General features: G+C 42.4%; 2 protein-coding genes across 5 annotated transcripts; both read right to left on the bottom strand.

Annotated features, from left to right (window-relative positions):
• Positions 1–4,249: 4,249 nt before the first annotated feature.
• Positions 4,250–14,364, bottom strand: LOC306780095 (uncharacterized protein; the record flags this gene model as incomplete). The annotated part of the gene is made up of 5 exons (XM_079272304.1): positions 4,250–4,381; positions 5,667–5,781; positions 6,851–6,972; positions 9,544–9,743; positions 14,061–14,364. The coding sequence occupies 5 exons, from the start codon at positions 14,362–14,364 to the stop codon at positions 4,250–4,252; spliced, it is 873 nt and encodes a 290-aa protein (XP_079128430.1).
• A 5,951-nt stretch (positions 14,365–20,315) lies between these two features.
• On the bottom strand, positions 20,316–58,643 carry prx (periaxin). Of its 4 annotated transcripts, none has more exons than XM_079272278.1 (10): positions 58,433–58,643; positions 47,890–47,945; positions 46,217–46,324; positions 43,780–43,905; positions 42,706–42,865; positions 40,287–40,480; positions 39,674–39,915; positions 27,508–39,395; positions 23,716–27,207; positions 20,316–23,075 (listed from the first exon to the last, which is right to left on the bottom strand). In XM_079272278.1, the coding sequence occupies exons 4-10, from the start codon at positions 43,807–43,809 to the stop codon at positions 22,789–22,791; spliced, it is 16,293 nt and encodes a 5,430-aa protein (XP_079128404.1). In that variant the 5' UTR covers positions 43,810–43,905; positions 46,217–46,324; positions 47,890–47,945; positions 58,433–58,643; the 3' UTR covers positions 20,316–22,788. The 4 variants fall into 4 exon arrangements, with proteins under 4 accessions (XP_079128404.1, XP_079128403.1, XP_079128405.1 ...); XM_079272277.1 differs by having other exon boundaries at positions 23,716–28,008; positions 28,111–39,395; XM_079272279.1 differs by having other exon boundaries at positions 23,716–28,386; positions 28,786–39,395.
• Between the last annotated feature and the right edge of the window lie 2,305 nt (positions 58,644–60,948).

Below are 60,948 nucleotides of genomic sequence, written 5' to 3'. Positions count from 1 at the left end.
CTTAAATGATTTTGCCGTTAAAGTTGTTGAGTATCACAAATGCAGAGCTGTTGCAAAATACGCTATGAAAATTGCAACATTTATGGATGTTAAGTGCAAAGTGTTCAGTATGGGCAGCTCCAGTGTGTTTGGGCCAGGCTTTGACATCAGCTGTTTTCCACTGAGCAGCATCACAGGCAGCTAGAGGGAGCTCCTGGGTTTGGATCTCTGTCCTTCTTTCAGCGTGGAAACTGCTCCTTATGTTTTCTCCAAATAGGAAAATCAATCATATGGTAAAATGTAGAAGATGATATACTCCTGACATTCATCTTGAGGAATTTGGGATTTGGTTGCTCAGTAAAACATTATATAATGTATAAAAACAACATGTGGTTACACAAGGGTCGTGTGCCTGACTATCTCTTGACTTAATGCAGTCTTGTTATCAGTGGCAACCTCAATCCCTCAAGACCCAACCCTAAGCTTCAGACATTAGAGTGGTGTCGACCTACTCAACAAACTCTCAGCGAGAAAATGTCGAATCACTCCCTCAAGTCGAGCTTAATGAAAGTTAAACTTAAACTCCAGGTCACGTGACACTCTGTAATGAATTCCTGACGTCGTCGGGCTGTAACCTGCCGCTTGTTTCCACAGACTGAGGCCCACAGTGAAGCACCCTCAGCATGCTCTGTTGTCTTGTTTGTATATAAAAAAGAGTCAGTGCAGAGTAAACACTGAGGCCTGCGTTCTACCACGCAGTACAAAGCTGTGTTATCACGCTGCAGCTGGTAGGCTGCAGCGCTGACTCAGCAAATAAAGTGCTTAACTCTCTGGACCACAGAGCTGCTTCACTGATCTCACCAGGGTGTGTGTGTGTGAGTGATGGGGGGGGGGGGGGGGGGGGGGGTTGTCCATCACTTCTGTGTTGTCCAACATATTGGTATCAGCATCAAGTTCAATAAAATGTCTGCACAAACCTGTGCAAATGAATCCATGTATACATGCATGTCAACACGTTGCATGACATGTTGTTCTGATAAACACGCTGTAGTTCGAGACCTCTGTGCTATTTCATCTGTTTGTTTGTGTGTATCCACAGTCAGGGGGAGACGGGGCTGGTTTGCCTACCGGCTAAAAGGTTAGGCTTGTGACCAGGAGGAGGTTTCTCTAGTTTACACAAAATAGTATCTTGTTTGAACTCCTCCTCTTCTTCATCATTCATCGGATAACTTAATTGATGTGTCGTACTATTTCGCCACGACTGTTTCCCCAAATCTTTGACAGGAGACGTCTCCTGTATGCATGTTTCAGTGGCAGCATTCAAGTCTGTAATCCTGCAAAAACAATTTGATGACAGCATCGGGATGAATTTGAAATGCCCGTAACTCTTCGCACATGCGTCTGACTTCTAATCCTTGCACAAACCATCCTTATGCAAAGTCTGAAAACTCCTGGACGGGATTGACGTACTCTCCCAAAATCTGCATGATTTCATATCACGTGCATGTTTTGATGCAACATATTCAAGTGTCGAACTGCATTTTCACATTCATCAGGAAAGACTCAGGATATATATATATATATATATATATATATTAGGGGTGTAACGGTACGCGTATTCGTATTGAACCGTTCGGTACGAGGCTCACAGTTCGGTACGCATGACGAACCGAATACGTTTGAATAAAAAAAAAAAAAAACTTTATTTAACCAGGTAGTCCCATTGAGATGAAAAATCTCTTTTGCAAGATGTAAGTAACAATACAAGATGTAAGTAGCAATACTACATAACAGTAAGGAGCAGTTTTAGTTTTTTATGCTTATGTGTTGCTCAGAAGACACCCCAGAAGACGGGTCACTCAGGTATAGTTCCATCATTGTTCAAAGTCAAAGAATAACTTCATGATGTTAGTTGTAATGAATAAATATATTTTAAAATCAAGTACATTTCTCTGGCATTTATAGTTTTCTACTGTACCGAAACGTACCGAACCGTGGCTCCACTGTATCGTACCCAACCCAACCGTGGATTTTGTGAACCGTTACAGCCCTAATATATATTCTTCTGAATGTCACCAGGAAGCGTTCAGCCATCACACAGTATCGTTTTATTACATCGGTTACCAAGGCGACAACTCCTCCTTCTTCGTTTGAACAGATCAGAAAATATTCATCTTGTTCTTTTTCAGCAATTTGTAGTTTGTACAAATGGCAAACACACACACGCACACACACACGCACACACGCACGCACACACACACACACACACACACACACACGGTTGTTTCTGAATGATCATGAAGTGAAATATACAACAGATGGAAATAAACCTTCTGAGTTGACAATATGTGATAGTGTGTCTAAATTAAAATGGTACAGTGCATCATCAACACGGTCATAATGTGAACAATATTCTCATAAAAAAACAACATTGTTTCGATTGGCAGCTAGATTCAAGTTTTGTCCGTGAAGTGGACTCAACTGTGAGTGTACTGAAAGAGAGGGAAGCCGGACAGAAAGACAAAAGGAACAAATAGAAACATCAACGTGCCGACATGTAGAGCTTGAGTCCACTTCAGCGCGTCTGAGAAACGAGAGGCGACGTTTCCTCCTGATCCTGTCTGCTTCGCTCCTCGTAAACATTGGCACTTTCATCGGTGGTCCTGTTGGCACTAACTGGAAGACAAACTTGTTTTATTTTTTTCTGACTCATTTCCGTCATTGGCTGTTCTGTGACAGATACACAATGAAAGCACATGCATCGCTCTGCCAAATGTAAAACTCATCCCATACTGATCCATCTTCAGCATTCTGCAATTAAAAACAATGCTCTCCAAGATCACATGAGCCGTGTTTCTTTTATCATTGGAAAACAAGAAGGGAGGTGAAATGAGCTTTGACGTGCAGCTGACATGACTTGTAGAGAGAACTCAGCGTCAGTACAGCAGGTTTCTGTTGTCGGGAGTTGAGATGTTACGTGTTTGAATAAAGAGTTCCTGCTGTTATGAGCCACTGTGTTAACAGAGTGTAAGCAAAAAACAGTTTCTAGGAGGCAGGCAGAAGAGTTGTGTCTCTGTATTTGAAAGTATAACTGAAAATGTGGTTTTCCCAGAAAGCCCCGATACCCCCGACTTGGCAGAATAGCTCAAAGAAGGCAGAGCTGCTCCGGAAGAAGAAATCTCATTGAGTTGAGTAAGACAACTGTTTGGTGGCGCCAAAGAGAAAATTCATATTCTGGATAAGAAACATATTTTGCAATAAGGCAAAAGAAAAGAGAAGGAGAAGCGGGGATGAAATGTTTGCCGATACAATACAGATAAGCTCGTTAGCAAACCAATGCTCACCATCCAACATTCTGAATGTCAGACATTTCATTTTTATCATTCATTCCTTGCAAGTCAATGTTGTTGTTGTTTAATCCGACTATAAAGCAAGACGTCTCTGTCTGTCTGTGTGTCCTTTGCATATCTCGAGAGCACCTTCTCTGATCTACTTCACACTTGGTGGGGGTTTTGCTGGGGTTCCCACAGAGTGCTTTGTTGACCTTGAGGGCTCTGCGGACGTTAGCGTGTCGCCCACAGCGGGGCTGACCGCAGGTCACTTATCCTGCAGGATGCTGGATATACTAACATTACAACCATGCTCTTCTTCACTTCCTCGCAGCACTTCCGGGATCTGGAGTCAAGCAATAGGCCCACTCTGAACTGGGACGCCGCCAATGGGCACTGCACTAGCTCAACCAATGAGACAATTTCTGGCAAAAACAGCAGCTCTGACACGGAGAACATATATCTAATAAGGTACAATTTCAGATAATAAATGAACAGGAAGGACAAAATTCCTGGTTGACGCGGTGAGATTATGATGTTCTTGACTCTTCCTCGAGTACCTAATCTTTGACAACTTGCTGTTATCAGGCTTGACAAGGAACATGAAAATAGGAGGGTGGTGGTGGTGAAGAAGGTGGCACAAAATGGAAACACTCCACCAGAATACATCAACAGGAGCTGGAGGAGACAACTTCTGAAACACAACCGTCGTTCACTTTTCATCCAGGTTGCATCTACTCACCGGCTCAGGTTTAAATAACCAGGGAGAGTGCAAAGAGTCAAAAGGTCAGTCAGTATTTGACGAGCAGATAGTACACATGTTGTCAATCCACAGTCTTTAGAAACCTGTTGGTCTGTGCCGCCGTGACGGGGTTGAAACCCTGCAGTTCTTCAGGCAAACGTGGATGAATCACAGTCCAACCAGAGCTGAGCCTGCACAGTTACTCCGTGACGTTTCTGTTGTAGTCGTAGGACAGCCGTCGCTTAGCGGCAGCGTTCTGACCGTGCCGATTGGCCGAGGGGAGGCCGGGGGAGAGGCGGCGATTGGCTGTCATGGGTGCAGGCCTGCTTTCCTGCAAAGATGAGAACACAACGATGCAGATGTGATATTAGACGAACTGAACACCTGCTCAAATCAGCAACACCACTCAGTAAACCACTCGGTAAAGTGCTGAAGTGATGAGTTCATTCATCGAATTGTTGGTCAACAGAAAATGTTTTTGTACCACAAATATGCTTTAAAAAGTATTTTAAGTTCTCTGGTTCTAAGTGAGGATTTGATTGAACTGAAGTTCAATTTGATTGAACAAACCAACAGTTTCACAAGCATGTCTGACGACCACAGTGGCCTCCAGGTAACGCAAAAATGCTCAAGGCTCTCTCTAGTGTTTGGTTTGTCCGCTCTGGGCTACTGTACAAACATGGTGGTGCAACATGGAGGACTGTGTGAAGACGACCTGCTCCTTATGTAGATGTGAAGCGCTCATTCTAAGTTAACGAAAAACACATCAATAGAAAACATACTTATGAATATTATATTGTATTTCTACTGATAGGATCCACTGAAATGCCACACAGGGGACCTCTAATTTCAAAGAACAACTCGGAGTAGAACATTTATTTAATTGACAAAATATATCATTGTATATATTTACAGTAAGACATTTAATCACTGGTGTAATTTCGCAAATAAAAACATTTCCCTGTCAAGCTCTAGTGGGCTCTGTTGTAATCCACTCGTACAATATTCCATGTTTATTATCATTATTATTATAAAGTTAACGAAATCCAATCCATAACTAACTGTTTAACCAACACAGAGTCCGCGAAAAACTCAAGAAAAGACTAGATTAATAGATAAAACAATAAAACACATTTGATTAGAATAGGTGAAGTATTTCCGACTCTGCTACACCAAAGACAAGATTATGGATCACACATCTGGTGCTCTGTAGTTTCCTCACACGCTTTGGGTGAACTGTGAGACCAGCCGGACTGGTGTCCTCGTTAATCAGCCGCGGTGAAGTGTGAGGAGTGTTTTGCATGTAACAACAGTCACCTCATTTGAATGGAGCTGCGGGTTCCATCAGTTAAAAGGCACCATCAGGTCATTTTACGATCCGTAAAGGCAGTCCTGACTAACTCTGTTAAGCAGCCTTGAAGCTTAACAAATGGAAACTGAACACTAAGCACTCTGTGCTACTTCCTTTGTATGACATGTTATGCGTAGAAAGCATGTGTGTGTGTGTAGAGATAGAGATATAATTGAATGTAACATTCGATTTCTCACAGAATGCTGAACACTGAAACACATCATATGTCCACGATGCCATTCTCACGGTTTTAAACGACACTCACAGCGTACTGCGGCTCCAGGTGTAAAGTCCTCAGCAGCAGGTCACGAGAGACGCCGTTCGCTCTCTTGTATCTCTGGCAAATCATTTTGTTCAAGTCGTGGAAACCGTCCAACAGCCTGCAGGGTCAAAGGAGAACAACGCACAGGACGCAATGGTTCAATGGATGCTGTTCTTCTCTCACACAGTGACAGGTGTGTAGAAAGGTCAGAGACAGTCGTCATCTACGGAGAATGTTTTTAAAGCTGGATCACTGGAAAATGGTCAGTAAGTTCAGGACTTTATTATAATACTTTATTTTATATACTCTGGATTTTCTTGGAGAATATGTGATCATCAGAGGCCGTCTAGTGACCCCCCCCCCCCCCCCCCCCCCTTTACTTCGGGCCACCTTACTTTGGCCTTCGTTTTAATCTCAACTACACACCAAGTCACAAGTTTTGTGACTGCATCGTGCACAGTTGTGACGCTATGACAGTAACAAAATCTGTCCACAATCCTATATATATCCATGTGCATGTCCTGTTTTCAGAGATGGAGTCTACAGTAACTCCATCTTGCAGTTCACCACTTTAACCACATGGTGGCCACAATTTGTTACATTTAAAGAGAACATAGTATTTCATTGCCACATAACTCCACACAAACACCTTGTTTCCAACATCAATACACATTCACAACAAAGCATCAAATGAGGTTTTTGTTTCGGTTAATAGATTAAAGGCAAAATTTAAAAACATAAATAATGCAATTATTACCTGAAAAGTATCCAGAAGTTATCAAAATGAAAGTATGCCAATATGATTATATGTATGCCTTATTAAAAAACAGGCAATGTTGCTGAAGGTAATGCACACTGAATATTGGATGTAGCAATGTCTTTATGCAGAAACCTACGTCAGGTGATGAGGAAAACATCTTTAGAGGGGCTTAGGAAAACAGCATTATGATGCTAAAACATACCGACATGGCCAACATTTGAATGTTGGGATTTGAATACATAATGAGCACCACTGAGAAGCTGCAGAATGATATGAAATCCTAAAAAAAACCCTGTACTGTATCCTACTACAAGTAGGAGGAATGTATACACAGCCATTAAACGCTGCAGCAGATCAATAGATATACAGTCAATCAGACATGATGATAACAGACATGCAGAGGGCTCAGTCGAGACGGTTCACCTACCCCTGGCCATGGCTGGCTCTGCCCCTGAGGAGCCGGGCCAGTGTGGGGACAGTATGGAGGTCACAGGGGTCACTTGAGGACGAAGGAGGCAGCGAGGGGAAGGCTTCAGCAAAGACAGACTCCTACGGGGGAGACAAGGAGACCTCATCAGTTCCTACAACACCAGAGAGTTTCGCAGCCCTCTTCAGTTCAACAAATATGAAGTTCTTAAAGGCCTCTTCATGGCGCTATAAGCAGAAGTCATGAAAGCATATTTCCTTCACTGCAGCTTTCCGCTGAGCTCATCTTTCATCTGCACTGGGAGACTCTTCCTGCTGTTTTTTGTTTTCTTTTTAACCATCTTCAAAGAAAAAAAATCACTGCAAGCAAATAAAATTATTTCAAGTGTGAAAACTTAGCCACCGAACCCCGAGGGTACGTCAGGGCGAGCTGTGTTTCTATGGTGATGGTGCAGGAAAGTGAAATTAACATAATTACTTCTGAACAGGGAGGTTATACAGTTTTGGGTCGATTTGTTTTAAATGTTTGGATCCGGTGATACAGTCACACCAGCAGCTACAGCTGAGGCCGACGGACGTTCCGATCAGAACCACACATGTCGAAGAAGTGGCCTCAAGTGGAGCCTGAATAAGCCTGAATAAAGAATAATGAACTGAAATAATTCATGAGCAGTTTATTTTAGACACATCTGGGTTAACATACAGTGTAGCTGTCCTTTGGGGTTCGACTGCCCTGATAAAACCAGCCTGGATTGATAAACAGAAACTATATTCCACATGCTGTGTGTTTATCGTTTTCACTGATTTACTCTGAGGACCTCAGGGGCCTTGGACGCCAGCAGCCAGCCTGTGTCAACACATTTAGCCCTCAGCTGGAAGTCAAGTGAGGACATTGTTGTGTTGTCAGTGGCACAAAGATTTGAAAGCAACCTCAGTAAATCAACCTCAAAAACCTCCTGGTGGACCTAAAAGCAGTTGTTGTTTGTGGGTCATATTTACTGAGTTACTTTGAAAGAAGCAGTGGGGATGTTGATGGTGAGTTCCAGCAACAAGATTACTACACTCGACAGTTTGTTTGTCCCTTTCTAATTCTAAAGAAAAAGAGCTTCTCTGAAATCCCCATTTTGCCTCAACATTGAACAGGAATCCATCACAGAGAGACACATCTTCTTACAGTGATTGACCACAAATCACTGGAACACCACAGATCAAATAACTAGTCATTACATTCTGGACAAAAGTGATCAACATTAACATCATGGTTATTTAACACAATTATCAATTGATTTTAGGGAAAAAATGTTTTAGATGCACTTGTGCATTTAAAACAACAGCGCACTGTGCTACTTCCATGTTGTGCAACATTCCTGCTAATGTACTCATCTTAGATGTAAAATAAAGTTCTTCTTCACCTGAATTCAGTGCCTTTTCATTTTGCCTACACGGGCAACAGTAACACAGTTGGCTATATTACTCTTCTAGCAGGAGCATTTCCAAAAACAACGATGGATAAATGTTTGATTAATTGTGCAGCCCTACTAGTCATGATCACAAACTATCAACAACGCTAGCTACTGTGTGCTCACACAAAAAAGCACCTGTTTTGGGGGACTTTACAAGGAATTTGGGGGAATTGTAGGACAGCAGATGAAGCAGGTTGAGCTCAAGTTGATCCACAAGTTAAGGGAATTTCAAGACTTTATGCCAAATATACACAGCCTGAATAAATGAGGGACATAGCAGACAACAACAAGGGACTGGAATGGAAAGCTGACTGAAGATTTGTAGACTGAGTGCACAGTTGCTTGGTTTATCACAGTGTGCCAAATTGTGTTTACAGGTCTTCAATTTCACTTTCACTTTCACTCGTCTCTCGAGTCGGCGTCGGTAGCTTGCTCCTCATCTCTCCATTAGCCGCTACTAGCATAACACATACATCCTCAATTGCCAGTCGAGTTGCATTACGTGTGTAATAGGCGGGTAGGTTTTACTAAACTAGAAGAATGCATGGAATAAAAAAGACAATATCACAGGTTCTGCTGCGATTTTGATACATTTTGATACTGTCCATCTTTAGAATCCAACTAGGGCTGGGCAATATGGGCACATCTTTCTATCACGATATAGGTCTATTCACATCTTGTTAATCATATCTATAACAATATTATGAATCAATAAATAGTCCATAATAACCACATGGTTTGAGATACTTGACAAATGGGAAGTACTTAACATTTTCTCATTTAATTCAGATTAAGATAAATGATCAGATTTCCGAAGAACTTTGAGTGTCCTTGTCATTGTGTGTCACGATATCTGAATGTATGATTTCATCACAATGTGATTCCATTGAAAGACGATGCTGGCAGAAGTACAATGCTGCACGCTGCATATGTGCACACAGTCTTCCACATTTCCACTACATAATCCATAGAGTACTCAAAAACTACATAAATAACTCTTGCACTCAACACCGCGTGTCGGTGATACAGCAGTCAAAACCAGGCAGTCCCAGCCAGTAAAGGTTGGCCACAATGACACGATGCTGATCATTCAAACGGACGAATCATAGAGAGTTTGTCAGTGAATTATCAGAGAAATGGATGCAATTGAAGCAGAAAGAAAGGTGAATTTCTACTTCATGGTTTCACGGAAGATGTTTTGAAGAGGCTGAGAACACAAGTTCAACTTTACCAGATTCTGATTGGATGAGAGGCTGTCTCTGCTCCCTTCCACGGCGCTGGTCGGCCACCACTGTCCCATCACATCTCGACCTTCATCTGACGAATCCTGAGAAAAGGCTGTCCAGGTGTCGTCTGATTGGTGGAACGAGCTGTCCGTCCAGCCTGGTGTCCAGGGGGAGGACTCCCCGGCGGTGGCATGGTTTCCAAGTGCTGTTTTTAGACACAAACACGGTTAATATTAGACTGTAGAGTCTCTGTTGTAGACGTCCCTGTAGTGTCGTGGTGTGTTTCCACTCGACTTCGCCCTCATTCTGATGACCTGGACGGACGACCAACCAAACCTACATTGCATTGAAGGGGTTAGTTAGCAACAGATGGCTAACAATAGGCAACAACTGGCATTTATAATCATAACTTCGTCCATGCCATTGAAGATGAGGTTAATCATGAGAATTACCAAATAAAGGGGCAATTTAAGCAAACGACAAAAGACACCCGCAGTGGTATTTAACCACGTAGTTTAAGTTTCACACAGAGATTTTCGGAAGTCATACCTCTACTATCCCAGCAAAATCATAGTTACAATGTCCAGTCCCTGTAAAACTGTACCAACACATTTTGATGAATCTTATAGAAGAATATAATTACCTTTTCACAAGCCTAAGAAGAATGTCGTACAAAAGTCTCCACCAATACTTCAGAAGTGCTGCATAGTTTCCGTCTGATGTTATTTTACACCTGAGAGATCAGTTCCACACAGGAACACAAGTTTGAAGTTGGTATTGAATCTGAATCGGCCAAACCCCTCAGACTAGGTATCAGAAGGGAAAACGTGGGATGTTATCGTAGGGATCGTAGCATCCCTCGAACCTGGGCTTTCTTTTTCAGCCGCAGTGCATGACGAGTTAATCGTCAACGTTAATGACCTTGTTGCGAGGAAACAAGTGTGTGAATATTTGTGTTTCATCGTGTCATCTGTGCATGCTGCCGTCACGCCATTACCCTCCATTGCTCAGTTATTGCATGATTTATCTACGTGATACTTCAGTCGCCTTTGTGAGACTTTCACTTCCACCTGTTGCCCCATAGCCTCAGGCTCACAGGAGCCTAGAGTCCCAAGTCCTGTTTTCTGCCTTCTTAACTCAACTCTGAATGATTAATACCATGTAGCGAGAATGAGGGATTGGTTAGGAATTCAGGTCAGGACAGACTGGAGTCTAATTTCCATGGCAGGGCCAAGTGGTGCTTACCAGGACAAGAAACAACTCTCCATGTTTATCACAAGATTAGATAGGTCAACTCATTTTATGTTTCATGCAATTAAATAATGTTCTAGTTCCATAGTCAGTAACCTACTGAAGGCTCAGTAGGTTACTCATGGGCCATACCTGTAGTTCTGCATGGTTGCAACACATTCTCCCTCCCAACTCATCAAATACTGCAACTTGGTGAGCGGCGCTATGAGTCAAACTATGTCGCTCTAGGTATGTCTCCAGCATCAGTTTTGACGTGTCAGGGACAGCGTGTCAGTTTCCGCTTGTTACATGCATACGGTCTCCTTTCCAAGACTTTCAGTGTAGGTTTAGTTTGTAAGTTTTCTTGGTTAGGTTCAGGCAACAAATGCATTTGGGAAGGCTTGACCCTGACCTTCTCCCAAAGCGGACTTTTACGCTCTTTATGCTTCGTCAGTTGCTCTAATGACGAGGATGGATTTGCATGAGTGGGTTAATTGAAAGCCAGCTGTTCACTGATGTTAAAGGATGCCTCAGTGCGTCAGTATCAGACACCGAGAGTCACTGACCACGGGTCGATATCTGACGGGTTGGTTCAGGCACTTCACTGCACATCACATATATTTTACTTTACAGATAAACATTTTGCAAACTGTGCTCTTGTGGGGTTTTAATTTTTTTTATTTTTGGCTTCTTTTTCTCTCTCGCTCTCATTTCTGTATGGTATGGCAGACTTTTTAAAATTTAGCTTGAATGTGTAATCCATCACAATGAATATCAAAAAACTAAAAAAGCAATTTCAGAGAGAAGCAGACAGAAGGCTCTACAATATGCGTTTGAAGGATATATCCAGGATATCAAACTGACTCAACAATTAAAACAAGTTCAAAAGATAAAGATAGAAGCAAAAGCTACAGATTACAGTGTAAAACTGAACCACCACACCGCCTGGCAATCGAGAAAAGGACAATGAAACTAAGGAACACCACTGTTCCTGTAAAGACATGTAGGTCTTTATTTATTGTTACAATTATTAAAATATGATAGCAGCATGTGTAGACTTTCAGTATACCTTCAATAGCCAGCGTAGCATAGAAGTACTAATGCTAGTTAATAATGTGCTGGTGTACCCTGCTAATATTAGCTCCAAAGGAAAGTACGGTAGAAAGGAAACATCAGAAATGTACATCTCCTTCCAACCTCTCAGGGTAATGCTTAAACAAATCCACAAAACCAACCTGCAACTGAAGGAAATCTGAAAAGACTGCATGAGAGTCTATGGAGCAGGGCCGTTTTTTTGTCGTACCCTGGTCAGAGCTGACCGATATGATTGGCCAGTCTGCTTTCAAGGGGCGGGACCTAGCAATGGGTCAATTGGTATTTATTATTTTAAATATGTTGATGTATTTTAAAATGATCATAAAAACTGTATAAAGTGAGAGCAGTTTAACAGTTGGTTCACCTAAATGCTAATCCTCAATACAGCGATGAATGATGTTTTGCACTGAAACAATGACATTTAAAACCAGACAGTTTGGAACGACTGTTGATATTGTGTTCTGTGGATTATTCAGATGGATGTGATTATCTCCAAACCTAAACAAATGAAACCAAAAAAATATCTGCATGGCCACTAAAGGCGCAAAAATACATTTGAGTTATTCTTGGGTGAAGTGACCCTTCAAAAGTAAGGGAGTAAAGGGTTGAAAAACACTGGAATGCTCCTTTAACCTTTCTTTCTGTCAATGTAGACAGCGCACGCTGCTCATAATCTTTAAGCGATATGTTAAAATAATCACAGAAATGTTTTTAGGTGGATAAACTGAAATAAACAATGAGTCAGCCCTGGCTTAGCCTTGTTTGGCCCCACAGTGGAAACTGGGCTGAGGTAATTAGCTAAAGGGAGCATAATGAGGGAACATAAGGAATGATTAATACAGAAAAACTAAAAGGCACCAGAGTCAAAGATGTCACACAGCCAGCTGCATGTGTGTTGACTACATAAGAGCCAATTCAATTTGTACGATTATTATTTTAGTCATTCAGTTGACATTTCTTGCTCAGAGCTCTGTGGATGATTCTGATATAATTTATTTACTTATTTATTAGTGCATTTATTATTTAGTAGTTTTGCTTGAAAAGGACTATACCAGTGTGTTTGTAAGTGTTAGCTCCTTCACAACAACATCCATTTCTATATTTTCTTTTTACGATAACTGCATTGTTAATTCACAAAGAAACATGTGGCTCCATATCTAATGATCATACAGGTTCATCTTATCGGTTGTATTTATCTCAGCCTTTCTGTGAAATCATGTTTTGTTTATCATTCTGCCAATGGCGATTGGATCTAAATACACCAATACCCATGAGCCACAGCTGCCATTGCTATGGAGAAGAAGCCAGGCTACGGTATAAGTCAGAGCTGCAAGGGAGCGCTTGCTCTTTGAATTTGTGAACAAAACACGGCACAATTGTTGCTGAACTGTGTTGCAGTTTTCGCAACACCCTAATGTTTAGCTTTCAGCAGCACCCACTTAACAGAGTTTTAAGCGAGCTGAAATGCACCTTGGGAGTGGTAGTTCACTTCATATGTTATCTCGAAAGAACAAATATCGTTTGTTGATTTAATTAAGCAGGAGAGTTACGTGCTCCAACTGTAAGTCACTTAACATTGTCAATGGGAAAAATGAATGACAAGTTTACATCCAGAACCAGAAGCGTCCAAAATAACTCCTCAGAGTCAGCAGTGCTGTTTTTGCCAGTGTTACATCATGAATGCATGCAAAGCAGTTTAAGTTTGGGTCGGATTAAAAAGTTTCCTTGATAACCTCATGATGATACTGTGGCTCCTAATTAATACTGTAACAAGAAGAAAAATACACTCACATGTCTAACACAGCATGGTTACACAGCAGAATGATTAACTGTGACATATAGAGTCCATGGGATTTGGTATGGCCCTTTAAAACTGTGTGTGTGTTTGTGTGTGTGCATTCCTGAAATGGCACAAAAGATTAAAAATGCACTAATACTCTGAGCCAGTTTGAAAGTGCTGTCGCTACATATGTATGTTTCTGACATCTTTAGAAGACTCTGCTTTACTTCTGAAGCCTTGTAATGTCAGCGTTGTTGCCTTTAACCAAAAGATCCTCTGTCCCATGTCTACGTCAAACCAGAAAGGCAGTTACTAAAGCTCCCAGAGGGGCGAGAGAGATACTAAAAGGGAAAGGGAGAGAGGGGAAGGCCAGCCAGAAGACATAGAAAGAGACAAACTAACAATTGTGAGACTCACCAACACTTTCTCTGCTCCCACAAGGCACTGAGGCAGACACGGTGTATCCCTCACTCCAGGCCGGCTCTCCCTCCGCCTGCATGAATACTCCAAACTCATCTTCCTCCTTCTCCTCCTCCTCGTTCCTTCCCTCCTCAGTGGCCACGGTGGAGCCCCTCTCCTCCTCGCTCTGCTCCTCCAGTTGTCTCCCAAACCTCCCGTTCCCTTCCTGGCCTCCTTTTCCGTCTCCCGCAGGAACTCCGAACCCTTCCTTCTCCTCCTCCTCTTCCTCCACCGCCTCCAGGCAGGGCAGGCCGGTTGCCATGGATCCCAGGGGGGGCGAAGAGGGGGCAGGATTAGCCAGGGAGGGTGCAAGAGTGGTGGAGGGATCAGCACAGGCAACATTTGTGACGTTAGCGCTTTCCTTTCCATTTGCTTCAACATGGGTGATGCTCGTTTGGCCACAAGTGTCTCCGACCTCTTTCTTCCTTCCCCTGCATTCATCTACATTCATAACCACTGACCTCCAGCTGTCTTTTAGTACAAAGTTTCTCGTTGCTTCTTTATCATAAATGTCCCGTATGCTACTGTCATTTGTGTCATCCGCAGTGAGTCGTTCTATGTCGTCATCGCCTTTACCACCACTATTGTCCAGCTTGTTGCAAGTGCTCTCCCTCCTCCAAATTGCCCCAGCTTCATCCCCTTCCTCAGGATTTACTCTCCCCTCTACATTCTCTTCCTGTGACTCCTCTTCTCTATTTTCCCACGACAGCTCATCCCTCCGCTCTGCTCTGCTGAGCTCAGTTGTACTATAGTTGCAAACGTTTCCTGTCACGGTCCTCGTGTCTTTCTCAGAGATGGAAGGGTCTCCGTGTCTGAGAGGCGAAGACGAAGCTTCTCTCTCCTCTGGCTGACTGTGTTTAACCACATTTTGAAAGAAAGACTGGGCTTTTCTGCTTGTGCTCTCGTTCACAGTGTTGTTCTCGTCAGTCAAACGGTTTGGATCTTGTTGCTCAAATCTGCTTAGAACCAGTTCTTCTTTCCCCGCGATCCCTGGGTCTGCTACCCGTTGGTGACAGCCCTCCAGGTGATCTTCTCTGCTGTTCTCTTGCTCTCTCTGAACACCACAAATCACAGGGTCTGTATTGCAGTTGCTGCTCTCTACAGGAGCCGAGGGTTCAGGGCCGACTGCGGCGCTGATGGAGGCAGGGCAGGCGGAGACAGAGATGTCCTCATACCGGACGGATACAACCGAGAATTCAGCAGGAGTTTGATTGATGCTCCCTTCCTCATCTTCAAGATCAACGCTCTCCATCTCTTTCACTGCTTTTTGTTCTGCCTCCACATGATAGGGAAATGATATAATGTCATCAGTCACCTGTCTGGAATGGCTATGAACCAAATCATTATTTACAGTATGCATTTTCATAACCTCAGAGTTTGTATCCTGCCCTCTCTCTGAATAATCGTCTTCGCCTTGAGAAGTTTGTGTCCTTGGCTCCTCGTTTCTCTCGGCTTCTCTAATCTCTTTAACATCACAGCTGCTGTGAGATTCTGGGTGAAAGTTTTTAGCTTCTAGGTCAGGGTTTGTTTCTGCCAAAAATGAGTTGGATGACTCTAACCTGCAGATGCCCCCCTTCTCCTCCTCCTCCTCCTCCTCGTTATTTTGCTTCTCCTTCCTCATTCCTTTCGCCTCACCGTTCAGCCTGTTTGAGGCGCCTCTTCTTGGACTTTCCCCTCCATCGCATTCATCCTGGCTTTCCTTCCTCTGTGCTCTCTTTCCACACTGAGTACAAGTTTCGGGAGCAGCACTGTGGCAGCATCTAGGACTTCTGCACGCTTCCTCTTTCTCCCGTCTGGGAGACTGTTTACTGGCCAGGCCCCCTTTGTCTCGCTCTTCCTGCCTTTCTTCCAGATTGATTTCTCCAGCAGGATCCTCCCTGCCACTCTCCTGCCTCTCTCTGTTCGAGTCTGTTTTCTCCCGGGCTGCTGCATTACCAGACTTCCTCCATCTCCGGCCGGATCGCACCCTAACCCGGTTTACTCCGGTATGTGCCTGCGGAGTTGACCCATTGTCTCTCTTCCCGGCTGGGATGTCTCTGCCTCCGCCGGCTGTCTTCCCTCTTAGCCATCCCCCAACCACGCTGGAGGCTGCACCGGTAGTCACACCAGAACTGGGCTTAGCTGTGGAGTACAAACAGCTCCCTTTCTCAGTCCGGAGGAAGAGGCATTGGGTCTGTGTCTTCCCGCTGCCCTCTGAGGTCTTCAGAGTGGCAACTGTAACCAAAGATCCGATCCCAGCCTGCCTGGCATCCAGCCCCAAAGGAAGGCCGTACCCCATGCGACCCCACTCCCCGCTCAGGTACACATCTGCAGGCCTGGGGCAGGAAGTCGAACCCCCACGGCCTGCAGGAGGAGGTGTGGGGGCTTGTCCTCCACCCAGCAGGCCACCAGCCTTCCGGCGGTTCTTGGAGCACAGGGCCCAGGCTCGGAGGCCCCGGATCAGCGGCAAGTCTCCCAGGCCCAGCTCCATTCGGCTGGGGAAGGGCAAAGAGGCTCGGGAGCACTTGTGGAGCATCTCCCTGGTGGAGCCTGACACATTCAGGCAGGGGTAGTTGTTGTTGTTATTCTGCTGGAGCATGCTGCTCGTTGTTGGCCTCATCTATGTTTTATCCGTTAGTCCTCGCTTATGTTTTATCAAAATTCAGCCTGTCGACTCAAGTTGAGTTCTCATTTGTGAAAGAGAACACTGGCACGATCAAGAGTCTATTCTTGATCCAGAGAGTGACAGCTCAAAGGTACAAATATCATAGTTTAGAAAAAATACACGAAGCATTGTGAAATATCTGAAATACTCTTAGTGAGTCATTTACTTGAAAGCTGACTCTCTCGCTAATCGCTTAACAGCTTATTCTGACAACATCTGAGTTTTGGGACAATAAAAAGGAAAAATAGAACAAGTCGTTTTCCTGACAGCGAGATGGAGCTGTGCTTGTTTTCCCTTTAACGCTCCTTAACTTTGAGAGTCTTCTGGCGAAGAAAAAAACCCGCCCAGGTCAGACATCCAGCTGTCAGCGCTGATGACAGAGAGGATAATGAGAAGTTTGTTTTCTCCCAGATTGATGCTCAGTGAAAACCGCCTTCAGAGCTTCAGCGCCCTCCCTGCTGGCCGGTCTCAACTGTCATAAAACAGCCTGCAGGGAAGTGGGAAAAAACAAGGAAATTAAAGACAAATCGATGAAATAATGTGACGTGTGCTTTACTGTTCTGATTAATATGAAAGCAATTAAAGCAGATTCAAGGTAATTAACATGTAAATGAAAACATAAATGAAAAACGCTTTATTTGTCATAGTTAATTAATTCCACACAGAGAAGTGATTGTGATTCACTTTGGGGAGAATAACTGGATTACATCTATCATGGTGGGGGGTCATGCTTCTGAATCTAATTGGCTTCATTACAAACTATACTTGTACACAATCAAACTCTATTCTTTTTATTTAAAAAATGTGCATTCACATCATGTCTATCGTGGTGCTAATTAGATCAGTTGTTGCATCAGCCGTACATGATCATCACATAGACTAAAAATGAAACCCATGGTGTCCATAAATCCATAAATCCACAGCTCATGCATAAACAGTTTAAAGAATTCATTTTATAAAAATGTTTGTACCATGCATATCACAATAGCCCCGACAGGCTGGGTTCCACTGTGAAGAACATGAACCACGTCAAAACCACACACACCGTACCTGGAAAATCCGTATCTCCAGCCAACGTGTCCGGAAAGAAAGCGATGCCCGAGGAGAGGTTTGATTGTCTCTCACCTCCCTCGATGCCTCGGTGTTTCTGGTCCAGGCTTTGAATGAAGTGTCCTTTACTTAATGTGTCCCTGCTTCCTTGTTGTTTACAGAAAGATCCAATTCAACCTCTCCTCGGGCTGTGGAGCGTCCTTTAGTGGGATCAGCGCCGCCACATCCATCCAGTCGGCCTGCACCACTGGCGCTTCAGCACTACAAATGAGTCAAACATGCATCCGCTTCTGCCCCATCGTCTAAATTAGAGCCGAGCACCACAGTGAAAGCCTATTTCGGTCTATGCCCTCCCTCTCCACTCGTTCGGCCATTGCGCATCATCTCATCCTCCGCGGCTGGGCATAGTGCGTCGCCGCATCTTACCGCAGTAGCCTCCGGTGCGCTCAGCGAGCAGGATGACGGAGAGCTAATTTGACTTGCAGCCCACTCATCGGTAGGAGAGGTGATTCGTGCCGCACAGAGGCAGGGTTGACGTGACAGAGCGGAAGAGTATACGGGGTTGTTGATGCCACAGGAATTAAGAAACAGAACTCAGATACTGCAGGAATTAATCTATAGCCCCAGTTTGCTTATAGTTATTTACGTTTCTGTCAGAGAACTCAGCTATATTTGGCAATATTTGACATCTGACTGAAAAGATATGTCTTTCGCACAATTCAAAATATTTTTAAAACCTGTTTCCCAACAACGGTTTCTTAATCCAAACAGTTGAGTGTCAGAGCCAGGCATGAGGGGAAACGAGACAATTCTGTTGTTTTCATTATTTTTCATTTTGAGAATAAAGTCAACATTTGGAGAATAGCGTTGAAATGTCAGCTCATGACACTAGTAGTTTGGTTTATTCTCAAAAGTTCAACATTTATTCTCAACATTTCGACTTTATTCTCAACATTTCGACTTTATTCCTCCTCTGATTTGTTTTTTTTCATATGCCTGGCACTACACCTGAAAGGGCTACCTTTATTCATGGAATTTCGACTTTATTCTAAAAATGCAAAATAACAAAAATCTGCCCATTCTAATTTTTCTCTTAAGGCAAGGTAATTATTCTTCAGCAAAACAAATGCTGGAGGAGGGGCCCACTTTGAATGCTGTGCATAATCTACCTTTAAGAGATACGAGATGATGAGACAGGCCTACTGAAAAGACGAAACAAGACATAAGCCTCAGTTGTATGAAAACGTCCCATCTTATGCTCTTTAAAGTCTGCTCCATCAGTAGTGAGATATAAACAGTAACAAATGTAGCTGGTGACGCTGCAGTCGCATGCGTCCCTCCTCTCTGTGGCATTGTTCGCTCCTCATATCTCCCCTCACATGCACTCACCCTTGCAGCCTACGTCGCACAGCATCATCACAGCAGTAGATACGATTGAGAACACACATCCACAGACAAACACACACGCACACACAATGGGAAGACGTCATGCACCGGGGTGCATAGTTTATCACTTTCTCTTCCAAAGTCCCTCATCTCCGAGGATTCGTTTCAAAAGATTCGCACATGTGCTTTTGTGTCTCTAATCCGCTGCAGAAAACAATTTTTATTTTTGAATGCTTATGGGTGCTTCTGTGTTTTCACATTTTATTATTGGGTGATGTGCAGCGCTGTCTATCTCTGTGTCTTGTTTTATTCCGCCATTGGAGGGCACCAACATCAAGGGAAGAGACCTGAGGGAGAGCAACAGAGCAGGGATCCCTCTCTATCAGGATGGACAGAAGTGTGATGGCATGTGTACAGAATGAACAACATAACAGAGTTACAACACATTCAACTAGAAAATGCATTTCCTGCTGAAAATGCTTTGGAATGCTGAAAGCTGAAATGAATCTCAAAAACATTGCTGAAAATAGATATCCAATTTTTAAAAAGTTGTTGCAGTATTAGTAAGAGCATTCATTATTTCAACAAAAAAGCCAAATTTTGGCTGGGTGGGGGAGGGAGGGGGAGAGGAGACATAATCATCATGTTTGACACACATAAACATAGGTTATTAAATGACAGGCTTCATCACAAGCAGTTCAGTTAGAATTCACTCTCTGGGGCTTTTATTTTGAAATGGGGTGTGGGGTGTGGGGGAGAAGGGGAGAGGAGACAGAATCATAATGTTAGATAAACACAAACCGGTTATTAAATGACAGGCTCATCACAAGCATTTCAGTTAGGATTCATTCTGTGGGGCTTTTATTTTAAAATGGCGTGTGTGTGTGTATGTGTGTGTGTGTGTGTGTGTGGGGGGGGGGGGGGGTGGAGGAGGGGGGAAAGACCTCTAAAGATCCCTAAGACCTGAATGACTGTATGAGAGAGAGACACTCAGAGAGATTCTGTGCATTCCAACAATTAATATGACAGAAATTGTTTATGTTATGATAGTATAGTAAGTATAACAATGATGGATTTAGATCTGTGTTGAAGCTGTTATAACAGCTTCAACACAGATCTAAATGTTGAGCATGTTGACCTTTCAAAATTGTAATTACAACGAGCAGTTATTACGATTTGTGTAACATATTAGCCTGAAATGTGTTTTCTTTAATTTAGCTCAATTTTCACTCTGGAGTTGTGTTTCTTTCTGCCCACTGAAGTTTCATCTAATGATGAGATTATTGTTTGATTTGCATGGTGGACATGAGGATGTTGTTTACTCTGCTCAAAGTCGTATAGAAACCGGCCTTTAAAATGTGTTTCCATCCATCTTAAAATACTGATATAAATGATTGTGTAATGTTTTATGTTGTGGGGCAGATAGTAGATTCATTGTGCAAATTATGATACAAGCATGAAATTTCGTGGAGTTGTTCTCCAGAGGTATCTGGTCAAGCCTGCCTGATTGGCCATTCAAAAATCCAAGATGGCGGCTATTTCTCAAGATGGCCACCAATTGGGCCTCCCGAAAATTTGTTTTCTTAAATGTTTTTTTTGTGTGAATATCATTTTATTGATCTAACATCTTCAACAACATTCTCTCCAATGCAGCTTTGACAAAAACACTCGGCACTGAAACCCTAAAAATCTAAAAGAAATTCAAAGACTTGATTAAACCAGAAAGGTAAAAATCTCAATACACATATACTACTCAGTGCGCATTACCTTGACATGTCATTACTCTCGTCCCGGCTTTTTAAAAATCTATCATCTGTTTGTCATCACGAAATACAGGCATGGTGTTGAAAGTTGTTGATGAAAAAAAAGTGTGGGAGGCAATTTGTCGGGATTCGTGCATTTTATCATACAATTTCATTCCATCTACCAACCAAGTAAAGTAAGCAAAGTCAAGTGTTCATTCTTAAATGCTTTACATCCACATGAAAAGTAGATCCTTATTTTGAATAATCAGATGGTTGTATGCTGTGAAACTGTAAATGGCTATGAGCAGTGTATACAATCAGTAGTTTTAAAACAATGAGTTTTTATCAAATGCCGGAAACATAACAATAGCTGTTTTTTTCTCTCAAGTGGTAGTTACTGAATTTGAGAATGAAACTTAAATTTCTTAATGTAGAAGATTTAAAAGACTTCTAAGGCAATTTCTTTTAAAAAGGAGAGATGCTTTTTGAAACAAAATGGGTAGAGGGCCATAATAAAATGCTTTCATTAATCTGACATTTTAACATTCAACGTTAGTGTGTAATATATTCAATAATGTGCATAAAAAAATAATCAGAAGAATGTCAGATTATTAAAGACATTTTAATCAAAAGGGACAAGTGCCTTGGTCGTCTTGCTATGACCACCTTACTTCAGTCTTTAGAGGACATGTTTTGTTACGGGCAAGCTTCTGTAAAACATCAAGGCTCGCCATTCCTTGTAGCCTGACAGTAACATCCTTTTTAGAGGGTTATTTTTTTTTTTAATGTCAAGACAAAAAGGTTTACAGTTTTGAAAACTCTTCTCACCGATTGTGTTAAAGTGCCCACCAGCACTTCTAAATCCCCAAATTCCCTCCCAGTCCGCTGTCGATGTTTTGAAACTGAAAACAGTTCACAGAGTTTCAAAAAATCAGCATCAGTCAGGAGGTGTATCTCGGAGCTAAAAACCTCTATCATAAAATATACAGTATAGTGGCTTCTATTTCTGGTAGTGTAAAGTAAAAACATTGATATATATATATTTAAAAAAAACTAGCAGCAGGGTGGCCTACAGTAAATGATCGAGAGCAACCTGTAACCAGAAGGTCACAGATTTGATCCCCACAGCAGAAAAAGAGTCCCGAGTGTCCTGCTCACTCACTGCGACTATCTCTGGGTAACAGCACCAGCTAAATGCTTAAAATACAAAACTATATGGCAGCAAAGGAGAACAGCCCATAATCTCAAAAAGCGCACACCTTTCCTCCAAGACAAATAAAATAGGATCAGAAATAAATATGATTTCTACTCCCGACTGGTGAATATGAAAATAGTTACATTTCCGATCAAAGGGATACTGCTTCAAAATAGCAATGACATAGTTGTATTTACATTGATATTACTCTGGCCTGTTCTGTAATGGTTAAAATTGAATTATTTTGAAATAATGGTTGTGAAATCCATGATGCTGATGTGAGTAAAATACTCATTCCAGCGCATTTTGAACACACAAACAACAATAAATAATCAAGCAATGTGACGTTTACATTCAGAGTGAAAACTTTCAAACCAAACAAAGTCTGATGAATAATTAGGACTAAACTCAAAGAACAGGAACAAAAAAATGTCACATTTAAAATGCAAAAAGTAAGCATAACTCTGTTGCTAATAATGACAATATTGCTGATTGATGAAATGTCATTGTTTTTCATCACATTCATAGCTCGCCTATTACAATATAAAATAAAGACTTTTACTTAATCGAGGTTTGCCATGTTGCAGGCTTAGCATACAAGAACACTGCAACCTTACCAAAGAAAAACAAAAACATCACAAGGCATTTAAGATATCAGAAGCATCTTCAGAAGTTGAAGTCTGACACCTGGTGAGTTGTTGTCGTAGTTGCAGAAGATTCACCTGCTTGCGTTTCTGTGGTAACCGTGTGCCGGGTGATTCTGGTGGTCTTGGTTACCATGGTAAGAGTTCCCTCCTCGGTGGAGGAGACTTGGTGCTCTTTGGACATTTCTTGGGTGGTTAAGTCGAGCCCTGAGGTGTGGAGGCAGAAAGACCCCAAGACGTCAGCCTCACCTCCCACCTCACCCTTCCGCTGGGCCTGAGGAGAACCCTCTGGGGTTATTTGGAGGAAGCCTTGAGGCGGATGAAAGGGAAAAAAGCAGAGGTAAGTAGAAGAAAGGAAGCAAGGAGAAGAGAGGGAGATAGGTGAAGAAATCAAGAAGGAAAAGAAACTTAGCCTTATGTAGCAGAGACAAAGCAGAAGATGCTATATTAATTATTTATAGAATAAACACAAGCAAAACAAATCACAGGCAAGAGGAAAATAAGAACTACATTATACATATGTATGATGCATAATGCAGTGCATATTGTATTCACTTCTATGATAATATAGTAAAATAATGATGCCAGTATCAAGTATAATAGATATCTGCAATTATTCAGTCTCTGGTTCAATACTGCGTCATCATTTATGTGTTTCATCACATCTACAGTCCTATCATGTAGTTTACGGCTTAAATGCGCAGTTACACTTTAAGTGTTGACAGAAAAACTGAATGAATCATACAAAAAGGGTAGTCTACTGTATACTCCTCAATATATAACTTTTCAAAATATTGTTTGTAAGCAAGTAATCAAGTCTCAAGACTCCTTTTTAACCACTACGTGATAAAACATGTTTGACTTTAACAGCATCAACCTTTTTGTAAAAGTCCATGTCAAATTTTTCAAATGTTTTGTCATGTCAGTTTGTTGTTTCCATTATTCTTACCTGTGGAGTGTGGCTTCAGGGTAAACTTAGGGACCTTGAACCAGGGGGAAGACTCTCTTTCTTCAGACTCCCTGCTTTGGCTCTCGACCTCACTCCAAGCCTTGACCTTTGCTGAGCTGAACTCCATGGTAAAACTAGCCGGGGACTCTGAGCTGTCCCTGTCCAGCATATCTGTTCTGGCATGAGATGATACCACATCCTTCGAGAGCTCCTCACTACAACCAGCAAAGGCCATCTTGCCTGATGTTACTTTAAGTCCTTTACTGTCTTCCATTTCTCCCGGCGACGAATCCTTCCCCACTGCAGCCATCTTACCATATGGAGAAGTTAACTCCACTTTTGGAAGTTGGATTTTGCCACTGAATGTCCCTTTATTGTCCTTTGAGCCCTTGTGAGGACTTGCATCTTTTTCACCATTGAGACTTGAACTTGAACCTTCGCCCTTTAGACTGACATCAAATGATCCAGATTTGCCAGGAGAAAATGATACGGCTGATTTATCAAAACTCTGCTTCATTTTGATTTTGGGCATCTTCACTTTGATGTCCTCTTTTTCAGCCTCAACTGTTGTCTTCTCTTCTAGACGGCCTGTGCATGCACTGGGCCCATCTGCCTGTGAAGGATTTACTAAGACGAAGACAGCTTTCTTTACTTTGGGCAATTTAGGGCCCTCATACTGGATTTCTTGCCCATATATATTCATTCTTCCCTCAGGAGAGGAGATGGAGGGTAATGGAACACCAAATTTAGGGATTTTGATTTTCTTGCCCTTTTCTGTTTTGTCCTCATCTTCATATTGTGATGTACCTATATCAAACTCTATGTCTGGAATCCTGGGAACTTTGATTTCTGCTTTGGATGACAAGGGGCCACTCTCTCCTTCTGTTCCTAAGTCAGCTGAACCTTGTTTGGTTTTCAGACTAACACTTGGTAATGTAACCTCTGGCACTGGTATGTTAATACGATCTTTGTTCTCTTCATGTCCGTTGTGGGTTTCAACTTCAACTTCATACTCAAATCTTTCTTTACCCTTGCATCTGTGTTTGACCTGACCACCTAACTCCTCATCACCACACTTTTTGCAAATTTTCGCTTCTGCTGTTACATCTCTGCCAGTTTTCTTTTTTGGCATTCCAATCCTGAATTTTGTTCCCATGACTTTTGGCCCCTTTACTTTGCTGCTGGTTCCTGCTGTGTTGAGATCCAAGTCAGGTAGTTCAACTTTTTTCCTGTCCTTTTTGCCCTCTCCTCTATGAAGTCCTATATCAAGCTCCAGGTCTCCTTTTGGAACTTTGATATCTATTGTTGGCATCTTGAGTTTCAGACCTTTGTGCTCTCCATCTACATGCAAATCAGCTTCCCCATGTGCCCCTGTGTCTTGTTTAGGTATACTTTGTGTCAAATCAATGTCCAGTTCTGGTGATGTGACTTGTGGCACTTTTATTTTCCCTCTTGCCTCAATGGTTGGTAAGTTAATCTCTGCTTCACCTGATTTACTCTTCTGCAGTGATATACTTCCCTTTGGAAGTTTAATATGTGGACCTTTGAACTTTCCTCCTGTGACATCCATTTCTATAGCAGGTGCTTCAATATCTTTACTTTTACCTTTAGGTAGTGAAATATCAACTTTTGGCATCTTGATAGATGACAATTTGATTGTTCCTCCCTCTGCCTCCATTTTCTCTTCTGGTATATCAATATTTGCTTTTCCTTTAGGGATAGATATGTCGAAATTAGGTATCTTGAACTGTCCACCATCTGCCTTAATCTCTACCTCTGGACCTTTGATTGAAGGTTTTCCTTTAGGAAGCGATATGTCCACTTTTGGCATCTTGAACTTTCCTCCTTCAGCCTTCAGTTCAACTTTGGGGACTTCAGGTTTTCCTTTTGGCAGTGAAATGTCGACTGAGGGCATTGTCATCTGTGGCATTTTAGATATGCCTCCCTGCATTTCAAACTTTGCTTCTTTAGTTTCGCCACATTTTCCTTTGGGTAGACAGATGTCAACATCTGGCATTTTTATGTGAGGCATTTTTAAGTTTCCTCCTGCACCTCCCTCTATTTCAAGATCTGGACCCTCAAGTCTTCCTGTAGGCAGAGAGATGTCAAAATCTGGCATTTTCCAATGAGGCATTTTGAACTTACCCCCAGTACCTCCCTCCATTTCAAAATCTGGACCTTCAATGTTTCCTTTTGGCAAAGAGATGTCCACATCTGGCATTTTCATTTGAGGCATTTCAAATTGTCCTCCGGTACCTCCCTCTATTTCAACATCTGGACCTTCAATCTTTCCTTTGGGAAGTGAAATATCAACAGAAGGCATGTTGAGATGGGGCATCTTGAATTTTCCACCTTCTCCTTTGATCCCTATTTCTGGACCTTCGACCTTTCCTTTGGGAAGAGAGACATCGATCTTGAGCATTTTTATGTGAGGCATTTTGAATTTCCCTCCAGTACCTCCCTCCATTTCAACATCTGGACCTTCGATCTTTCCTTTGGGCAGAGAGATGTCGATGTTGGGCATTTTCACATGAGGCATTTTGAATTTCCCTCCAGTACCTCCCTCCATGTCAACATCTGGACCTTCGATCTTTCCTTTTGGCAAAGAGATGTCCACATCTGGCATTTTCATTTGAGGCATTTCAAATTGTCCTCCGGTACCTCCCTCTATTTCAACATCTGGACCTTCAATCTTTCCTTTGGGAAGTGAAATATCAACAAAAGGCATGTTGAGATGGGGCATCTTGAATTTTCCACCTTCTCCTTTGATCCCTATTTCTGGACCTTCGACCTTTCCTTTGGGAAGAGAGACATCGATCTTGAGCATTTTTATGTGAGGCATTTTGAATTTCCCTCCAGTACCTCCTTCCATTTCAACATCTGGACCTTCGATCTTTCCTTTGGGCAGAGAGATGTCGATGTTGGGCATTTTCACATGAGGCATTTTGAATTTCCCTCCGGTACCTCCCTCCATGTCAACATCTGGACCTTCGATCTTTCCTTTGGGAAGTGAAATATCAACAGAAGGCATGTTGAGATGGGGCATCTTGAATTTTCCGCCTTCTCCTTTGATCTCCATTTCTGGACCTTCAATCTGTCCTTTGGGTAGAGAGATGTCGATGTTGGGCATTTTCACATGAGGCATTTTGAATTTCCCTCCGGTACCTCCCTCCTTGTCAACATCTGGACCTTCGATCTTTCCTTTGGGAAGTGAAATATCAACAGAAGGCATGTTGAGATGGGGCATCTTGAATTTTCCACCTTCTCCTTTGATCCCTATTTCTGGACCTTCGACCTTTCCTTTGGGAAGAGAGACATCGATGTTGGGCATTTTCATGTGAGGCATTTTGAATTTCACTCCAGTACCTCCCTCCATTTCAACATCCGGACCTTCGATCTTTAATTTGGGTAGAGAGATGTCGATGTTGGGCATTTTCATGTGAGGCATTTTGAATTTCCCTCCATTACCTCCCTCCATTTCAACATCTGGACCTTCAATCTTTCCTTTGGGAAGTGAAATATCAACAGAAGGCATGTTGAGATGGGGCATCATGAATTTTCCACCTTCTCCTTTGATCTCCATTTCTGGAACGTCGATCTTTCCTTTGGGTAGAGAGATGTCGATGTTGGGCATTTTCATGTGAGGCATTTTGAATTTCCCTCCGGTACCTCCCTCCATGTCAACATCTGGAGCTTCGATCTTTCCTTTGGGAAGTGAAATAGCAACAGAAGGCATGTTGAGATGGGGCATCTTGAATTTTCCGCCTTCTCCTTTGATCTCCATTTCTGGACCTTCAATCTTTCCTTTGGGTAGAGAGATGTCGATGTTGGGCATTTTTATGTGAGGCATTTTGAATTTCCCTCCAGTACCTCCCTCTATTTCAACATCTGGACCTTCGATCTTTCCTTTGGGAAGTGAAATATCAACAGAAGGCATGTTGAGATGGGGCATCTTGAATTTTCTACCTTCTCCTTTGATCTCCATTTCTGGACCTTCGAGCTTTCCTTTGGGAAGTGAAATATCAACAGAAGGCATGTTGAGATGGGGCATCTTGAATTTTCCACCTTCTCCTGTGATCTCCATTTCTGGAACGTCGATCTTTCCTTTGGGTAGAGAGATGTCGATGTTGGGCATTTTCATGTGAGGCATTTTGAATTTCCCTCCGGTACCTCCCTCCATGTCAACATCTGGTGCTTCAATCTTTCCTTTGGGAAGTGAAATAGCAACAGAAGGCATGTTGAGATGGGGCATCTTGAATTTTCCGCCTTCTCCTTTGATCTCCATTTCTGGACCTTCAATCTTTCCTTTGGGTAGAGAGATGTCGATGTTGGGCATTTTTATGTGAGGCATTTTGAATTTCCCTCCGGTACCTCCCTCCATGTCAACATCTGGACCTTCGATCTTTCCTTTGGGAAGTGAAATATCAGCAGAAGGCATGTTGAGATGGGGCATCTTGAATTTTCCACCTTCTCCTTTGATCTCCATTTCTGGACCTTCGAGCTTTCCTTTGGGAAGTGAAATATCAATAGAAGGCATGTTGAGATGGGGCATCTTGAATTTTCCGCCTTCTCCTTTGATCTCCATTTCTGGACCTTCAATCTTTCCTTTGGGTAGAGAGATGTCGATGTTGGGCATTTTTATGTGAGGCATTTTGAATTTCCCTCCGGTACCTCCCTCCATGTCAACATCTGGAGCTTCGATCTTTCCTTTGGGAAGTGAAATAGCAACAGAAGGCATGTTGAGATGGGGCATCTTGAATTTTCCGCCTTCTCCTTTGATCTCCATTTCTGGACCTTCAATCTTTCCCTTGGGAAGTGAAATATCAACAGAAGGCATGTTGAGATGGGGCATCTTGAATTTTCCACCTTCTCCTTTGATCTCCATTTCTGGACCTTCAAGCTTTCCTTTGGGATGAGAAATATCAACAGAAGGCATGTTGAAATGTGGCATTCTGAATTTTCCACCTTCTCCTTTGATCCCTATTTCTGGACCTTTGACCTTTCCTTTGGGAAGAGAGACATCGATGTCGGGCATTTTCATGTGAGGCATTTTGAATTTCCCTCCAGTACCTCCCTCCATTTCAACATCTGGACCTTCGATCTTTCCTTTGGGAAGTGAAATATCAACAGAAGGCATGTTGAGATGGGGCATCTTGAATTTTCCGCCTTCTCCTTTGATCTCCATTTCTGGACCTTCGACCTTTCCTTTGGGAAGAGAGACATCGATGTCGGGCATTTTCATGTGAGGCATTTTGAATTTCCCTCCAGTACCTCCCTCCATTTCAACATCTGGACCTTCGATCTTTCCTTTGGGAAGTGAAATATCAACAGAAGGCATGTTGAGATGGGGCATCTTGAATTTTCCGCCTTCTCCTTTGATCTCCATTTCTGGACCTTCAATCTTTCCCTTGGGAAGTGAAATATCAACAGAAGGCATGTTGAGATGGGGCATCTTGAATTTTCCACCTTCTCCTTTGATCTCCATTTCTGGACCTTCGAGCTTTCCTTTGGGAAGTGAAATATCAATAGAAGGCATGTTGAAATGTGGCATACTGAATTTTCCACCTTCTCCTTTGATCCCTATTTCTGGACCTTCGATCTTTCCTTTGGGTAGAGAGATGTCGATGTTGGGCATTTTCATGTGAGGCATTTTGAATTTCCCTCCAGTACCTCCCTCCTTTTCAACATCTGGACCTTCGATCTTTCCTTTGGGAAGTGAAATATCAACAGAAGGCATGTTGAGATGGGGCATCTTGAATTTTCCGCCTTCTCCTTTGATCTCCATTTCTGGAACTTCGATCTTCCCTTTGGGTAGAGAGATGTCGATGTTGGGCATTTTCATATGAGGCATTTTGAATTTCCCTCTGGTACCTCCCTCCATGTCAACATCGGGACCTTCGATCTTTCCTTTGGGTAGAGAGATGTCGATGTTGGGCATTTTCAAGTCAGGCATTTTGAATTTCCCTCCAGTACCTCCCTCCATTTCAACATCTGGACCTTCGATCTTTCCTTTGGGAAGTGAAATATCAACAGAAGGCATGTTGAGATGGGGCATCTTGAATTTTCCACCTTCTCCTTTGATCGCCATTTCTGGACCTTCGAGCTTTCCTTTGGGAAGTGAAATATCAATAGAAGGCATGTTGAAATGTGGCATTTTGAATTTTCCACCTTCTCCTTTGATCCCTATTTCTGGACCTTCGACCTTTCCTTTGGGAAGAGAGACATCGATGTCGGGCATTTTCATGTGAGGCATTTTGAATTTCCCTCCAGTACCTCCCTCCATTTCAACATCTGGACCTTCAATCTTTCCTTTGGGTAGAGAGATGTCGATGTTGGGCATTTTAATGTGAGGCATTTTGAATTTCCCTCCAGTACCTCCCTCCATTTCAACATCTGGACCTTCGATCTTTCCTTTGGGAAGTGAAATATCAACAGAAGGCATGTTGAGATGGGGCATCTTGAATTTTCCACCTTCTCCTTTGATCTCCATTTCTGGACCTTCAATCTTTCCTTTGGGTAGAGAGATGTCGATGTTGGGCATTTTCATATGAGGCATTTTGAATTTCCCTCCGGTACCTCCTTCTAATTCAACATCTGGGCATTCGAGCTTTCCTTTGGGAAGTGAAATATCAACAGAAGGCATGTTGAGATGGGGCATCTTGAATTTTCTGCCTTCTCCTTTGATCTCCATTTCTGGACCTTCAATCTTTCCTTTGGGTAGAGAGATGTCGATGTTGGGCATTTTTATGTGAGGCATTTTGAATTTCCCTCCAGTACCTCCCTCCATTTCAACATCTGGACCTTCGATCTTTCCTTTGGGAAGTGAAATATCAATAGAAGGCATGTTGAAATGTGGCATACTGAATTTTCCACCTTCTCCTTTGATCCCTATTTCTGGACCTTCGACCTTTCCTTTGGGAAGAGAGACATCGATGTCGGGCATTTTCATGTGAGGCATTTTGAATTTCCCTCCAGTACCTCCCTCCATTTCAACATCTGGACCTTCGATCTTTCCTTTGGGTAGAGAGATGTCGATGTTGGGCATTTTCATGTGAGGCATTTTGAATTTCCCTCCAGTACCTCCCTCCATTTCAACATCTGGACCTTCGATCTTTCCTTTGGGTAGAGAGATGTCGATGTTGGGCATTTTCATGTGAGGCATTTTGAATTTCCCTCCAGTACCTCCCTCCATTTCAACATCTGGACCTTCGATCTTTCCTTTGGGAAGTGAAATATCAACAGAAGGCATGTTGAGATGGGGCAGCTTGAATTTTCCGCCTTCTCCTTTGATCTCCATTTCTGGAACTTCGATTTTCCCTTTGGGTAGAGAGATGTCGATGTTGGGCATTTTCATATGAGGCATTTTGAATTTCCCTCTGGTACCTCCCTCCATGTCAACATCGGGACCTTCGATCTTTCCTTTGGGTAGAGAGATGTCGATGTTGGGCATTTTCAAGTCAGGCATTTTGAATTTCCCTCCAGTACCTCCCTCTATTTCAACATCTGGACCTTCGATCTTTCCTTTGGGAAGTGAAATATCAACAGAAGGCATGTTGAGATGGGGCATCTTGAATTTTCCACCTTCTCCTTTGAACTCCATTTCTGGACCTTCGAGCTTTCCTTTGGGAAGTGAAATATCAATAGAAGGCATGTTGACATGTGGCATACTGAATTTTCCACCTTCTCCTTTGATCCCTATTTCTGGACCTTCGATCTTTCCTTTGGGAAGAGAGACATCGATGTCGGGCATTTTCATGTGAGGCATTTTGAATTTCCCTCCAGTACCTCCCTCCATTTCAACATCTGGACCTTCGATCTTTCCTTTGGGTAGAGAGATGTCGATGTTGGGCATTTTCATGTGAGGCATTTTGAATTTCCCTCCAGTACCTCCCTCCATTTCAACATCTGGACCTTCGATCTTTCCTTTGGGAAGTGAAATATCAACAGAAGGCATGTTGAGATGGGGCATCTTGAATTTTCCGCCTTCTCCTTTGATCTCCATTTCTGGAACTTCGATCTTCCCTTTGGGTAGAGAGATGTTGATGTTGGGCATTTTCATATGAGGCATTTTGAATTTCCCTCTGATACCTCCCTCCATGTCAACATCGGGACCTTCGATCTTTCCTTTGGGTAGAGAGATGTCGATGTTGGGCATTTTCAAGTCAGGCATTTTGAATTTCCCTCCAGTACCTCCCTCCATTTCAACATCTGGACCTTCGATCTTTCCTTTGGGAAGTGAAATATCAACAGAAGGCATGTTGAGATGGGGCATCTTGCATTTTCCACCTTCTCCTTTGATCTCCAGTTCTGGACCTTCGAGCTTTCCTTTGGGAAGTGAAATATAAATAGAAGGCATGTTGAAATGTGGCATTTTGAATTTTCCACCTTCTCCTTTGATCCCTATTTCTGGACCTTCGACCTTTCCTTTGGGAAGAGAGACATCGATGTCGGGCATTTTCAGGTGAGGCATTTTTAATTTCCCTCCAGTACCTCCCTCCATTTCAACATCTGGAGCTTCAATCTTTCCTTTGGGTAGAGAGATGTCAATGTTGGGCATTTTCATGTGAGGCATTTTGAATTTCCCTCCAGTACCTCCCTCCAGTTCAACATCTGGACCTTCGATCTTTCCTTTGGGAAGTGAAATATCAACAGAAGGCATGTTGAGATGGGGCATCTTGAATTTTCCACCTTCTCCTTTGATCTCCATTTCTGGACCTTCAATCTTTCCTTTGGGTAGAGAGATGTCGATGTTGGGCATTTTCATATGAGGCATTTTGAATTTCCCTCCGGTACCTCCCTCTAATTCAACATCTGGACCTTCGATCTTTCCTTTGGGAAGTGAAATATCAACAGAAGGCATGTTGAGATGGGGCATCTTGAATTTTCCACCTTCTCCTTTGATCCCTATTTCTGGACCTTCGACCTTTCCTTTGGGAAGAGAGACATCGATGTTGGGCATTTTCATGTGAGGCATTTTGAATTTCCCTCCAGTACCTCCCTCCATTTCAACATCTGGACCTTCGATCTTTCCTTTGGGTAGAGAGATGTCGATGTTGGGTATTGTCATGTGAGGCATTTTGAATTTCCCTCCAGTACCTCCCTCCATTTCAACATCTGGACCTTCAATCTTTCCTTTGGGAAGAGAGACATCGATGTTGGGCATTTTCATGTGAGGCATTTTGAATTTCCCTCCAGTACCTCCCTCCATTTCAACATCTGGACCTTCAATCTTTCCTTTGGGAAGAGAGACATCAATGTTGGGCATTTTCATGTGAGGTATTTTGAATTTCCCTCCAGTACCTCCCTCCATTTCAACATCTGGACCTTCAATCTTTCCTTTGGGAAGTGAAATATCAACAGAAGGCATGTTGAGATGGGGCATCTTGAATTTTCCACCTTCTCCTTTGATCTCCATTTCTGGACCTTCAATCTGTCCTTTGGGCAGAGAGATGTCAATGTTGGGCATTTTCATGTGAGGCATTTTGAATTTCCCTCCAGTACCTCCCTCCATTTCAACATATTGACCTTCGATTTTTCCTTTGGGCAGAGCGATTTCGATGTTGGGCATTTTCATGTGAGGAATTTTGAATTTCCCTCCAGTGACTTCCCGCATTTCAACATCTGGACCTTCGATGTTTGCTTTGGGCAGAGAGATGTCGATCTTAGGCATTTTCATTTGCGGAATTTCAAATTGTTTTCCTGTACCGCCCTTTATTTCAACATCTGGACCTTCAAAACCTCCTTTGAGCAGAGATATGTGACCTTCAATGTTAACTGGTTTTCCTTTAGGAAGGGACAAGTCAATATTAGGCATCTTGAATTTGCCTCCTAGTCCATCAAACTTTGCGTCATGCTTTACTCTTGGCAGGGACACATCCAGGTCTATTTTGGGAATGGAAACGTCAATTGTTGGCATTTTGGGAATTTTGAGGTTTCCCTCATAAGTTCTGATATCAGCCTCTGAGACATCAACCTCTGCTTTGGGGAGAAGAACCTCAGTCTCTGGTGTTTTAGCCACTGGTAGTGACAGCTCAATAGAGGGCATCTTAACCTTTGTCTTAGACTCAAGGTAACCACTTGGCTTACCTAAATCTTTTTCTTTAGAGCCAAATCCTGACATGGAGAACTTTGGTAGTTTGATAGAGACATCTGGTGCATGAAAGCCACCCTTCCCTTCCACTTCTGCCAACAGTTTAGCATCAACCTCTCCCTCTGGGAGTTGCCCTTTTGGTGATGATCTTTTAAACTTGGGGAATTTCACTTTGTATTTGGATTTTTTGTCTGAGCTCTCAACACTGATTTCCGGTTTAGAAATGTTAATTTCCCCCTTTTTCGCTTTGACATCCACATCAGGACAAGACACAGATACATCAGCATGCTTTTTGGATACACCAAATGAGGGCATTTTTATTTTAGTCTTTTTTACTTTGACTTTTCCGTCCCCATCAAACTCTACTGATGGTGCCCTAATCTCTCCTTCCACATGTGGCAGGCTGAGGGAAACATCTCCCTTGGGGCCAGATATTCCCAAATCACCACTCTTAGACTTCCCACCAAACCTGGGAAGAGAGAAACTGGGGACTTTGAGGGAGACATCAGGTATATCAAAGCTGCCCCCTGAAGAAGGCCTGCCCCCCTCTGCTTTAAGAAGCTCCAATTCCACATCGTCAGCTTTAGGTTTGATGAGGCCAAAGTCTAGATCCACTTTTGGAGCTGAGATGTCAACTGTCGGTAGTTTGACAGAAGGAAGTTTGAGGGATGCATCTGGACCATCTACACCACCTGTCCAGATGTCTGCATCTTTAACTTTCAACTTGGCTGGATTAATATCTCTTTTGAGACCAAAGCTCTTCAAATCTCCTGATGCTTCAGGACCACTGGTGTCCACTTTAAGACTTTTGTCTTTCAGCCCAGAGGGAAGGCTGAGGTCAAGATCGAATCTGGGGAGATTAATGTCAAGACTTGGCATTTGGAGCCCACTCCCTTTCTTACCAGATATGTCAACTTTTGGTACTTCAAATTTTCCCTTTCCAGAAGGTCCTTCAATGTCGATGTCTCCCTCCACTTTTCCCACTGGAACGAAAATGTCAACAGCTGGCAATGCAATCTCTCCTCCCTTCATCTGTGGTCGTTCCACTCTGACATTGCCTTCTGGCAGGTTCATCTTTGGAAGTGAAATGTCAAATTTGGGCATTTTAAATCTTCCTCCTTTTACTTCAGGACCCTCAATACTGAGGTCAGCATCAGCCTTTCCTTTGGGGAGTGACAGGTCAATGTCTGGTAGGTAGATTTTTCCTCCTTTGATGTCTGGGCCTTTTGCACTGACATCGCCTTCAGATAGACTCACTTTTGGTAAAGACACATCAAATTCTGGCATTTTAAATTTACCCCCCTTCACCTCAGGACACTGAACATCGAGGTTGCCTTCAACTTTTCCTTTGGGGAGGGAAATGTCAACAGTTGGCAAGTTAAACTTTCCTCCTTTAACATCAGGAACTTCAGGGCTGATATCTACTTTTGGAGCCTTGATATTAGGGCGAGACAAGTCACCTTTGACTTCAGGTCCTCGAATATTAACATCAACTCCTTTTGCTTTGATTTTTGGAAGTGAGATATCAACTGAGGGCATGTGAAACTTGTCTCCTTTACCACTGTGCCCATTGATGTCAATATCCACATCTGCTTTTCCTTTTGGAAGTGCCATTTCAATAATAGGCATATCAATTTGTCCTTTGATATCTGGTCCCTCCACATTGGCTTCAACCTTTGGGAGACTCACTTTTGGTAAAGAGACATCAAATTTCGGCATTTTGAATTTCCCTCCTTTCACCTCAGGCTTATCAACTTTTGCTTTGGGGAGGGAAATGTCAACAGTTGGGATGTTGACCTTTCCTCCTTTGACATCAGGACCCTCAAGGCTGATATCTACATCGGGAGATTTTATTTTGGGAAGAGACACATCAAGTGTTGGCATGTTTAGTTTTCCACCTTTAACACCAGGGCCTTCAATATTTATGTCTAGACCCTTAGCTTTCATCTTAGGAAGAGAGATATCAACAGAGGGCATATGGAACTTGCCTCCTTTGCCAGCATGCCCTTCAATTTCAATTTTCCCTCCTGCTTTTCCTTTGGGGAGTGAAATATCAATGTCTGGCATCTCAATCTTCCCTCCCTTAATGTCTGGGCCTTTTAGTTTGACATCCGCCTGTGGGAGCCTCACTTCTGGCAGTGCGACATCAAATTTTGGCATTTTATATTTACCCCCTTTCAACTCAAGCCCCTCAATATCAGGGTCACCCTCAACTTTTCCTACAGGGAGTGAAATGTCACCTTTAAGTTCAGGTCCTTCAATATCAACATCAACTCCTTTTGCTTTTATCTTAGGTAGAGATATATCAACCGAGGGCATATGAAACTTGTCTCCTTTACCCACATGTCCCTCAATGTCAACGTCTCCCTTTACTTTTCCTTTTGGGAGTGAAATATCAACTGTTGGTATTTCCACATTGCCCTCTGGCAGGTTCATCTTTGAGAGTGAAACATCAAATTTGGGCATGTTGAATTTTCCTCCTTTTACTTCAGGACCCTCAATACTAAGGTCAGCCTTTCCTTTGGCAAGTGACAGGTCAATGTCTGGTAGGTTGATTTTTCCTCCCTTGATGTCTGGGCCTTTTACTTTTACATCACCCTCTGGAAGACTTACTTTTGGTAAAGACACATTCAATTTTGGCATTTTAAATTTGCTCCCCTTCACTTCAGGATACTCAACATTAAGGTCACCCTCAACTTTTCCTTTAGGGAGTGAAATGTCACCTTTGACTTCAGGTGCTTGAATATCAACATCAAATCCCTTTGCTTTGATTTTAGGAAGAGAGATATCAACTGAGGGCATGTGAAACTTGCCCCCCTTACCCCCACATCTGTCAATGTCAGCATCTCCCGCTATTTTAAATTTGACTCCTTTTACCCCAGGACCCTCAATACTAAGGTCAGCCTTTCCTTTCGGGAGTGACAGGTCAATGTCTGGCATGTTGATTTTTCCTCCCGTAAATTCAGGACCTTTGACTTTTCCTGTAGGAAGTTCAATATCATACGAGGGTATTTCAATATTCCCATATTTTCCAGAGTGAATGTCAATATCAATGTCTCCCTGTGATTTTCCTTTAGGAAGCGAGAGGTCGATTTTTGGCATTTCAAATTTCAAACCTTTAACTTTCGGACCTTGAAAATTCACATCTCCTTCAGGGAATTTTACTGCAGGGAGGGCGATGTCTACAGATGGCAGGTTGAATTTGCCTCTTTTCCCTTCACCTTCGAAACTGATACCCTCTAATGTCCCTTGAGGGGTTGAGATGTCAATAGTTGGCATTTTAATTTCCCCACCTTTGATTTCTGGTCCCTCGGTATTGATGTCACCTCGTTTTGATTTCATTTTAGGGAGAGAAACATCAATTGAGGGCATATGAAAATGCCCTCCTTTACCTTTAGTTTCTAGGTCACCCTCCACTTTTCCCTTTGGAAGAGCGATATCAATTGAGGGTCCCTCAAGGCCAATATTTCCCTCAGGCATCTTCATTTTTGGTAGCGATACATCAAATGAAGGCAGCTTAAACTTGCCTCCTTTTCCTGTGGGTCCCTCAATATCTATCTTACCCTCTGCTTTTCCTTTTGGAAGAGAGATATCAACTGTAGGCAGCTCAGCTTTAACATCGATGTTACCCCCCAGTGATTTGATCTTCGGTCGTGACACATCTAAAGAAGGCATCTGGAGCTTTCCTGCTTTGGCTCCAGGACCTTCAATTTTTACCTCCCCCTCTGGTGTTTTCATAGCAGGAAGAGGGATGTCGACTGACGGCATGTTAAACTTTGCTCCACCTTTGACTTCAGGTCCTTCAATATCAATCTCTCCCTCCTTGGTTTTTATCTTTGGGAGTGAGATGTCAAATGTTTGCATCTTGAACTTGGCACCGCTACCACCACTGCCCTCCAGCTCCATGTTGCCCTCTATGTTCGCCTTGGGGAGTGAAAAGTCAACATTTGGAAACTTCACATCTCCTTCAGGTAGCTTCATTTTTGGGAGAGAAATGTCTAAAGAGGGCATGTTAAATTTGCTTCCTTTTAATTCACTGCCATCAATGTTCAAATCTCCCTCTACGTTTCCTCTGGGAACAGAGATATCAACATTAGGCATCTTGATCTTCCCACCTTTGATTTCAGGTCCCTCCAAAACAACCTCTCCCTCAGGCAACTTCATTTTTGGAAGAGTTACATCATATGAAGGCATTTTAAACTTGCCACCTTGTCCCGCAAAGTCTCCTTGCATTTTGCCTTTGGGCAGAGAAATGTTGAGTGTGGGTATTTCACATTTACCACCTTTCACATCAGGGCCTTCAATGTCGACCTCCATCTCACTCGTCTTCATTTTAGGGAGAGAATAGTCAAAAGATGGTAATTGGAATTTTCCTCCTTCAAAATCAGGTGTTCCTGCTTTGCCTTTGGGAAGCGTCAGGTCTACTTTGGGCAACTTGAAGCCTTCTCCTTTCATATAAACTTTTCCTTCCGGTGACTTAATCTTTGGAAGAGATATGTCAAACTCAGGCAATTTGAACTTCCCATCTCCACCAACATAATAATCCATATCCACATCTCCACCCTCTGGTTTCACCTTTGGGAGAGAGATGTCTACAGAAGGTAGATTGAATTTCCCTCCACCTTTTGGACCTTCAATATCCATTTTGGATGATCCAATATTTGGCAATGAGATATTAACCTTCGGTATGGAGATTTTGGGCCCTTTGAAAGTGCCCTCCACCTCATCAGGAATTCTGTGTCTGGTGTCCAATTCCAAATCAACATCAGGCACAGAGATGTCCACGGAAGGCATTTTGATTGCTGTCTTCCCAGCTCCTTTAAACTCTGGGAGTGACACTTCCACGTCAGACTTTCCCGTAACTTTTGGTACAGAAATATCAACAGAAGGCATTTGAATAGATGCAGCTTTTACTGAGAGATCGACTTCCTTCTTTGGTTTGATGATATTTACTTCGGGGAGATTAATCTCACCACCTCCCTTGATTGCTACTTTTGGAGGCGTTATGTCAGCGTGAGGCAGTTTAATTCCTTTGGATTTTACCTTGATGTCACCATCTATCTCATCTGAATGACGTGAGAGTCTAACTTTGGGCAGTTTTAACTTTGGCATTCTTAACTTTGTATCTCCTTTGCCTACGTCTACATCCACTTTTCCCACAGCTGCATCAGTTCCTCCTTTGATGTTGATTTTAGGAGCTTTAATTTCTGCCTTTCCTTTCACAGCGGGCAAAGATGCCTCAGCTTTTCCTGAAGGGAGTGCAAACTCCACATCAGGCGCATTCATCTTAACCCCTCCCTTCTCCATGTCCATGTTTTTATCACCAGACGAACTGAACTCCACTGATGGGAGCTGGGTGTTCACACCTGGAGGGCTCAGCTCTACAGATCCAGTTTCCAATGCTGAGCCTGGCTTTGTGTGTTTGGTCTTAGGAAATGTGATTCCAAACTTGTGTCCTTTTCCTTTGGTTTTCACTTTAGCTCCAGTTATCTCAGGTGGAGAGATATTCACCTGTCCCTCGAGTCGTCCTGTGTCCACTTTTCCTCCTTTGTCTTCTCCAGTGTAACCCTTTGTTGTCATGTGGGGAAACCTGAGAGGACAATGTAAAGAAAAGAGGGAGAGATGAAGAAAAAAAACCATTACAACAAAGATACAGCAATTATTCCTGGCAAAGAATTCTTTATAAAATATGTATATTTTTTAGATAATGCCTTTGAAATACAGGTAGTAAAAGTCTTGTATTATAGTATTCTTTACCATCATAATGTTTCTCGACATACCTCTTCACATGTTGCTCAGTCAGCACAGCAGTTAATTGCGAACATTTCAACGTGAAAAGTAAACAGAAAGGACACAAACAAGGCCAACCTGAGCCTACTCTTTGCCTTCCCCAAGGCGGCTGCTTCTTCTGCTGCTGCTCCTTCAACCTTCGCACTCTTCCTCTGTTTGAATTTGGGGAGAGAAAACTCAACGTCTACGTCACTCATCTCCAGCCTGGGGGGCGTTCCCTCTATCACCAGCTCCTCTCTGTGCTTCTCTTTCAGCCTCTTCAGACCAAAACGACCACCTCTCTTCTTCTTCACTTTGAACGGCTTGCTGCCCTTCATACTCTGACACACAGATAAATAACAAGAGGGTCAGTCAAAGGCCTGGAAGTTTAGTATGGTACTATCTGTTGAAGTGCTGGCTTCATGAAGTTTGATCAAATGAACGACTGAAAGTATTTGGAAACTACGAATAAGTTTTAAATTCAATTTGAGGCTGTAAACTGTTGGACTAAATGTTTATATTATTTCTAAGAAATGGAATTCAGTAATTTAGTTTGCAATTTGCAACAAAACCCCGTAAAAGTGTTTAGGCTTTCAGTATGGTAATGACCAAAGTCTGATTATGACAAACAGAAAATTCAATTTTATCTAAAACAACACAATTCAGTTGAGAGACTGCTTGGCACATAGAAATACAGAATATATTTGATTACCATTTTGGCCAGCTTGGCTTTGGGACCTTTGATCTCCACACTGGGAACTCGGGGCCGCACGTAGACCTCTGGTTCAGGGATGGTCCTCCTCAGCTGGAAGCTGACCTTATACGGCTCCGCACACTGAAGGATTTTCAGAGCATCTTCATACTTCACATTGTCGAAGTAGACCTTGGCGCTCAGCAGCTGGTCACCTTCACACAGAGAGCATTATCAATGACTATGTCCAGTGTTAAATCCTGTCAAAGTCATTTATGAAATTAGGGGTTGGGGTAAAAATCTAAATTCTAAACAATCTGATGTATATTTGGTATCCTACACACACTAGCATTATAAAGGGATGGTAGTGCGGTAGTCTCCTGCATCCAGCGGTGAGTAGAATAGCCAAAAACTGCACCAATGAAGTACATTTATAATAACAAGTACCAGTGGTGGAAAGTAACTACTTTTATTCAAGTACTGTACTTCTACAGTGAGGCAAATATTGCACTTTTTACACCACTACATGTATTTGATAGCTTTAGTTATTTTGTCGATTTACATGCTGGGTGTTGTCAGAGGTAAAACAGGCTTGAAATCTTAAACCAGAGAGGGCAGCAGAGCACTGCTTTTGACAGCCTGATGTTACTCTTTTGGGAGAATGAATGCAAGAAATCTTTAAAATAATTACTTTAGTAAGAATATTTAACAATCTTGATGAGCGGCACGCTGCTGTCTCGACTTCATTCATATCATATTCACATGATTGACATTTAACAGACGGTCTGGTTTAGGTTGAAGGAAAGGAAGTGAACATACACCTGTATTTATAATTGTTCGATATGTTAGGTCATTCTTAACAACGTATCCTCATATCTTACAAAAAAGTCACTCCTCATTTTTCGTGCAATTTCATACAAAAGTCCAGCAACATGCATCATCCGCTCATTACAAGCATTCAATCTTCTCAAAATAAACTCCGTCTTCACAGGAAACAACTTAGTTAGATTTAGGCAACAACACCACTTAGTTTTAGGAAACGTTAAACGTTCTAGTTCCAAAGTTGACCTCTCGTTTCACACCGGTCATGAACAATGGCCTCCTGGCTGAAAGACCGGATCAGGTGATAGCACCACATCCGAGTCTCTGCAGTTAAAGGAATACTATCTGTAAGTCTATAATCTTACTGAAATCATGTGAACACAGTAAGCCTTTGTAACACCCACAAAGATTCACCCAAATAAAGCATGAAAAGAAAATCATAAAACAGCAGAAAACAATCATCTAATAACAATGGGGCACACCTCATATAATCATTAAGAAATATTATGAAACTATAGTAATGGCACATCTCAAATAAGAATATGAGGAAAAGCTGACATTTTTAAATAAAAGGTCCAACATTAAATGACTCATTCAGGCTAATTACGAGATAATGTGATATTAAATCATTGTCAATTAAATACAGGTGTGTTCACTTGTACTTGAGGAGGACCATCTGTGGTTGTAATGCTGTCCACACAATGGAAGTAGTATGTGTTTTTTCTTCAAACATATTTTCGTTTCTATTTCACCCTCTTCGGCGTCTTTATTATCGTCTAAAAAAAGCGTAAACACCAAACACTGACTTGCTACTGTCTGTCTGTTCAGTGCCGCCAATGTTCACTGCCCCCCGGTGGTCACAATGAGGAACTTCAACACTGCGTTCAATCGTTGCTAGCACAAAAGTTATATTCAAAACAAGAAGTTTTTGTGCGATTATAGCAAATACCAACAGCAGCATCATTATTAGAAAAAGAAAATACTTAAAGGTTGTTTTAATGAAAGCTTTTTGCTCTGGAGATCATGCTAGCGGACGGTTTAAATGATTCGATGCACATGTTCTGTACTTTGCTGCCCTCCAGTGGTCAGAGCGGGGAACTACATCATAGAAAAGCGTCTAATCAGACGTGATAACATGACAATACTTCCGGTATTACTTTTAAAAGTAAATGTGACCGAATTTAATAAAAAAAATGTCTGACACTTCATTGGTAATAACTAAAGCAGAAATATGACACAAAATTGCCATCAAACTTAAGCAATCTGAATAAAATGTAACAGATAAAATTGCAAAATTATAATTTTTATATTTCTAGTCGTCACAGCTTGAGACTACGATTACACATAGAAACATTCATTCTACTTCTTCTTATAATTCTTTAGATTTATCAACAAGGTTATTCACAGTGTTGACGGTTTAAACACAAAGATTTGCGACTGTCTGTCACACCCTTAATGACTATTATTCCCAAATATTTCATTCTTAATATCCAAGAATACTATATTGATGATCAGCTTTGGTTTGCAAACGGACACACACTCACCAAAGCTCTTGGCAGTGTACATGTTTTCATATTTAAGCACCGAGTATGTTTCCCTTAAGTCATACTGCAGGTACCTTCCTGGAGACTGAGATGCTTGGCGGCTGGTGAGTCTCGGAGGACGTCTTTCACAAAGATCCCTCGCTGTCCTCCACCAGTCACGCTGTAGCCGCTGGCTCCGGCCTCCGCCTCCGTCTCCACCACGATTTCCACGGATTGAGAGGCTTCCTCCACACACTAACAGACACACATACAACTTTTAGTGGCACCAATTTTAACAAAATCAGGCCCAAGATAAACCGTTTTGTTTTGGTCTGTCTGTGGTTAGACTGATCTCAGACTGCCGTAGTTGTTGCAGTAATACTTTAGATTCATATTTGAAGATGAAGCCCTGATTTTCCACATTTTGCAGAGTGTCATGTAATCAACTCACCAGGATAACCTGAACAAAATGTATTATGTATTAAATTTGATGGTTTTATCAACTAAACTCCAGAGCGACTCGACAACTCGGTCAGCATTTCTCAGCAGCAGAAGTTGTTTGTTTTTTACAGTATAAATTCACTGTTCTTATTCCTGTGCAGCACAAAGTAAGAGTGTCTGATCCAAATCACCAGCAACACTGAAGATTTACACCATTTCTCTGAATTATAAGTGAAGAATTTAAAACATGTGATTCTGTGGATGCATAAAAATAAAAAATAAAAAAAATAAAAAAAATCAACACATATGAAATTGAATGCTCTTCTGTCTTGTATTTCACTTTTGTCTGTTCTGGTTAAATACAATAAATGTTTTAAATGCACGAGGGCTTCAACTGTGTTGTATATCTGGTTTCGCTTGAGTGAGTGCAGAATATACTGTAGAGTTATTTGTCACTTCACACTTTACTTCTGAATCCATTCGATCCATTAAGCTGTCACGGAGGAAAGGTCACTCTATTCTTGGATTACATCCACTTCTTCCAGTGACTGAGCGAAGGAATAAACTCGAACCATAAAAGGAAACGGTGAACCTTATCAACCAGTGGAGTGACTTTGTGTGCATCGCTGTTCCATCGTCTTCAACTATAGTTATAAACCACGCATACACACTAAAGTAATCAATATTTCATTCTTTATACGAACAGTGTTTATCAGACTGCTGCTTACTGTCTGTTGGTCTGTGGGCTCTGAGTCCATCTCTGCTTGGGCCAGTTGGCAGGTGGACTCTCTCAGATGACTTCTCTTCTGACTCAACACCTGCTTCAGCTCTGCATGGAGCTTCTCCTTCTGCACCTGCACACAACGCAGACAAGGCAGACGGGGAGGGATGATGTGGAGCGTGGCTGGATGTCAAGAGGCCAGAAGAACAACACGGAAACAACCAAACTATGGTCGAAGAAGTGAGGTTTAAATGTCATCAGCAATCATTTTTGGGGTTCATTGCCTTTACCTTGAATCTCATATTATAACTCCACCCTCATTTCTTTAATATATCCATGACTGGTCAATCTTACAGGATTGCAATTATTAAAATGATGATGGTGAAAATGGTTTTGACAAAGATCTTTTTTTTTTTTTTTTAATTCAAGTTCAAACCTTTATTTTTAATTTCTAACAGTTTATTATTCAAGTTCTTTCCTTTTCGGTAATATTAAAATATATTTTAATATTTGAACTGTTGTTTTTATTTTGTAATGCACTTTGAGCTCCAATTAGCAAGTTCGTTATCATCCTTAATCTCATTAAAAAGTCAGTTTACAGCGAGGTGTTACATTTGAAAGCCACTAACTTTCAACTTAACACATTTAATGTAATACAATTTCCACAACATTCAACTACAGGAAAGGTTCAGGCATTCATACCTTCATACATCTCTACAATGAATAGTGTGTATTATGTCAACAGGAATCATATTAATGTTTAGTAGATGTTTTACAATGCTCTTTTTCCCTTCATGCCTCAGCGTGTGTTGTTTCAACATGCCTTTTAGCTACACTGACGTTTCTGGTGGACACCAGCTTTGCTTCACAAGTGCTGACGTGCTACTTTTCAGCCCATGAATGTGGGTCAGAGTGTTTACACCGACACCTGCAGCTGGTTTCAGATCTGCCACATTTACAAGCTTTTTGTTGTTGACTTTGGTCCAGCAGCTGGCGGTCACCTGCTGCACCATGAAAGGTTCGCTGAGCTCGGAGAAATGAAAGGTTGTTTATGTGCTGGACAATGGCCTCAGCAGATCGGGCCTGGACTATTGTGATCCGGTTTGTATGGGTCTGCCTGGTGGCGGCTGGGGTCACAATGTCAGTCCCAATGCAGGTTCGTGCAGAAACTCCTTCTCGATGCTCCGCCCATGTTACTGGGCTCGCTGGAGGGAAGGCAGGGGAGAACCAGAACCAGGGCTGCGTGGGGCAGACTGTCAGACCCCTGCTGCAGCAGAATGAGAGGTTTTCTAAAGGGTATCTGGCAGTTGGAAAAATGACCGCTTCTATCCACAGGGACCATCAAAACCAAAGCAGCATGGAAGTTCCTCGTAGTAGCATTAAAATATGTAGCTCCTGCCAGAAGCCGGTAAGCTTAGCTTCACATTCAGACTAGAAACCGGAGGGGAACAGCTAGCATAGCTCCATCCAAAAAGGTAACAATTTCCACCTACGAGCATGTCTAAAGCTCACCTGTTAACATGACATGTCATGTTTGTTTAATATGCACACAAATGTGAAAACAGGCATGTTGAGATGTCACAGGGAATTTTGTGAACTATTTCTTGTTCGGCAGCAGTGGCTTCCTGGAGGGTTGGCGTCACTGTGAGGTTGTCAGGCTGGCGAAGAAGAGGCTAAGCTAAGCTAACCGGCCAAAAGAAGGCTGTTTGACCACTCAGAGCCACCGTCCGTGCAAACACCAAAGCAGAAAGCAATAAAGAAATAAAAGAATGGATAGATGTTTAATGTAAAGAAAGATTGTTGCAGGTGATCGCAGAACAACTTGGAATTGGTCACAAAACACAGGATGTGTGAAATATTAGACAGCAGTGATTACGCTATAGGCAGCGAAATGATAGCTTCATTCGCTAGCCCTGGAGTAGTGCTATCCATCGTATTGTGAATTTGTGCAATGAAGAGAATAATATAACACATCAAACTCTGTGTGTAACAATTTTTGTCATTTGACAGATTGACAAAGCGCATACGAAAAACTTGGTGTGCTGTGGCCTTAACTCTAATAAGCATATTTCCTCAAATGACAGACTATTCCTTTAAAAGGGACAACAGTTTTTTTTGTGACTTGACCACATTGTTCTTTCAGGCGTGCCCCCATAGTACTGCATGTTCAACCGACACACAACCAAGTAATTCTTCCAGCTACTGCAAGACTTGAAAATCCTTGAAAACACCACGTGACCTGGAATTTCATTTTATTGCTTCTTCTTCCTGAGACATATATCTACACACACACTAACATCCCTGCAGATGCATGCATGTGTGAATGGGTTCCCTCGTGTGTGTGTGTGTGTGTGTGTGTAGTAGTCTTTTAATAATTCATGTAGGGTTTGTGTGTGTGTGTGTGTGTGTGTGTGTGTGTGTGTGTGTGTGTGTGTGTGTCTCACCACTCTCTCGGGGCTCTCCTGTTCGTCTGCGGAGCCGCTGTGGTGAGGGTTGCGTTGTTGGGCTGAGGGGGATCTGTTAGAGGGGGGCGACCGCCTCTTGTCTTTCACCTGCACACCCCCACACAGCAGAAGATGGCGTTAAGTCACTTTGAAACATTCAAGAAGCAGCGTTTTTTCCCGGTGAGGTTTTGCCCTTTAACGTTAACTAACAAGATCATCCGGGCCTCCATTGCAGCTTCGCGCCGCAGCTTCTGGGAGACTCACGGGGGCCTGCGAACGTGAATTTATTTTACAGCAACCGCTGACATTCTGGGCTCCAGTGGAGCAACCGGAGAGAAGTGGAGCTCCAGGCTCCCCAGGTTTGAATATAAGTCACGGTGTGCATGTGACGTTAAGGCAGCTTAACAAAAGGAAATACAAGCTGTTGTACTCTGAGGTACTCTGTATGCTGAACATGCTTTGCTACCAACCCAATACAACTTGAGAATGGAACTTCAGTCAGAGCATAGAGGCAGCAACAATACGTCTTATCGTCATCCTCTGCAGATGATCGATGGTCTTCCCTTACGACTGAATTCCTTTCATCTTTCTGGGTTACTTCATGGTTTGGGACACAGTTCTCTCACGGGGAGACTGGGGGGGGTGTAATTATGTCTCTGCTTTATTTCATTGAATGTATATAATAATATCAATCCTCCAGAAGTGTTACTATCATTATTATCGTGAGTTTTTCTTTGTAATGTGTGTGTGTGTATTTGTTTTCTTCTTTCTTTACCTCCTCTCTGGAGGAAACGCGTCATGTCCCAGCCTCCCACATCTCCTTCCTCTAACGCTTCTTAAACCCTCGCATGGTTAATCTTGTAAAAACATCCTGTCCTAGTGCTTCACCTGTTGTCTGGCCGCCGTGACCTCCGACTCTTACCAACAACACGTCTTCCGGAGCAGATTGTGAGCTAAACTCCTTAAAAGAACAACTGATATTATTATTCCTTTCATGCTTTTCAAAAATTCTCATTAAGATTAATTATCCTCAACGAAATATCTAATTCTTAAACCTTTTTGACACACAGTGGCCGTATCAGTTACTGTGTGAAAATAAATAAAAACACACTCCCTGTAATGATCTACCAACACACACACACACACACACACACACACACACACACACACACACACACACACACACACACACACACACACACACACACACACACACACACACACACACACTAAACCTAAAGAATGATGTAGCACCCTGCATATGGAGTTAAGCTCACATTGAAAAAAATAATGCACAACTCTCTTCTTAAAGTATAATGAGTGTAATAATTTACTACATTTGAAACATTAGCAAACACGGTAAAGAATTATTGTGCAGAAAAACAAACGGCGACGTCTGTCAAAGCTCATTTCAGTCGTCAAACAGCAATCCCATAACAGCATTGCGCCACTGAGCTAAAAGTGTCGTCCACACATTCAGGGCTGAAGTGCAGCGTGTTACTACTGTGTGAAGGACAGATGGCGCTTTTAAAAGGGATTGAGAACACAAATAAAACATGTACCATCTCCTTCTCAGTGAATACTGATGCAGCGTTACGGCTCTCACTGAAGAACATTGACTGTAGGTTGGTTTGTGTATTTGCATGAGCAGAGGGACGTCTGTGAGTACTTACGGCTTGATCTCTGGTCTGGCTGAAAACATGGCTGTCCTCTTGGTCTCTGTAAGAGTCTGAAACAGAAACAAATGGAAACTATTCAGGTTATTCTGGTTTTTATTCCGTTTTTTGGGTAATATCTTAGCTTAGCTTATCTAGTTCGAGTAAGTGGACATGACGAGGGCCCTCATCATATTGCGTATGAGAGTCATAAGAAATAGTAATGAAAGCCATTTCCTGAACTGGCTCAATGACTCAAACTGCTCAATAAAAAAAGACAGAAATGAGGCGTAGAGAAAAAGGAATAGTTGATCATGCTACTATAACTTTATACTGTGATAGTCGCTGATTTGTTTTCATATTTTCTACATCTTTTCTTTCGTCTGCCCTTGTGTTGCCTATGATTCCTCATCTTCATCACTTATTTCTGAAACATGACTGAAAAAAGTCTCTGAGGAGCTCAGTATTTAGAGTGATTGTTTTACTTTTAAAACAAATAAAATAATATATAAAAAATTAAATCAATATAACGTTATGGATGTGCTCCACTTCTGCTGCGGACATTGTACTCTGGGGTCAGTCTGAAATGGCATTTCTCACACATTTCTTTCAATACATTTTGCGTCAACGGACAATTGCTACGTACAGTCTACGGTAAACGCAGGACGACACCGGTCCCCGCTGGCATGCCGTCTAAACAGGACTGTATCATCTAACAATAAATTAGCTCCAGTAGCATTCCTAAGAAGGTGTGTTCATGACGGGCAGGTGCGTGTAGACTTTTAGCGTCTGCTATCGTGACATGGGTCGTCAGTCTGAAGCTTCTGGGACGGCGGTCTTTAGATTCTTTCCACAGACTTGGTCATGCCTCTGCACCGGCTACCCGAGCCCAAACCATCCAAAGTCTCCAAAATCTCCACTCAAACACTTTTAGGAATCCAGTGGTACTCATGGTACACACGGCATCTACTGCACGTCTGTCCGTCCTGGAAGAGGAATCCCACTTCAGTTGCTCTTCCTGAGGTTTCTTCCATTGTTTTCCCTGGTAAAGTTTTTTGTTTGGGTATTTTGTCCTGATCGAAGAGTTGAAAATGACAGAATATCGTATACAGTGTCGTGTACAGATTGGAAAGCCCCCTGTTGTGATATTAGGCTGTATGAATAAAAAGGACATGACTACTCAAACTGCCCCAAAACATCCATGACAGTAGTGACATTGTCGAAACAACCAAAAAAGTAACTATATACGAATTTCACTGCAAAAATAAGTTTGGTAGCCTGTCAATTTAGATGAGCATTATCAGCAGTATGTCTACTTAATGTGCTTGTTAAAGTCCAGTTGACTGTCTCCCCCAGGAAACAGAACGTTATATGAAATAGTGAAGAAAAGAAATAGAAGCAGTAAGAGTAGGATTGGTTTTATGTGCAGGAGCGAGGTCTTTTTATTTCCAGTGAAACCGCTGAAAACAACAACAGCAGCAGCGGCAGCAACCAGTTTACCATATCCTGAACTAAATATGTTGATTAAAGTGATGCCAGGAGACAAATAGTACACTGTCTCACTAAAAGAGAGCCACCCAAGAAGGCTGCTGCCATAATGTCTTAAAACACAGTGTAACTGACGGAAGTCAATCACAACAGATACATTGCACCACTGTGTAAAAGGGGCTCGCTAATCGGTGCGGCCAAATACAGTAAAGCGGTCCAGACCAGGACAAGACCGATGAGCAGGTTCCATGGCTAGCTTCCTGATGCTTTGATGTCCACTCAGACATTCAAGGTTGCCAGGCTGGATATCTGTCCACCAGTCACCACCGAGAGATGATGCGAGCTATAAGAGCAGCCAAGATGGCAGCAGCAACCGATGAAGCAGAGTTCGCGGCTCCAATGACAAAAACAGAACCCGTTTAAATCACATCAGCTGGTAGAGAGTACATTTAAGACTTTGTTATTTAAAGAAGCCATTGATTTAACTGAAGAGTTTTGTGAATGTCTTCATGTGATCACTTTTTTTTTAACTGCCTCAGCTGAGCTGTGCGAGTGTGTATTTGGGAGAAAGCCCATCCGTGTGTTCGGATGTCTGGATTGTCAGCGTGGATGTCGTGCCTGTGCGGGTGGGTCGGAGGTGTCTGGTGTCCAACAGGTCACAAGAACACATAACACACATTCCTTCTGCCCGGCCGCCGGTGTATCAGTCACAGAGGAGCGGAGACGGGCGTTCATGGAATAGAACGTGTTTCGGAGAGATGGACCCTTTGCAAATGGAGTGATACGCTCTGAAGTGATGAGAACGGAGACATCAAAACCCTCTCTGAGCTCCTGGTAGATCAGCAACTCTGAGGAAGATTTGGCGGTTGCGGTTTCTAAACACAACATTCAAAGTACGCCCCTCCTCCTCGGCTCAACGAGTGTTACGACGCTCGCCAATACAAATTCCCTGTGGATTTGGAAAGGGCTCTGTTCACTTGGAGTTTCAGAATCAGAATCAGAATCAGAATCAGCTTTATTGGCCATGTGTGCTTACGCATACATGGAATTTGTCGCCGGTTTCCACTTTCGCCTCGCTTTGTTGGTGTTTTTTCAGTGCTGTGTCCGTCATTTTGTAGCTTCCTCTTAGCTTACAATCTGGCATCTGGTTGCTTGCTACATTTTAAAAATGGTTGGCGCCCAGAAACATCCCGAACACCACAATATAAGTAAATTTAGGCGTCTGTATGAAACGCGCTGAGCTTGCAACTAACTAACAAATCTGCAAACAAATCTGTCATTATAATACGCTCAAGTGGTTTTGTTGCTGCCACCATTTCACAACATTAACTGTGCATTACATCAACCACGCCCCTTTCACTTAAGCCATGCAACGTTTTACAACGTGAACCACAACTGTTTCACGTTATTTACATGCTTCAACGTTAACCACGACGTTACAAGTAACAAAAATCACGTGTTAATCACAACTCTTTCATGTTAACCACGCACAACCATTTCATGTTAAGCACGTGTAACGACGTTAACCACGTGTTACAGCGCAAAAGGCCGGAGTCTTCTGGCCAAGCTGCAAAATATCTACTTCTGGACACTGAGCATATCCAGATGTTTTACCCACCCAAAAGAAAATTCTACAAATGAGAAATGGTACAACTTAATGTTCTGTGTGCTATATGATATGATAAATGAAAAAAAAAAAGAATTCCGATTTTTTTGCAGATAATTCAACAGTAAATCGTACATAGTTTAGATATTCGGACACATTTAGTTTGACAAGCAAAGTTTGGGTCACATACTTGTTAAACAGAGATGTTCAGCGTTGTTGAGATCCAGGCTTTCAACCATTGTGCTGAGTGACTGGCATTGAATCAGTGCTGCAACAACAGGTGTGACCGCTGCCGCACTAACGTCCTCAAAGTGGCAGTCAGAGTGCAAATGAGCAGTGATCCCTGCTGTGTTTCATTGACCTACAGTAAACTCAATAGTGACAGTAATGGATGACAACGTTGTCTGTACATTTTGTGTCCACAAAAAGCAATATCTTTAGTTATCAGTAGTAGTTTTCACTTAAAAACTTATTTTTTTATCAAAATGGAAATCTTCTCGAGCTAAAGGTCCTCTTGAAAAAAAACGGAATATTTCAGTTAAACTAAAAATAAGATTATCAGCTAGAGTTAACCTTGAGCACCTGACAGCAGCTTTAAACTGCAGCTCTGTGGGACGGACGGACAGACGGCAGCAGGTGGTTGAGGTGGCACTCCCTCAACGGAGAGGAGGAATGGAGGAATGGAGGAATGGTAGGGGAGGAGGAGATGAAGATTTGAAATGCCTCACAGTGCAATCTTATTATAGATCAGAGTCACACACCTGCAGGCCTCCACACGCCTGATGACTGCCCAGATCCACATGTAGTAGAACATGTACCAGTGGGATTCTGTATCACTCTCCATCACAGCAATAAGCCAGTTCAGGTCGCAACAGCCGTCCTGTCCTAATGTAATCCTGAGTGGGAATGAACTGCAGGTTTTATCTGACTTTAAAGGTGTGGGACACTGATTTAATACACTTTTTTTTAAACAACTGGTCCTATAACTTTATTTGAAAGAGCAAATACGTATGTATCCCAGTCCCAGTAATTCCTGTTGACCATGCCCCTTTCGGCCAAACCAAAGAGCCCGTCTTAGCCCGAATTTTGGAAACCTTTAAAAAGAAAGGCTTGTGAAAAGCAGATTTCTACTCAAAGGAAAAGTCAATAACAGCCTAACAAGGATACAATTGACAAAAGTCACAAAAAATATCCAGGAGGTGTAATCAAAAAAGCACAAACAAGTGCAAGCAAGGTTTCTTCCTGTCTGGGAGGCTCCACGCTTAATTACATGTCACATTATTTACCAGAGATTCTATTAATAAATTAAATAATAATCATCTGTCCAATTGGTAGAAAACATTTCTTAATACTGTATAAGATGCAGAGCAACCCGCGAATACTGTATGATCCAAAGCAGCGACCGTTCAGCTCTAGAGTCTCACTTCTTGCTGTCTGACTGCTCTCACCAGAGAGCAGAGCTGGTCGGTGCCGTCAGACCCTCTGCAGTCTGTCGAACAGGAGCTGGATTAAGTTGTCGTGAGTAGATTTGATAATGCAGGCGGGCTTGTTAGTGAGGTCACAGAGCGGAAAAGACAGCTTAAAGGAGTACCTCACCCCAAAATGAGCACTTGCATATCAATTGCTCACCCCGTTTTACCTTGGATTCGTGAAGAAACAGTTATTTTTCTTGCATGAAGCATCAAGAAAAGGAGAAAAGTCTTGATGAATTCTAACAACACCGAAACCATATCAAAACATCCGTTAACAAACTCTCACACAACTTTAAACTTTCAAAAAAATAACATAATAATTCCTTTTTTAATGTTAGACTTAAATGCAATCAGTGATGTATACAATTGTGTCTGCATGGCCGATGGTTGCAGCTACTGATGAGTTTCAGGAGCCAGTAGAGAACAGAGATCAGGAGAGATGTTGTGATGTGGCCATATGAAGAAAAATGTACCATTGTAAGGAAGACCAACCAACTTTCTCACACAAACTGCAATGTTTACCTTCCTTAGACAACCCTTTTGTTGGGGTTGAGGAAGGATCAATTTCACAGTGAAAGAAAGCAATGTTGCTGGTACAAGAAACAGAAACTGGAACAAGATCCCGGACTCGAGGGTCCATCCCTCCCTATCAGACCAGAGCATCAATACTGGAGATGATTCTCCAAAGTCCCAGCATGATAATAATTCCTTTGGACACTAAAGCTTTGTGTGCTTAAGGTCCACACGACCGTGCCCTGTTTGCAAACGACGGTAAGCGCCCACATCATTTGCACAACTGCAAGAAGTCATCCGTCAGGAAATCGTACGCGTACTTCAATCAAAGAGCCAAAACAAATGTTTATCTGGTGAGGACAGTCCAAAGCCCGGCTGACAGCGTCTGTCAGGGAATGTGACGGTGTGATGTGAGCTGAATATTTTTTGTTGTCCTGCTCTGATTTACAGCAGCAGTCCTGTGAAACTGACCCTCTTGCTCTAATCCTATTACGTTAATGATGTTATAGTTGGCTCAGAAATAGCAGGACTCCAGCGTCAGGTGTCCACCCAAAGAAAACAACCACACATCTACCCTTTAAAAAGTGGACATTTCTTTGAGGTAACACAGAGAAGGACAGCTGGGGATGTGAGTTTGTGATTTATTTGTGGATTGAATTATCAGCAGAGGCCAGATATAGAAAAAATAACTGGTTTTCCCTTCATGTACTCACACAAGAGTACACACACACAGAGGAAATACCACAACACTTTTTCACAATTGGTGGCAGCCTGAGAACAAAACACAAACCCTGTTAGATCTAATTTTGGGAGAGTCACAAGACCGGAGGAGGGAAACTGTTTCTATTCCATGAGACCAGACAGGCTGAAAATACATCAACAAAATACATCAGTTCTTCAAAAGCACACTGCTATTCAGAAATCAGTTTATTCTGAGAGCGAGAACACTGGTGATTTAGCGGAGGCAGTATATTGATTTATTTTCTTTTTAAATGAATTCATTGTTTCTTCTGTACACTTTCAAAGAACTGTATACATATTGATTTGTCGGCTTGTGCATTGCATGGAGTTTGCCAGAATGGCAACATGTAATATGTACATGCGTTCACATGCACGGAGCCACAAGGTAAGATCAATTGAACATGTGTGACAATATTTATTGCCTGTATGAAGAGCAGAAGGATGGCATCACAATGATATTTGAAGAGCAGCATCCAATAAGCAATAGGCTTTAGGAACATGGGCACATGATGATTGGACACATGGGGTAAATGAAAAGGAGTCAAAAAAAGCTGGAAAAGTGAAAGAGATTGAATAATTATTTGGTTGTAAAAACGTTTTAGCTGGAAATGAATGTGTACGAGCGGGATAACGTCCTCTCTTTCATCGATTTTCTGTAATTATTCGCCAAGTCAAATGAAGCACCATCCAATTGTCACCATGCCGTCAACACGTCTCCAACATATGAATATGTTCAATATTAAGCACATGTTGGCAGTATCAAAGATAGATTACAGTTAAAGGTTCAGTTCACCCAAATTACAAACAAGTCATTTTCCCATTCAACCAATATCATCTATTAGACATTGGGATAGTTGTGGTGTTATTTGGGGAGGTTCCAGGATTTCTGCCTCCCCCGACACACAATGAAGGTGAAAAGAATTTCACTTATTTATTAGTAACTGCAGTATTGGCCTGTTTACAGTGAGGTCTGTGTATAATTCAAACTAACATGGACAGCATATCTGTGGAGAGACACTCCACTGGCTTAACTTTAGACAGATACAGAGAAGGTCAGTTCACTTGCATGAGGAGTGCTACTCAGCCTGTAAAAACAGTTACATAATGTCTTGTAATATTTAATGGATGGGTTTACATGATGGAACGAATAATAATAAGTCTGCCACTGAAAATTAACACTTTATACAAAGGGAGACTTGCGTTACGCTCTATCTAACCATGTGAGATGGGTTGTGGTAACAAACCTGTGGTATCATAATGGAGGACCACCGAAAATACAATGTTTATGTTCATCTGTAACGAGGCCCGGTTCTAGACTGCCAATATTAGTAACACATGATATATTGATGTGGCATTCTCATGGTTATATTTGTTGAATCACCAAGGACAAAATAAAATGCTTTATATTTTTTTAATTTGGGGTAAAGGGGGATACTATCGTATACACATATATGTATACATATACAGTAAATATATGTATACATATATGTGTACGTATATATGTATACATATACATGACTGTGGCTCAGTGGTAGAGCAGGTTCGTCCTTCAATCAAAAGCTGTGCCTTCGGTGTGTGAATGCTAGTTAGTTAGTCCTGATGGGTAGCCCCTGCCATCAGTATGTGGGTGTGAATGGGTGAATGATGACTTGTAGTGTTAAAGCGCTTTGAGTGGTCGGAAGACTAGAAAAGCGCTATACAAGTACAGTCCATTTACCATTTACCATTTACATATACAATATACATATATACATTATACAATATGATAATTAGATGGTAAAAAGTGTGCTGCCCCACTACAGCATGAGAGGAGTGAGAAAGCCTGTGGAGTTCAGTGGCTACAACAGGACACTGACACACCAACATTTAGGATGCTGTGAGCCTCTTTAGATGAAAGCGTCCACCAAACAGCATAATGTTCAAGATCAGTGTGATAGATCCCAGCATGTCTCCTGGCAATTTGAGACATCAGATAAAACCAGACACACCCGCTGGCGTGGGGCTCTGGACAGGAAATGTCTCCACACAAACAGGAAACAGAGATTTTCTTGACAGATACACTCGGCACATGGTGAGAGACATCACAAGGTAATTTGAGGACAAAAAAAAGTGCAACAACTATGAACAGTTTTTCTCAGTTTGGGATTAAGTTAAATTCAAAGCATTAAATCTTAGATATGCACTGTTATTGCGCCCGAGCCACTTGTTTACACGAGTCTTCCTTCCTGGAAAGTCGTCCCGTCTTCTCTCTGTGTACTCTGAGGGAAGTTCACCCTCGTACACACGTCAAGCACCATTTCCTCTCGAGATCTCCCTCCCGAATTGCCCAATCGACTCTTCACCCTACTTCCTGGTCTAAAATTAACCACACCCACAACGGCAAACACCACCACTCAAAGTCTGTCGCCAGGAAACTGCTATCATCGTCCATCATTTCAGCTTTGACGCCAGCTACTCTCAGCCCATCGCACGAATCATACCTGCTGCTTTTGCATTTCCCACACATCTTCCGACAACAAGTTACCCCAAAATACTACTTACACTTATATCAGAGTGTCCACAACAACAAAATGCCACAAGAGTTTGACCCCTATGACTTTATTTGCAGCACCGGACCTGTGATCCTTGTGACAGTCTGTAGGGACATAGAGGAGGGTTCAGTTACTGGCCTCCATTTAGACAAGCTGGAGTAAAGAGCGGTCTGGCAGCTATGCCATCACTATGACGGAGAGACATCAACAACTTATTAAAGCATCTAATATGCTGAGAGCACACAACGACAGAAAATGAAGTAAAGAAAAACAGCAACTAGATTCTACAGCCGAGCTTCTGTACATATAATTGTGTAAAATGTACATTCAGGTAACCGGAATGATTATTACGTTAAATAGAATATTATAGCAATCAAGTGTCAAAAGATCGTAACAAAAATCACAATGCAATGAGGAATCTGGCGGCCCTCAGAACCTGATAGTAGTATTATTGATATCATTTTGTCACCATATGAATTGTTTACCACGTAGCTCACTGCTGCCTGTTGACTGTCTGTGCTAACGCTGGCACGTTCACTGGAATTTCAGTAGCTGACATTGCAAAATAATTATTAATTTTGAGTTTTAAGCTCAGTATGATACAGATACAGTTGGACTCTAAACAATTAGTTGAGAGCAATAAATCATCTTCAGCAGAAAACAGTATCAATCCAAACCTGTTCTCCTAAACGAATGGAGAAATCTGTTTTAAGGAGCTAAATGGGAATATGTGTTTGATAAGGAAGGAAAGAAAAATACCAAACCAGAGAAAAAGTTGCTGAAAAGTCCTCCTCAGGTTCTCACTCCCAACTCGTCAAATATCGACGTTTTGGTCGGTGCCCCTCGCCATCAACTAACTCCAATGTAAACCCTCCCGCAGCATTAGTGGATGGTAAGAGCATGTGACGTTGTATGAGTCCGCGTAGGAATTTCGTCTAGGAGTACAGTGTTCGTGTCCCGTGTGAAACTAAAAGCAAACGTTGATATTTTGTCACCCGAGTCACTAGCCACGTGAGTCGTTAGTGTCGTAAGCCACGTGAGCCGCTAAATTTGTCCTGAATCTAACGTAGTGATTGTGCTGCCTAAATCTAACTTCCTGTGATGATGGAAGATTATTTTGAAAGGACACGTAACGAGCGTATACTGGCACGCTGTCTTAACATGCTGAAAATAAAGGGGTACTAGAGGTGTGCCTACTGCGCCGCTCCCCGGTGCCAAGGGACGCCGGCCAAGCGTCGGTATTTGACGAGCTGGGAGTGAGAATGTGTTGTGAAAGTAGAATCTGTTTGGTATACATTTGATATAATGTAAGCACCAGTATCGCTGGCCCAAATGTGACCCAGCGCATGCATTATGTAACCCCGGATCCACACATGTTGATGGTGGTATTCCTTCACAGAGTGGATGTGCTTTGGCTTGAACCTCCTCTGTACCCACTTTGGGCCAACATACATACATACATACATACCAGGCTGGTGGAACAGATCCCATGACCATCACACTGCAGCTGTCGCCAGCGTGTAACATTCAGACAGGGGTTATTTCAAATGAGCGCGTACTGCCACAAGCTGCTCCGTCAGCTCCGCCACTTCAACTTATTTTTGGACGCTGTTATCATGAGAAATTCGTGCTTTTCTCTCAACGTCGTGGTACTTGTGGTGTTGTCCAGTGTCGGGGTGTCCCACCCACCTGGCATAACCTAAAATTTTAAGTAAATGCTACGAATAATTTTCAAGTGTTATTTGACCCGGGTCACGTTACAAAACACTCATATAAGCTTTGAGTCATAGTGGCATGCCACACTGCAAATAGTTCCCGTGAAGCTCAGTGAATACTCAAGTGTTTGTAACCAGCAACTGGCATGTTGGAATAAACACAAGCGACAGCTGCCTTACTAAAAGTGTCTTTGCGTTTTAAACAGCGCGCTATTGTTTTGCTCTCCCAATGTCAGCAATGTGGAGTCTGCAGGCCGCTACATCAACTGTTCTGCAAAGCTTCCCATTGAAGCAACTTTTGAAAAACAAAGGTGATTTAAAAGTAATTGCACAGAACCAAGAGCAACAAAGGTATGGCCTGCTACTCCAGAAAGTCAGCCATCAGTCCCCTTTTCGACCGTGACTTCAATTACCTGACATCCCTCTCTGCACAGAGCAACACTGCAGAGCCCTATAGCGTAAGAGACTTCATTAAACCACATCCACCCAGCCTACCTTAATTCTCAGCCTCAGCGTGCCTCCTCCAGCGGTTCAAAGGTGACAGACCTCCACCTGCGGAGCTTAAATCTCAGCCTCTCTCTCTCTCTGTTCTTCTCTTCCCTAAGACTCCCTCTCCCTCACATTCACTTCCTGTCTGTCCTCGGCTGCTCTGCTTCACTTGTTCTTCTTGGTATTTTTATTTTAATCTTTTCCCCCTCTATCTATCTAAAGCCTTTTCCCCTTGTCACTAGCCAGCCTGTTGCTCCCCTCACTGAAGCCTCAGGCCTGGCCCGAGCCCATGGCATCTCCAGGAGGGACGCATCCAGCTGCCTGATTGGCCCGAAAGGGAAGAGAGATGCCCCCATATTAGGGCAGCGAGAGGCGGGGCTGCACGCCTGCGATAAAGGAGGGAGGGAGAAGAAGATAACAAAGTTTGTGACATAGTAGACTCTCTGTCTGAGTGATGAGACCTCAGACTGCTTCTCTCCCAGCATGCCTCAACAAAAAACACGGTTTTATGAAATCCATCACTTTCCGTATCTGACAATTTGGGCACAACAAATAGAGCTGTGCTTGTAGGTGACTTGAACTATCTCATATCATATTTTTGCAGCTCTAAAACAAAGTGAGTACATTGATTTGAAATGATCTGATGCCAAGTGTTTTTCTTCTTTTGCAAGAGATCAGCACAATGATCAGAGATCAACTACAGGAACTCCTCTCCCTGTTTCCAGGAGGAATTTAAAAGTGACATAGCAGTGGCCATTTTACAAATAGACCTGGCTACACAAACGCAGACATAAGGCTGTAAAATAAACCCTCAAAGGTCAGCCTTTCCACCTAGGATCATGCTCCTCCTCATCTACCATACAACTGTATAATGTTGAGTTTGCATGAATGAGTGCCAGAGTGACTTAATCTGCAAGTTGACCAATAGGACAGCTTCCAAATATGTGCTGTACCCTGTTCAACATCTTTAGATTAAAAAACAAAGACTACATGTTGTGTTACATTGGACACAGGGGTTTTCTCACCAGTAAGCTGTCTGTTGGTGATTTGGATCTGAACGTCCCAGCTGAGCGATCTAACTTCAAACCTGGAAGCCAAAATAAACCAGAAGACTAATAACATCCCAACGGTCTTCAGATGCCTGGATGAGCGCTCCAACAAGTGATGTTGTCGGGAAGTTATTTTGATCTCAAATGGCCTAAAATAGGAACAGCAGGCACTTGGATCTCATTTTAGAGAAAAGTGTGACTCTTTCTTTCAGGGGAACGGCGGCTGCTGTTGTGTGATGGAAGAGAATCAAAATGACTGCAAAATGTGATGATTTTGCGTCTCTTTGTAGTTGTTTTGCATCTTTGTGGTCGTGCTGTGTCTCTTTCAAGGACACTTCAGCAGGACTAATGCTGGTCACACTGAGGGCTTGACCCACAGACGTTAACCTCACATACGCTGTATCTATAGGCTCATATTCAGCACCTGCCACCCAGTGGAAAATAAATCAAGGTGGCACTAACGCACACAAAGCAAAACACAATTTCGTGCTCACTGAGGGGAAATGAAGCGGAGAGGCGTTCACGCCAGTGGAAGTAATTCAGCTGCATGAAAGAAGTTTAAGTGACACTGTAAAGTAATCCCAAACTGTATGACGCATAGATGCCTGCAGATTCTATAAGTGATTGGAAACAGCTGTGAAAACGTCTTATTATTTATTGATTTAGACTACCGACTGAGATTAAACTCTAAAGAAGACGTTGGTGGGGCTGGCAGCCAAAACCTCGGAATAAAATGATCAATATACAACACGAAACAATAAAACATATTCTGATGTAAAGTCTGAAATGCTGAAAGGAAGACAACTGATCACTGAAGTCAGAGGACTAAAAGAAAAGTCAATCTGATGTCACCAATATGAACCCCTAATGTCAGCTATTCAATCAAGCTCATGGATTCACAATAACTGCAGCCCCCCACACACCCATAATACACCGTCACATGGGTTTTTACTTTCGCTCTACCTCTTCTCTGGACTGTGGGTCGGTACAAACCCAAACTCAACTTGATTGACATCTTAGAGCTGGACAACCTCCAACTTTGTCCTTCTTTATTGGTTTAATAAATCCGGCGTACTTGCATTATTCCCACCATCATAGCTCCGCCAAACTACACAACTTCGTTGCCAGACTGTGTTTCTTTAAACCACAGAATACGTTGAATGTCAACAGTTCATATCAGCTTTGCATCACGTTTGCAGAAGCGCACGATGCTACGTGGTTAATGCTGTGAAACGATTACTTGGGTTTCGGCATCAAATCTCGTTAAGGTTAAACAAAACATCATGATTTGTGTCAGAATAACTAATACTTAACTAATAATAAGAAGCTAGAGTAATTTAACCGACCGCCCTGAGCAGACATTCTTACGCAACTTAACACAACAACTTAACGTAACAAGCCTAAAGTCAATGTTTAGGTTTCACATGGGACCCAAACAGCAGTCTCCTGGGTGAAAGTCCCGTTATTGTTTAA

This window comes from Melanostigma gelatinosum (assembly GCF_949748355.1).
Source record: "Melanostigma gelatinosum genome assembly, chromosome: 7".
Classification (NCBI taxonomy): domain Eukaryota; kingdom Metazoa; phylum Chordata; class Actinopteri; order Perciformes; family Zoarcidae; genus Melanostigma; species Melanostigma gelatinosum.
This window is presented reverse-complemented; position numbering and strand designations above follow the sequence as displayed.

Bases quoted from the DNA above. Each gene is read 5' to 3' on its own strand.
- prx (XM_079272276.1), bottom strand. From the start codon at position 43,809: ATGGACTCAGAGCCCACAGACCAACAGACA. The intron at 39,396-39,673 runs GTTGGCCTTGTT...TTGTCCTCTCAG, and splicing joins AAGGCAAAGAGTAGGCTCAG to GTTTCCCCACATGACAACAA. The intron at 23,076-23,715 runs GTAAGAATAATG...ATCCGCCTCAAG, and splicing joins CCTGAAGCCACACTCCACAG to GCTTCCTCCAAATAACCCCA.